The sequence below is a fragment of the Lolium rigidum genome, chromosome 1, assembly GCF_022539505.1.
Source record: "Lolium rigidum isolate FL_2022 chromosome 1, APGP_CSIRO_Lrig_0.1, whole genome shotgun sequence".
Lineage (NCBI taxonomy): Eukaryota > Viridiplantae > Streptophyta > Magnoliopsida > Poales > Poaceae > Lolium > Lolium rigidum.
Window position 1 is genome coordinate 13199272 of NC_061508.1, and position 69838 is coordinate 13269109.

Sequence of the window (69838 nt, forward strand, 5' to 3'; positions counted from 1 at the left end):
CCTCTTCATCCTTGCTATGAGAGCAGCTGCCCTCATCGATACCCTTACCAGGGCGGTACCCAATTTCTACCATGTTGATGCTGATGCCGTGGGAGCGGGTTCTGTGGAAAGAGCCAACGAGTTCGGCTTCGAGGGTTGCCTTGATCTCGTCATGTTTCTTCTTGAGCTCATCAGGCAGATCCTCGTACTTGACCGGAGTGTCTTCCGCCACCTCGGATGCAGATGGCGATGTGGTGGATGTCGAAGGTCGTCCCACCGGGCGTGCCAGAATGTGTTGACGTCGAAACCCCCCGGCGGGCAGAGACGGGCAACACAAGAGAGCCGGGAACAACTAGGGCCGCGGCCGGCCCCGGTCCCTCGCAGCGACGGCCCGCAAAGCCTCCCGGTCGCACGTCCGATGCTATCGCAAGGGCGTGCCACCCGACCTATACCCGGTCGGGAAGGTGTGGTTGATGCCTCGCTTAGTTTCTCGCATGGCATACACGTAAACATTAAATACGAGCCTCGATCGGCTCTCGAGTTATCTCGTGAATCGGCTCAAAGAGCCGATCCACCCATGATTCGAACGAGGTGTCCGAATATATGGTGGTCCCGCTTGATCAAGATAAAGCTAATGAGATCTACGACGATTTAGGGTTTTCACCGCATAATCGGATCATCCTACTCACGATTGGGCCTCGCACTCGCGCACGGTGACCGTAAGCCGATCCTAGACAGGGCCTAAAAACCAACACGAGGTTGATCCCCGGAACATCCTTTCTAGGGCTAGCAAACATCACCCTACACGCCGCTGGATCCTCCAACCCTTTGTAGGGCCTAACTATTGCGGATGTTAAACTAATCCTTGATGAACAAGGAGCAACCGTAACAGATCAGATCTACTAAACTATGATCAAGCGGGGTGCCGCCCCTACACCTAAGATAGGTGTAAGGGCGGCTAGATGCGCAAGGGTTGCATAACGAAAGCATGTAATACGAAGAACAATGCTAACCCTAACGCATCTAAGATAACTACGTTGCTCGCCATCAAAAAGGCTTCAGCACGAGCAACGCATGAACAACGTGGGCAGGCTTGTGATGCCTAGATCGCAAGATGCGATCTAGGCAGCATGGTGCTTACCGGAGAAACCCTCGAGACGAAGGAGTTGGCGATGCGCCGAGATTTGTTTGTGTTGAACGTTGGTTGTTGTTTATTCCATAAACACTAGATACATATTTATAGTCCAAGGGACTTTCTAATTTAGGCGTGCACCTAACCGTGCCCGGGTAAAACTCTAACTAACCGACAGGTATCCTAATATGTTACAGATACACGGGCCAACTAGCCCACACTTTGCATATAAAGGCCGATTCACATATTCTCCCATGCATATCCTTTAAATCCATCTTGATCGCGGCCCACCTCTGACTTGGTCAAATTCTGGTGATAACACAATGACAGTTTGCAAATAATCTCTGATTATGTGGTACTGCTTCTTGTGATCACCCATAACCATCTCTCTAGCTTTTGTGTTTGCCCTATAGGCCATCCTCGTTGGCACATGAACACCAAAATCTTTTTTTTTAACTTGGTCAAGTATAGTTGTGATCACTGTGTTTGGATCTGTCCCCAAGTTGTCCATATAAGAATTGCTAAGCCATTTGCAATTTACCCTATGGCTTGAAGCTAAGCCATTTGCAATTTACGGTTTTTTCATGCTTAATCCTTGAAGGTGACACGGAGAACTGACAGTTGTACTCCTCCTTATTCTCAGGCTTACGCAAGACAATATCCAAATCTTGCCTAAATTATAAATAATGCAAACATTCAATATTATGCATCCCTACCGTGAGCCAAATCGACATGAATTAGCACACATTTTCCCCAATTTCAGAATCTTACCTCGCCGCCGGAGACGTAGTGGCCGAGCGGGTCCTCGTTGTTGACGAACGTTGACATAGCAACTTGTGAAGAAACATCATGCTGCACCACCTCCTGCTCCGTCTCTGACGAGATCTCCATCGACTCGCGGTCGTCATCGGAGTCCAAATCGACACACCCCATGTCGAGTCGTGGGCTGAAAAGAACCCGTCGAATGAATCGACCGCCACCACCTCCGTTGTTGTCGCCGCCAGGCGGGCCACCACCACCTCCGTCGTCGCCGCTAGGCAGGGAACCACCACCTTGCCATTCCTTTTCGTGTGAGCCTAACTAACTGGGGTTGACTGAGAAGGACTGGGGCACAGACGTGCTCCGAACTGAGTCCTAACGGTCGTGAGCCGTACTCCGTCTGCTCTTTCCACGTGGACCTGACATGGTGGGCCACAACCGTAAAAAACGTTGTTAAAGTGCTAAACACGGTGGACTGGGGCAGAGACATGGATCATTGCTACTTGTTATGACCAAATTGCTGAAGTGGTATTTGTCTGTCAAAAAAGGTTAAAAATAGTTCCACGTCAAGATCAAAATGTGATTTTTGTTTTACTATCATTTTCTCTTATTTTAACGATATTTCTCCGAAAAGGTGGTCTTTGGAGTTTCGATGGCACCCATAGACATGCCTAGCCATGGCAACCATGCCCAAAAATCTCGAGCTTGGTCCTAAAAATGTTTGCCCGGCAACTAGGCCAGGCTTAACCTAGGTAGCCAGAAAAGTGCATTTAACACTACGGCCTGGCCCGTGGCTCGATGACCCGATGGGCTTCATGGGTATTTGGCTGGGCTGGGCCAGGCTTGGGCCTGGTTTTTGAGCATCGGGCTTTTCTCGGCCCGGCCCGACACATGGCCAGGTATACCCACAGGCCACAGCCACAGGGGCACAGGGCCAACTAGGCAAATTTCTTGCTCACTTGGCCCGCACCCTCCGACTAGCTTCAGCCAAACTCCCCACCCAAAACCCTAGCCGCCGCCGCCGCCGCCGTCGCCGTCGATGGCGAAGCGCCCTCGCAACTTCCGGGCGGTCCGGTCCAACTCCTTCGAGTCCTACCTCCGGCGGCTGATAACCGAGGGCGGGCTCGCGGCCCCGGGCTGCTCCGCCGACGACGTCGCCGGCGCGCTCCGCGCTCGCCACCCGGACCTGCGCCGCAAGCAGTTCGCGCCGCTCGTGGCCGCCGTCCGCCGCGCCCTCCTCTCCCTGCCCCCTCCCGGGCCCGCCGACGACGGCGCCTCCGACTCCGACTCCGACATGGACTCCTCCCCCTCCTCCCGCCGCTCCCGCCGCCACGACGCCACCGCCTCGTCATCCACCTCGTACTCCGAGCACGGCGACGACGGCGGCGCACGCCCGCCCTCGCCGCCCCCAGCCTTCGACGTCACCAAGGACATGCTCCGCACGCGCTACGCCACCCTCACGCCAAAGAAGGACCCCGCTGCCAGCCAGCAGCTCGAGATCGAGGTCAGCACGGAGAAGCCCCGCCGGCGCATCACGTCGGACGGCGGCGGCGGGGGCGACCCCAGGCAGGATGCGGCGGCCAGCGAAGGCGGCGGCGGAGGAGGGGGGAAGGGGCCAAGGTTTGCTGACCTCGGCGGGATGGAGGCGGTGATTGCCGAGCTCATGATGGAGGTGGTGGTCCCGCTCTGCCACCCCGAGCTGCCGCAGCGGCTCGGGGTTAGGCCCGTGGCTGGGATTCTGCTGCACGGACCGCCTGGCTGCGGGAAAACCACCCTCGCCCACGCCATTGCCAACGAGACTGGCGTGCCGTTCTACAAGATATCGGCGCCCGAAGTCGTGTCTGGGGTCTCTGGTATGCTGTCTGATTCTTGCGCGCTAGAATTTGCAAAATGTCCTAAGCTCTGTGTATGCATGTGACTGCCTAGTATCATGCTGGAAACAGGTAGAACAAGACAGTAGGACACTATTAATTAGATATTTCTTGTCACTGCAACACCATTTTAATAATTCCAGAGCGCTCCCACGTATATACTTGAATAACAAAATGTTTTGTGGTTACATTCGAACATTGTAAATTTTGTGATAATGAGTAGAAATACATATAGGTAATATAAGCATAGGTAGCTAGGGAAACATATAGATCGTTAGAAGCTTATTTAATATTCATATACTCGTTTAATAAATATAACATTATTCAAAATGTCAAGTTTCGAAGGCAAGTAGGAGAATGCAAAAATTGTGGGATCGGCTTGTGTGTTTTAAAAGGTAGCTGTAGAATATATTTTTATTGGATTAAAAACTGTGAGTCTTTGGATCAACAGAAAGGAAACACCAGTATAAAAGATAGATGAATGTTGGAATCGGCTGCTACCCTTGTGGTCAGCATTAAGTCAGTCCCTAGGTGACAACAACTCGCTTATTGATACATGAAGACGGAGAAATCAACAATCATCCAGAGGATTAGAAAAAATAAATTTCAGATGCTGATACAGAATCAAAACGACCAAAATTTCAGACCAGCGAGTTATAGGTAAACTGAACTTACCTGGCCGATTACTTCCAAAACACGGACACAAACCGCTTAATGCCAGTTAAAAGTTTTTTTTAAAGGCCTAAAAGGCATCAGTTATAAGTTGATCAAAGTACTTGTGTGATCTTGACATGCCAAAAGCTGCAGCCGTCAAACTCACTGAACAGAGGTTCATAAGGAGGCACCAGCAACATCATTTAGTTTTAAGAACAACAATGCAATCAATTTTTTCTTAACCGCACATCATTTCGCATTTCCGACTTTCCGTGCAACAGATCATCCAAAGAAACAGAGAGAAGAACCACTTCAGCAAAGAGAGAGAACACCATGGAGACTATGCCTTTATCAATATCGCAGGGTTATAACCTAGATGCCTAGAAATGACACTGCACGCCTTTGACCTCATTTCCATCTCATCAAACAGATCAGAAGCATGCGAATATATACCTCCATGCAGCTTCACGGGCCCTGAACGTAGTAGTTACCGGAAAAAAATGCAACGGCAACAACGAGGCAGGGCCTTGGTGGGCTTAGATCCATTCGCATGCTTCTGATCTGTTTGATGAGATGGCCCTGCCTTGTTGTTGCCGATTCGGTCATTTCCAAGGCAACAACGAGGCAGGGCCATGGTGGGCTTAAATCCATCACAAAAGAATAGCATGCAGGGAGGCCATAGAAGCTGTGGTAGAATTATTAGTTTCGCTGAGGTGGAGGAATTGCTTACGTGGATAGCTTGCATGTTGAGGGAAATAGGGTAGTGGGGAGCTCCTATTTAGATATAGAATATGACATGCCTGTTTTCTTGGGTTTCAGCTTACACCATAGCACGTGCTAAGTGATGAGTTCTGTAGGTGTTAGTATTGTGCAATATAGCCTCCTTGATATATTCCACATAGAAATTAAATGTGCTGAAGCGTGAATTGCAAGATATGTAGCCAGAAATTAATTATATGGATACATAATCCTTCAGATTAACTAAGAACTGCATATAATCACTACTCTAAGACTCTAAGTTCTCTCTTATTTGCCCTCGATACTCTTATATTCATTTCTGCTCCTAGATAAGTTTCAATGTGAAGTTCACCTCATTATCCTTGTACACCTGCAGGAGCTTCTGAGGAAAACATCAGAGTCTTGTTTAAGAAGGCATACAGAACTGCTCCCTCAATTGTGTTTATAGATGAGATAGATGCGATTGCGTCCAAGAGGGAGAATTTGCAACGAGAAATGGAACGACGGATAGTTACACAGTTAATGACTTGCATGGATGAATTCCACCAGAATGTTGGATCGGATAGTGGTGACTTGGACTCACAATCATCTGAAAAGAAGCCTGGCTATGTTATTGTGATTGGAGCTACCAATAGACCTGATGCTGTTGACCAAGCACTTCGGAGACCAGGGAGATTTGATCGAGAGATATCTCTTGGTGTTCCAGATGAGCATGCACGGAAACAGATTCTGACGATGCTTACTCAGAACCTTACACTGGAGGCAGATGGCCGATTTGACCTCTTCAAGATAGCAAGGGCCACACCAGGATTTGTTGGCGCGGACCTGAAGGCATTAGTAGATAAAGCGGGGAATCTGGCAATGAAGAGAATAATTGTTAAAAGAAAAAAAGAGAGTTGTGGGGGTGAGGAGAACAATCATGACTGGTGGAGGCATCCTTGGAATGAAAGTGAGATGGATAGCCTATGTATTACTATGGCTGACTTTGAGGTGAGTTGCCGTTTTTCTTTCTTCTACCTGTATGATCATATTATATCGTTTTTGTTTTCTGTTGCCTGCCATATTCCTGTCTGTTATTAGCTTTTTAGTTGCGTGATCCATGTTTGATACACTTTCTTACTTCAATGTTCAATCACCGAAGGAAGCAAGTACAATGGTTCAACCATCATTGAGAAGGGAAGGATTTTCTTCTGTGCCTGATGTTACATGGGAGGATGTTGGAGGTCTTGATTCATTAAGGAAAGAATTTAACCGGTGCATTATTCGTTGTATCAAGCACCCTGAACAATACAAGGTAATCACATGAACTGTGTTCTACACTACTTCTCTCTGTTATCTGATCATCATCTTGATTGCCAGCTAAAAAAGTTAAGCCACTACTGAGTTGCACTGAAGTTATTTCATAGACATCTGTGATCCTTATTTGTATTTTATAACCTGTAGAACTTCTTCTGAGTGCTTTAAATACTTCAATTTTGTTTTCATGTCCTCCTTTTGTTCTATGCCTTTCAAGGATTTCGGAGTGAACATGCAAGCTGGGTTTTTGCTGTTTGGACCTCCAGGCTGTGGGAAAACACTAATAGCGAAAGCAGTTGCCCATGAGGCAGGGGCTAATTTTATTCACATTAAGGTAATTGATTTTGATTTCCATGTTCTTACTGCATCTCTTTAGCGTACAGACTGCTAAGATATCTCTTTTTTCGAAACATTAGGGGCCTGAACTATTGAATAAGTATGTTGGGGAGAGTGAATCAGACGTAAGGAAAATATTCACTCGTGCACGGACCAACTCCCCATGCATCCTATTTTTTGACGAGGTAAATGTTTTTTGTTTAGCTATTGTACTTTTTTTAGGAGCACTTGGTAGTTACTTAGAAGAACTAAGGACGTTTGGTACATTTAGGGTGTGTTTGGTAGACTGGGGGAGCTCAGAAAATCTCATCTCAGCTGAGATAAATAGCCTATCAAGTGATTGGTAGCCCGGCTCGGTCCATCGTAGCACTGCCCGACTCGCCCAGAAAAGGGCTCTCAGCCAGGCCGAGGTGGGAAGCTCGAATCGAGCTTCGCAACTCGCCCGGGCTGGCCTCATCCCGCAGGATACTGTAGGTGGTGTAGCCCCACACGCGAGCTACCCCAGACCCCCACCCCGCTCCTCATTTTCCCCCAAACGGGAGGCCTCCTCAGCTGGAGAGCCACGGGAACCAGCCTCCACGCGACGCGCCGGCAGCCTCCTCCTCCTCCACGCGACGCGCCGGCGGCCTCCTCCTCCTCCACGCGACGCGCCGGCGGCCTCCTCAGCCTGGAGCGCCACGGGGACGAGCCGCCGCGCCTGGAGCTCCACGGGGAGGAACTCCTCCACCGAGCTCCTCTACTGAACGCCGGCCGCCGCCTCCTCCTGCTGAATGCCGGCCGCCGCCTCCTCCTGCTGAACGCCGGCCGCCGCCTCCTGCTGAACGCCGGCCGCCGCGCTCGTCGGCGCGATTCGTCGGCCGCCGCGCTCGTCGGCGCGATTCGACGACCGCGCCCGGACCCCAACCCGCAGACACGCCGCCAACGCCACCCGCCGCCGCTCAGCGCCGCCCGCCGCCTCCCAAGGTCGCCCAGCGCCGCCCGCCTCCTCCCAAGTCCGCCCAGCGCTGCCCAAGGCAGCCCAGCGCCGGCCACCGCGCCGCCCAGTGCGTCCATGGTGGGAGATGTGATGTGGAGGGCCCGATTGCTTTTCTCTCTCTTTGTTCCAGGGCTTTTTTGCTAAAAAACTGGACTGTTTTGTAAAACTGCTATGAGACATGCTCACTTCAGCACAAATTGTACCAAACACCATCCCACATGAGCATAGCTCAACACATCCGGCGCTGCCAAACAAGTGATGAATCTGACCTCAACTTAGCTAGGGTGAGCTTGTATGACAAGAGAGATATATTCTGAGTTGGACCGGGCTACCAAACACACCCTTATGTGCTGGGTCTGAAGGTGCTTCTTGAATTATATTATGCTCAATTGTTCATTCCATGTGATTTGGCAGATAGATGCCCTGACAACAAAAAGAGGGAAAGAAGGAGGGTGGGTTGTCGAACGCCTCCTAAACCAGGTTTGAACCTTGTCTTGATCACCTACATTCGTGGCACTGAGATTCTAACACATTTCTGCTCTGCAGTTACTTATTGAACTCGATGGTGCTGATCAACGTCATGGTGTTTATGTTATTGGAGCGACAAACAGGTATTATCAGCTAGTGGCTGCTCCATTGTACATACTTACTTATACCTGAGTGGAAGGTTGATAACACTGCTTCCTTTCTGGTGCAGAATTGATGTTATAGACGAGGCTGTTCTAAGGCCTGGTAGATTTGGGAAGAAACATTTTGTCCCTTTACCTGGTGCTAACGAGCGGGCTGCGATATTGAAAGCACATGCTAGTAAGAAACCTGTCTCTGAAGACGTTGATTTGGGCGCACTTGCACGCCGAGAGGAGTGCAATAACCTCACTGGTGCTGACCTTGCATCACTGGTAAGTTTTGTGATTTTTCCTCAAGGAGTGTTTCAGTTTGTTGGAAGATGCATTACTGCTTGCCTATCTTTTTGCCCCCTTCTTTTTTAATTCCGTGTGTTCATCTGTTTGTAATGGAACTAACCTGTTTGAGCATGTCTTTTCCAGGTGAACGAAGCGGCCATGGCAGCCTTGGAAGAGAGGATCGAATTCCTGGATAATGGGACGTCATCAATGAGTTCGTCGGCGCTGATTGAACTCTCGCACTTTGAACATGCTCTATCTAAAGTAAAACCATCAGTTTCAGAACAGGTACAGTAAGATGCAAACATCAGATTCATCTTATGTTATCACTTTGCTTTGGTTCTCTGATATAATACAATAACTGGCTTTACATATCTTCCTGTTCTCGGTTGCAGCAAAGGAAATACTTCGACATGCTGTCCAAGAAGTATTCGGCCGACTGATCCATCGTCGTGCTTCCGAAGACCACACTGCAGTTTTCTTTCCATATACTGCAAGTCTTATTTTTGTACACGAGGACGACACTGTTCCATGGAGGAGACACACTGCAGGGCATGCAACACCAGCCTCCTGCTTTTGTTGCAGTCGTGTTTTCTTCTGTTCTGTTTGTTACATCTGCCAACGTGTCAGCAATTTTGATCAACCTCTATGTAGATGAATGAGTGATACAGTTCTTCTTTTGAGTGGGCATAATAGTTACATCTTCAGGTTCAAGAAACTACATTCTTCATATATTGCTGCGACCGTACTGAGAGAGTTCCCTCCATTCTGCAGACCTGGATCACCTCCAAGCAATTCGAGTTGACCTTGAGTATTGCATCCAACCTTTCCTGCCAAAATCAACCCCTAGAGAATTGTTCTGGAAATCTAGATCAAAGCAATGTGTCGATGTTCAGTTTAACGTATTCTTCTCTTGGTTTCATCCATCAATGCCTCACAATCCCAGCCTTCTTCGACCTAGTTAAAAGACAAAGTTGATATTGCCTGCGCTGACCGTACATACCAGATCAGCTCACCTTGCGTAGCTTGCCGCTGCTCCCACCACACATACCAGATCGCCAGTGGCAAGCAGACCATTTCTGTCTATCTCAGGTAGAAGAGTGGCCTTTGCTGTTCTGTCTATCTCAGGTAGAAGAGAGGCCTTTGCTGTTCTGTCCCTTAAGAGAGAGTTTTTTTTTTTTTGTTTTTGTTGCGAAAACGTAGAAGCCTTGCGTTCGATGTATTGATAGAAAAAAGGTTTACATATACAAGTCCAAGGAAGGACCAACACCACGCCATAGAACTCAACCCAAAAGACCTAATCCAGAGGAAAAGTTGACGAAGACCCTGGGCCCCGCATCCGTCCATTGTCACGCCTCGGCCCTGATATCGCCAAGGAGGCCACCGAATGACGTGCATTGTCGAAAATCGTAGCGTTCCGGTGCTTACATATCCACCATGTCGTGAGCATGATGAGCGACGAAGTGCCTTTGCGCAACTTGCGAGGGGTGGTCCACACCACCAGCGACCACCACTCCGCGAAGTCACCCTCAACCGTAGATTCACATATATGTGTGGAAATTAGCTACTACGTTCGTTTCGTATTAATATTTGTGTAGATTCACATATATCTACAAACTAAAACGCGTCTAGCTCTGATTAGCTCCTTGACAACGGCAGATACTACTTGCACTTCACTAGTACTCTATTTACAAGGCGCATTCATTATACATGATGTAATTTTGAACATCAATTTCATGACTAATACATGGGAAATGTTTCATAAAAAATATATAATGGGAAACATTTGTTAACCATAATTTAACAGTATAATGTTTTATCACACAATCCACAATTCCCCCTCTCTGTCTATCTAGCAGATGGAAGGGAAAAGCCTTCTCATCTTTTCATAAAAAAATTGAATAGTGAAGATAGAGGGCAACATATGGTCAAACTCACACATGACACCAAGTCACTGACTATGCAAACACTTTCAGTTCTTCGATTTCACTAGTTAAATATCAAGCGATAAATTAACTGAGAACGGAATACAAGTACTTAAGAAAATTAGTATTACTTTCTTTGGAAAGATCCACCACCGAATGGATGAAAGTTTGATAGTATACTACATGTGTACCATCAAAATCTCCATGTAGTGAATTAAAGAAGAAAATACTGAATAGCACAATATGTCACCCCAACAGTAATAAAGGCAAGTGGCAACACAATGAAGAGGATGATGGGCCTCTTTCCTCTTTTTCCCAGCATGGCTAGTGCGAACGGATAAAGGAGTGCCATTACCCAAATATTGAATATAAGACCCAATATTGCGTGCCTCATCTGCACTGCTGTCCAAGATCCATTGAGCAGAATCACCTTACCCAAAGCCACGCCAATGGCCCCAACATTTACAGCGAAAACCAAGGTTGTCGGGATCAATAGTGGAACCCATCGGAAAACATAGAGGTCCGCAAACTTGTCATTAGTGTTTGCTGATGTCTGCTTTGAGGTGATCCTAAATTGTATCCCTTTCCCGGTGACAAGCTTCACTAGCATGTACAACACTGCAGTTGGGTATGCACTTGTTGCCCCAATCATGAAGAACTGCTCATTGCGCCACCAATCCATCCATGTGATCCCCGCCCACTTTATCTCAAACACACCAATAATGTGAATCATCAAGATTATCATGATGACATACAAGACATACCTAGTAAATGGCCTCTGGATGTAGAATTCTCCAGGTAAAAGCCACATCATTGGGCATAGCCCATATACCACAATGAAAATTGATGTTATTGGGTATATTGTCATGTTAAGATATGCCACACGCTGGATGGGGTGTAGCCAACCACGGGCAAAAAGTGGATTACTGTGGGAGAAGAATAGCTCCAAGGATCCGCCAGACCACCGCATAATTTGGAGGAGGCGCTCCGTAAGATTGATTGGTGCGGTCCCTCGAAAAGCATCGGGTTTTATGGTGCAGAACTTGGAGCACCAGCCCTGTCGATGTGCACGAAATCCCGTTGCAATATCTTCAGTTGCAATATTATATATCCACCCAACATCCTTACCCCACCCAGTACAAACTTCATATGCACATGCCATAACATCCACCAACTCAGAAATGGCCATCTCATTCAATTTGAGAGACATTTCTTGCTCCTGATCAGGGCTCAACATAGAGTCTAAGAAAGATGTTGAGTTGCCAAAAATATTAGTCCTTGTTGTAACACCATCTGCTCTCCGCCGAGGAGAGCCAATACCATAAAGTGCAATACGACGGAACATGCAACCAGTGCCAAGGTAAGAGGGGCCTTGGAGGCCATTCAGAGCAAGCATAGTGCCATCAAAAAAGACACGGTTGTGATTGCAGTACCTGTCTGTCGGGTCGACATTGTCAAACCGCTGAGGAAATTGCACGAAGGCAGTGTTTTCTCCTTCTCGTGGATCAAGCATGAAGCATACAGCAGCACGAAATGACTGTGAATTGTTGATGTAGTGATCACAATCGAAATTGATGATGAAGGGTGCATTTGATAGCAAAGCGGAGACACGCAACTGAACGTTCATTGCTCCAGCTTTCTTCTGGTGGTCATAACTGGGATGCTTCTCTCGAGAAACATATACGAGCATTGGAAGGCGTACATCCGTGGTACTGAAGTCAACATTTTCCTTGGCGCACACCGGTAGTCCACGCTGAGGTATATGGCTTGGTTGGTTCACGATAATCTGTTAATTGAAAACTTCCTGTGGTTAATTTTTGTGCTTTAAATTTACTATTATTCAGTAGAAACATGTATGGGTGCTAACAACACACAAATTAGCTAAAAAAATAGTAAATACTATTTATTGCAAGAATTTGTACCTGAACAATGGATGCATGATGCCCCTTTTTATGGCTTTCCGTTGGATCAATCCATGTACCAGGCCATTGTGTCCCATCTGCCATAAAAGTTGCATTTATATGAATATTGTTATACGTATCGGAACGCTCACGAATAGTGTCTGGTAGCATTTCTATCTGCATCTTGAACTCATCATACTTCCTATGAACATATTTGTGGTCAATAATGAAATCCTCTAGTGAACTGCATATGTATGATTGTGCTTTCAACTCAAAATAGCTCTCGGGTGCCCTTGGTTCAATACAATACTTTCTGCAGAATGGAACCCACAAAGTGGCAAACTTTGCCGTCTCAACCAATGCTTCGTAGGTGACAAGTGCGCCGGCATCATCAGACAGGTAACATGCATTCTTGTCAACTGGGTAGTCGACTGCAAGGATGGAGAGAATGCAATTCATGGTGTATAATATCGGCTCATCGATGGGGTTGGCTGTTGTGACAAATACATCTATTCCAGGGAGGCTTGACCTTCCCTCACCCAAGTCGCATGTTTTCTTGAGAGCCCCAAGATCAGGGATGCTTTTGATGGGGTTCACTTTGGGCAGTTGGTTGAGTAGCCAAGAGAAACCAAACCAAATATCTCCAGCAACGGACATTCCCCAGAGCCAAATGATATCAGAGATATTGTTCTTTAGGCGCCATATGAAGAAAAGAATGACTGCAATCAGTCGAGCGAAAATCAATATCCTGTTTATGCATTATTATCACACTGTCAGACTTACAGTTCGCAGGTCCAGTTATAGAAATACAGGTATCTCAGGGATTTTGTATGCACTCTACTGTCACTACAAGAGTATTTCTTTTTTTGTTCCTCCGACAGCATGGTAAATAACTTAATGTATACGCACCGGTAGGGGTACAGGATCCTGCGCTTGACCTTCTTATTCCGGAACAGCAGCAAGGGCCGGCCGCCGCCGCCGTTTTCAAGATCCGGCGCCGACTCCAGCACGTCGGGCTGGTCGATGTCCACCCAGTACGTCTCCTTCTTGGAACCTTTCTTCTTCCTCCGGCTGGTCGACACGGCACCGGCATCGCCGTGCCTAGTGCCGTTGACCAAGGCGGTGACGCCGTCCCCGTTCGCGAGCAGAGGCTTGCCGAGGCCGGCATTGTCGACGCCGTTCGGCGGAGACATGGCTTGCATATATGTGTACTAGCTTGCAAGTTGGTGGTCGGCCTGGCATGTACTTATAGACGCACACTCATGCCCAAGCTAGGGACATATATATTCCTGTCGATGCCTCGTATGGACGCAGCAGACGAAAACACTCGTCAAAATGATATTCTGTACAGTATAATACTCCACCGTTTCATATTTGTAGATTTAAGTAATAATGATATCTACTAAAGAAATCCACATAACAGACGAACAAAAACGATGAGAGTTAAAAGATAAATTATTCCATTATGTCGTTTTTAGAATTCAAGAACTGGAAGACCATATATACGAGTTACCTTGCCATGTTTTCATCAATGTTAGTAGCATCTCCAAGCAATTGGGGCACCCTAAAAAGATAAATTATTGCATATAGCGGAGGAGTCACAAGAGAGATATGAGGTCGGCAAGAGGATGGCTGGGTCGCTGGCACGGGGTTACCGGATAGAGTTGGTTTTTGGTCACGCTTAGTGCCATAACGTGTTGCAGTGCTCTCCGACTTTTGCTAGACTTGCTGAAGGTCATGCTCCACAAATCAACTATGACATCAACGGCCACACGAATAATAAAGGGTACTATCTAGCCAATGCCATCTACCTAAAATGGTCGACATTTTTGAAAACAATCCTTAACCCTTTCACAGAGAAGAAATCTTGATTTACCAAGTGCCAGGGGATTTGTAGGAACAAGAAAGGATGTCGAGCGGGCATTTGATGTGCTTCAATAGTGTTTTGCTATCGTCTCGTACCCTGATCTCCAATAGTCGTGTGAGAGGTCATGAATGCTGGTGTGATCATGCACAACACGATCATCAAGCATGATCACCCTAGTGATGTGCGTCATGCATCACGAGATCCACGCTAAACTGGTTCATCAACAATATCAAGCTGATTAGTGGAGCATCTGTGGGCGAGAAGAGAGAACGCTGTGTGAGTCTTAACCAGAGCTTCTCGGATTTTGATTCATTCAAATTATTGTATGCACTATTCTATCGCTATGTTTGAATTTGGTTGAATAATGTTTGGTGGAATTGTTTTGTTGATAGAACTGTTGTTTGTAAATATGAATTGTGTGGATATAACAAGTTGAAAGAAAATAGCAAATGGAAAATATGGTTGTATTTGGACCACGACCCGCTGTGAGCAGCCTGCCACGTCTTCAGACGCCCTCAGAACGACGTTGGAGATGTTCTACCGATACTAAAAATTTACTAGAGCGAGCGTGCACTGAATATAGGGTGGTGCACTCGGGTGCACCATACCCTGATATTTAAAATATTCGAATAACCATATTTAAATGTGTCAAAAAATTTAAAATAATTCACGCACGTGCATGTCACCATGCTACTTACTCGTGTCAATTTTGAAGGAAAAAATCAAATTTATGTGACCTACAGAAAAAAGAGAAAATGGATTTTCGCTATATTGTGCATAGTAAGTGTCTACTACTATATTGTAAGCAATATATCTTGTTATTTTTGTGTAGGCTACATAGCTTAATATTTTAGTTCCCGATTTGACATACATATATCTGTATGCATTTTCTATCCATTTAATTTACGATACATTTCTAGTAACGTGTTTTTAATATAGGGTGCGCACGGCAAAAGTGCGCGTTTAGAGCGTGCACATACAAACAACATCGCTATTCTTAATTTGTCTCCGACTGCGCGTGCAGCAAGCGGGCCTTCCCCTGGACCCGCATATAAATCTTTCTCCTTGTCCGGCATGCGCGTCGTGAAGAACGTGCACGCTAGCTGTGCGTCACCCGTTCCTAATCTGGGGAGAATTGTTACGTGCTAGCTTCTGCGGCTCATGTACGTGGTGGTTTTCTGCCTTGCCTTTCTCATCTCCGGCTCGAAACGCAGGCCACGATGAGAGCGCTATATTACAGTGGGTGGTGGCATAGCAAGTTAAGAGCATCTCCACCTGCGCTCCATAGCGGCTCCGATAGTGTTTTGGGGGTTGACGTGGTTTTTGGACTAGCACCGGTAATCTTAAAAGGTGTCGGCTAGTTTTCGAGCTCAACAGAAGCGCCGGCAACCCCATGTCGGCCCCTTCGTAGAGGGCGCGGATCGGACGCGCCGGCGCCTCGCGACACGTCAGAAAACACGTGTGGGCTTTGCCTAGCAGCCAGACGCACCGCTTTCCCCATCTCCTACCTACGCCCGAGCCGACTTCCACTCCTCTAGATCATCACCGTCGCCGTCGCGCCCCTGCTTGCAATAGACACCACCGCCTGTCCAGGAACCGCCGTCCATCGACACGGCCGCCACCCCCTCGACCGGCGGCCGCTGGTTTGCCCGGAACAGAGCTCGCCGCCACCGCCGCACAACCGTCCCACCTGCAAGGGGTTCGTCGGATTGCCGCGATGGACAACGGCGACGAGATGATGGTGGAGTTGTTCACGGAGGAGCAGAGCGCTAAGACTGTCCGGCGACAACAACAACATCTGATTCTGACGAGCTTGCCCCGCGTTCGCTAGCCTTTGTTCGCCGTGCCTCGGCGCGGTGGGTCAAAGCCATGCAAGAGGAGGAACATCAACCGGCCTCGTCAAGCCAACGCAATGCTGCTTGACGCCGACTACTTCAACGATGACGCGACTCATTCGCCGAAGGAATTTTGGCACCGATTTAGAATGAACAAGGATCTGTTCATGAAGATTGTCTACGGTGCGCCATGGAGTACGACAACTAATTCATGTCCAAACAAGATTGCACAGATTTGCGGGGCTTCACCTCAATCCAGAAGTGCACTATCGCAATGCGCTGTCTTGCATACGGAGCTCCTCCAGATACAACCAATGACTACCTACGGATGGCGGAGTCGACATGTTCACAGACTCTCTACAGGTTTTGCCGAGCCGTCATAGCGGTGTTTGCTAAAGACTATTTGAGAGCACCAAGGGCAGATGATACAACTCGGATTCTGGAAAAAAAACGTGGCAAGAGGGTTTCATGGGATGCTCGAAAGCATTGACTGTATGCATTGAGCTGGAAGAATTGCCTTTTTTCTTGGCAGGGGATCTACAAGGGGCGTACTAGTGAGTGCAGTGTCATTCTAAAAGCGGTGGCAGACCATGACCTCTAGATTTGACATGCTTTTTTTTGGCATGGCAGGAACAAACAATATGGTATCAACGTGCTGCAGCGCTCTGCGGCGTTTTCCAGGCTAGCTGAGGGACAAGCTCCTGCCGTGAACTTTGAGGTAAGCTTCGGAGATGGGCGCTTATTTTGCAACATGCTAGGAAGCAGCTCGCAAGGATGTTGAGCGTGCTTTTGAGGTGCTTCAGCAGCGTTTCGCTGTTGTCAGGTACCCAGCTCTGAGTCTCAGATGTGGGAGATGAACGCATGTGTGATCATGCACAACATGATCATTGAGAGCGAGCGCGATGAACCTGTGCATGATGATCAACCATTTGATTATCAAGGGGCTCTTGCTGAGGTAGACCATGTACCCAAAGAATTTGTCGCTTTTCTTCACATGCATCATGAAGTTCGAGATGCAGGTGTTCATGCTCAACTTCAAACGGATCTAGCTGCGCATTTGTGGGCGAGGAGAGAAGACGCCAACAATGCATAATTTAATTTCCATTCGTTTGATTGTATGAATAATTTAATTTCCATTCATTTGATTGTATGAATAATTTAATTTCCATTTATTTCATTGTATGAATAATTTAATTTATATTTATGTGATTGTATGAATAATTAAATATAGTATGCATAAAATGTGATTGATATATTGTTTCAAAATATTATAAAAAGAGAAGAAAAATTGGGAGCTACCGTATAGAGGGCGTCGGTGTGGGAACAACATCACTAAATAGAGGATGCAGTGCCGACGTCCCCCATACAGCAGTATCAGAACCTCTGCCAACAACTATTTGAGATGCGTCGGTGAAGATGCTCTAAACCCAGACAGGTTGATAGGCAAGTGGCTATAATCGAGATTGTCATTACTGCCTTGTGGAAGTACAAAATCTCTGCAAATCTGCCGTTGGGTTTCACTTTCTTGTAAATCTGTGTTGGTTTCCGCTTAGGGCAGACTGACAACGCTGAGTGCAGCGGACCTATAGCACATGTGGGTCAAAAAAACACTGGTTAAGTGGACCTGGGATTGAGGTCCGTATAGCAACGCGATTGAGGTGATGAAAAAAATCCCCCTAAGCTAGCTAGAGCAAAGGAATAGTCCATATCATGCTATTCTTTTCGATAAAATTCTTTTTATTACTTAAAAGATATAAATGTTACATTCGATCTCTACATAATCGATACACACATTGATCAAGTCTAGACGAAAAATAAGTAAAAAGTAGCACAATAGTGCAAGGGCTGTCGACGGAAACGCACCAGAAAGGCCATCCAACGGAAAACACGAGGAGAAGCTAGAAAACAAGAAGACGAAGGTTGAGAGGCATACCTCAGCTATGTCGATCGGTTCTTCGACCACCTGTCTTCACCGACAACGTACAGGTCATCTTCCTTCGTCGCTGCTCCGTGCCAAGATTCAGATCCATCTCTGCAAAGGACCCAACGGAATAGGAATCATGTTGGCTAGCTAGCTTTGCACGACGAGGCCGAGGGAGTGTCACCTTCGGCTCAGGTCCATTCCTTGAGACCGTGCCGAGGACGTACCATTCCTAGCTAGCTGCGAATGGCTATATCCGGTTTCGGCTCCACTATACCAGCCATGCATGTGTTGAAAACTTCTTGACTAACCCTCCACGACCTCCGCTGCCCCCGCGCCGGCGGCGCCGCGCCGGGGCCCTCCTCCCCCGCAGCCGTCTCCTCTCCCTAGGGGCCCCTCCTCCCCCGCCGCCGTCGCCGGGAGCGCTGCCGGGCAAAGCCCTGCGGCGTGGCGGCGGCGGCGGCCTATCCTCTGCCCCCCACGACCTGGAGGGCACGGCGGCGGCGTCTGCCTGGCCTCTCCTTGATGCGGCGGCGCAGGGCCGGGGCGACGGCTATGGCGTCGATCTGCAGGCGGCGGGCGGCGGCGGCGTGGATCGGGTCCAGTCTTGGTCCGTTTGGGCCGGGGCAGGTGACGATCTGCCTGTCGTGGCTCTGCCTCCTCGGCAGGGAGGCGTTCGTGGGCATCCCTCGCGTCATGAGGAAACCCAGGGCAGCAGCCCCGGGCATGGTGGTGGTGGTCATCTTCTTCGTCGGAGGTGGTCGGCCGAGGCCGGTAGTCCCGTGTGGGGGATCATGGGATCTCACACGGGTTTCCGGCAATGGTGATCTAGTCCGGGGTGTCATGACGGCCGGTGAAAACCGAGCCTCGACCTCGGTCTTGGCGGATGATGGCGGCGCTCGGTCGACGTCGTTACCTTGTCAAAGGCGTCATCTTTGCCCTTCTTGGCACTACACTCGGCGAGTTGGGGATGCACGGCTGCCGGTGAAAACCGTGTTCCGACCTCGGTTGGCGGACGATGGCGACGTGTCGCGCCGCTACCTTCTTGAAGGCATCGTCGTCGCAGCTCGCGGTTTCTCACTCGTGCTGCTCCGGGGGAAACCCTAGGTCCGGGTCTCCTGGATCGGACGATAGCGGCGCGCCCTGCGTCGTTCTACCTCTTGGGGCATCGTTTTTGGAGCAGCTGCTGGATGTTGGCGGATGTCGGTAGAGTGGTATTCATCTACCACATTGTTGGCGCTGAGGCTCGGTGGCATGGTGCTGCAGGGTATCGACGACAGATGCGGGTTGATGTATGCGTGCAGGATGGCGGAGCCGTCTGGCGTCATGGTGGCATCGACGGCAGGTCTTGCAAGATTAATACGATGATCTCTCTTGAAGATGGAGTCGAGGAAGACGGCGGTAGCAACTTCTGTGGCGTGTGCGTTGGCATGCGCGGAGAGTCTGCTTGGATCGGATATGCTTCTCACCTGCTATTGGGCGGTTTGGGAAGGCATTTGGTTTTTGGATGATGTCAGTTGGTGTATTGTCACCCCCTTCATCCCACTGTAGGTCTAGTGAGGCGGCTTCGAGGTTGATTTTTTGTATTGCTTCTTGTAAGGTTTGCGAATAATCTAATAAAAAGCCGTGTGCATCCTTTGGATGCAGAAGCTGGGGCGATTTCCCCCCTTTTCGAAAAAAAGCTGGATATCCGACCTATCCCGTGCATGGTCCCGCTGCACCGGGCTAGGGGTGATATATTGAGGCTCGGCTCGGGCTCAACAAGGTCTGCTTAGGCTCGGCTCGAAGGCTCGATGTTATAAAAAAAAATTATAGCCACACCCTTTATTAAAAATGTAACATTTAACAATTGCTTTAGTTTTTATGTTGTACAGGATATGCCAGCAACTAACCAAAAAGTTTAATTAATCCACATCTGCGAGCAAGTTATGTCAATAATTTATGCTACTCCGTGAAAGTTGTCTAAGATTTGTTAAAATCTAGATGTATCTAGACATTATTTAGTACATAGATATATCCAAATTTTGACAAATCTCATACGACTTTCATGAGACAGAGAGAGTATTTCTTTGCACATTCCTAATTTTCAGCTAGCTGAAAATACAATTCGTCTTAGGCCGTATCTCTAGCTGTCCATTCTACTTATTCGCGTGAATCTTCGAGCTAGTTGGTTGCTCGCTCAATCCCTCCCGCTCGACGCGTTACATCCCAGGAATTGGAAATAATAGTAGGAAAATAAGCACCTGTCAAGCTTTTGTAAATGTTTTGTGCAGTGCTTGTTTGTAATCTGCATTTTTGTCATTCTCATGACGAGTCATCATCTTATTTTTTTTCAGCTATCATTTGTGGTCGTAAATGAATAATGTGAGATTTTTTTTTTGCTTTTGGTAATGTCGAATTTCTTTCTAATGTTTGCAATTTATTTCATGTCATTTTTGCACACCATGACATTGCGTGCAACCTTTTTTTATCAAGTCAGGTAAAAACTCCTAGTACTGAACCCGCAAATCTCACGGACACATTGCAGCACGATACATATGTAGACATACACCGGGTTTATTTCATCTAGTGGTTCAACCTATTTGGTAGCCCACGGATATAAATGAGTTTGTGTCCTTCCCTTTTCTCCGTTAGGGCCGAGGGGAAACCTAGCGGCCGGATGTGTCCACAACTTTTTTCAATCCTTTTTGTTGTTCGTTTGGCTATTTTTATCTTGATGGCATGTGTGTTTGTTTGCAGTTTATTATATGTAGTATGGCATGCCCTTTTTTGTGTATTGTAATGTTCATTTTCCTTTCTTTATACCCCATCCGCATCTAACATTTCGCTTTAGACTTCACAAAAGGATATAATTACCTTATCCTACTAGCGATTCATTATCTCAGCATCCTTTTGATTTGATTCATTCTGATTTACCGACTCATTTGACTTCGAAGTAGGCCATCACTACTTTGTTATATTTATTGCTAACTTCCTCTCACTATACTTGTCTTTACTTTATGTCATCTCACAACGAGGTTCTCTCAATATATGAGCATTTTGCTAACATGGTTCACACTCAGTTTTTCACGTCTATTTGTCTGTTTCCAGCTAACTCTGCTGGTGAGTATATCTCCGAGATGTTATGTGGTTTTCTTGATGAGCAGGGTACTTGTGCCCAGTTTGCTTTTTCTGGATCCTATGCTCAGACTAGCAGGGCTGAGCGCAAGAATCGCAGCCAAAGCCCAACCAACGCTGTTAACAGTCGGGCCTAGCGCCGATTGAATCGACCCATAAACAAACAAAAAACTACTCTCACGAAAGCAAATATATCTTTTGCATTAGGATACCGATGTTTTATGTACATGGGCTTGATTTGAAGATAACAACAAGCTCTAGATATTCATAAAAATAAAAACAAAAACAAGATATAAATTGCCTAGAGTGCAAAGTGTGAAACCTCCCGAATTGAAGAACTGATAAAACATCAGAACTTAAAAACGCAATAGAAGATGTACGAATTATGTTTTAGGTGAACTTGGAATTAATGAAAAGATAAAAACAAGATCAAGAACATCACACATATAAACACCAAGAAGCAACAAAATATAGAGATGCCAAGTATGCAAATGTTTGAGCTTCCTATAATGATGTAATCAAGTTACTCAACCAAAAGCCCCTCTTGATAGTGCATATATCTGTCATATATCTAGTATCACAACCATCACCTTGAGACCGATAAAATGGAAAATGTAGGAAATCTATAACTTTGCCTTGCTCATCCCACTTGATTTTGATGACAACACTTTATGCTTCCTTCAAGTCGGAATGTTTCACTTGATCGTTGTTGATTGGCGAAGATACACAATTGCTCCCCCATAAAGTATTATGGGATAACTTCATTAAATCACATCTTCACATGTCCATCATGACCTAAATGGACGACACGCTTTAAGCATATGATATTCTCGACATGCTCATCTTGAACTTGCGCTTCTCAACCCTAATGATAATCACCACTTGATGTCATCCTCTCATGGGTTACATGAAATCCTCTATTGATGCATACCCATGGAAAGATAGGTAACCCCACATAGTAACGCAAGGCACATAGGTCATGGGTTAGTTCACAAGGCATAATTGACAACGCTTACCATAATTCAAGATCACTTGATCCCACATGGTATATTACTTATGCTTTGTTGTTGACCAACTTTAATCCAATCTCCACTCTTTGTCTTGGTCCACCCTGTATATTTTCATGTTCTATTACAATGTCTTGGTAAACCATACTCAAATCATGAGTATGTGTTGACATCGACTTAGAGGCATATCTTGGGTTTTTTGTGCTAGAATTAAAATTTCAAAATTTTAACCCTCCAAGGCTAAACACATAAGCTAGAGCATGGCTTACGTTGAGTTCCACACAAGTACTTCATCTTATTTAACCTTTTATTGATCATATTGAATTCAACTCTTGAAATATATGATCTTGATGCAGGTACTCAACATACATCTTTATCTTCATGGAATCCACTTTTGAATCCAACAAATGATCTTCAAACATTACCTATGGAAGACTCTTTCATGTAAAACTCGCTGAAAATATTAGTCCACTGAAATTGTTATTAATTATGAAAAACACACGTTGGGGCTCGATGTTGTGCATTAGGGTGGGCCGCTTGGACTTCACATTAAGCTTCCCGCAACATTTATATAGTAGTTTTTTTGAAACTGTCTTTAGGAGGAACTAGACACTTTTTGATATAGTAGAAGCGGAACTTGGCGTGACAATTCCGAAATTCATCCCTGACAGAATCGAATTTCGGTCGTTGGGGTGCGCCACTACGACCCCAACCACTGGGCTAAGCCCACGTTGTCATATAGTAGTTTTTTATTGAAAAATTACGCCTTAGTAAAGTAGTGCATCAATGTGCTTTGACCTCCACCTCCACCCCTCTGTGGAGAAGAGTATAGGAGGAGGAGGAGGAGGAGGATCGGAGTCGGCCGAAATGAAAAGAAAGGAAAGGGATGAGAAGAAATGGGAAAAAGGATAGGGAGTGCAGGGGACCGGACCAGTGTCACTATGCGCGGTTGTCGTCATCCTATATAGGAGTATGTATATAGGAAAATACATCCAATGTCATGTGCGCCAAGCACCTATAACATTCTAAAAAAAATAGTAATTTAAAAAAGGCAAAAAAACTAAATCTTTTTACAAATAAAAAATAATCAAGTATTATACTCGCACCAAAATATTTGGGCTTTAAATAATTCCCATGATATCTTGGGGCAAAAAAGACAATCGACCCTATGTCCATGTATTATTCTCGCAATATTTGTCCCGAATTTATCTTTATTGCCTAGGATAGCATGAGAACATTTCGAGCCCAAACATTTTATATAGTAAAATACTTGATCATCTTTTGGTTCCAGAAAAAAATCATTTTTTTCAATCTTTAAAATTACCATGGTTTTTTTAAGTTTATGAGGTGCATAACAGCCATGTGCCAAAGATCCTCGTCCTCAGTGTATGTTTGCTTTCATAGTTTCACGCAAGTTTAAATCTTTAATTCGGCATCTCAAAAAAAATCTTTAATTCGGACCATGATTTACTTTGAGTTCTCTGATTTCAAATCGAATTTGGACTGCATTGCAGAAAAATAAATGGAATCCCAGCTCAATTCTCCACGGGAACAGCCGCAGGCTCCACGCTCCGCTCCCCATCAACCACCGTGGGAGCGCCGGCGGCGGCCGCGTCCAACGCCGCCCAGAGCTTGGCATCCAGGTAGTCCCTGACGACGAGCGACGCGCCGGCGGCGACGACCCTGGCCTCCCGGCCCTCCGCCGCAATAGCCACGACCGGCATCCCCGCGGCGACGCCGGCCTGGATCCCGACCACGGAGTCCTCGAACACGACGGACCTCTCCGCACTCGCGCCAAGAAGCTCCAGCGCGCGGAGGTACGCGTCGGGCGCCGGCTTGGACCGGCCCTCGCCGCACTCCTCGCCGGTGACGACGACCGGGAAGAACTCCGCCAGCCCCAGGATCCCAACCATGACCTCGGCGTTAGCCCTGGGCGCGTTGGTGACGGCGGCGAGCCTCAGCCCGCGGCCGCGCGCCCACCGGCACAGCGCGCGCAGCCCGGCCACCTCCCGGAGGCCCTCGCGGGCGTACCGCGCGAAGAGGGCCTCCTTCTCGGCGAAGAAGGCGTCGAGCCGCGCCGGCGGCCAGTCCGGGAACAGGAAGCGGCCGATCTGCTCGTTGCTGCGCCCCGCCATGTGTTTGATGCCGAACTCCATCGTGATCGGGACGCCGCCGTTGTAGCCCAGCCCCTGCAGCAGCTCCGAGAAGGCCCGGTGGTGGAACGGGTCCGACACGCACATCGTGCCGTCGATGTCGAACAATAGAGCCTCCAGCGGCGGCGACCTGCAGATCGCGAAGCTGCCGAAGAACAAACACACAAGCAGAATTATTCAGACATTGCAAGAATTCAGGGATGAAAACATTTCAAGAATTCAGAGATTGGTGACAACAAAACTTGAAAGATTTGTGAATACCTATCCTGGGTGTTTTCCATCGGGGTAATGCGTTCTTCGTCAGAGTGCTCTCTGCTGATCTGCAAACAGGATAGATTTGTTTTCCGATGGCTACTTCCTGATGTTTATATTTGTGATGAAAAGCTGGTTGGTGAGGAGGTTTGGTCGGTCAGTGTGGAGTTGGTGGCAACCCATCATCTCATCAGGCACCAGCCATCTGTTGACCCTGAGTAGTTCCCATTGCAACATGTACAAAACATTGTCATATCTTCTCATATTAAGAAAGAGAGATTCGATCAAAGATCACAGTATTAAGAGAGTCAGAATTCAGAGGTTTGTCATATCTTCTCAGATTAAGAAAAAAACAGATTCGATCCAACAGAAAGATCTCAATATTAAGTGTCGGAATTCAGAGGTGTTTGGTAATGAGCCCAACAGATCTGCATCTTCATGGTTCCATCAACAGAACAATAATCTCAAGTCGCCGAGACAAAGTTTTTTTTTATTTCTTCATTCATCTAGCACCAACCCCGAAACCAAGAAAAACATATCGAACTACAAGCTCGAAATACCTAGATGAGAGCTCAGATATAATCAGTTGTTTTATCAATTCAGGGTGCACAATCCCTTCAATGCTAAAAAATGGGCAGTAGATCTAATCAACTGTTCATCACCATCAGGGGCGTCTCAAGCTCCGACGCTCTTCAGCTTAGCTTCCGCTGCGTCGATCTCTTCGAGGGCACTCCAGAGCTTGGGGTCCGCGTAGTCCTTGACTATGAGCGCGGCCCCGGCCTCCTGCAGGGAGTTCTCTGGGTTCCTCGTCAGCACAGCGACAACAGGCATTCCCGCGGCAACGCCTGCACGTGTGCCCGAAGCGGAATCCTGCGGCGAAAGCATAGGTTGGTAAGATGTATCTGGCAATCTACATATGCAGTTTCAGATGGCGAGTTCAACAAATGTAGAAGAAAGGGCAGGTGTACCTCGAAGATGAAGGTGTGTTCTGCAGACACACCGAGCTCCTTGAGGGCCTTGAGGTACGGGAAGGGGGCGGGTTTTGGCTTCTCGCATTCGCCTCCAACGATCACGGCCTGGAAGAAGTCTGACAGACCAAGAAGTTTGAGCATCAGCTCAGCATTGATCCTGGGGGCATTGGTCACTGCAGCACGCTTGTAGCCGTGATCTTTCACCCACTGAACCACCTTGCCCAGGCCGTTTACAGGCTCCAAGCGCTCCATCGCCAGACTGCAGCAATCAATTGCAGCTATAAATATTAAGCCTCGGAGTCCATACTAGCACCAACAGGTGGTTCTCAAACGAAATTTAAAAAGATAATCAATCGCTGGTAAGAAACTACATAGCTAACTATCTCCTTCTTGTCTATATACCTTCTATATTTGGTTTCCTTGTCCTCAAGGAACTTCAGGCCCTTCTCAAGTGGCCAGTCTGGGAACAGATTTTGCGCAGCTTCAACATCGCTCCTCCCAGCAATGTTTTTGATGAAGAACTCCTCGTCTATCGGGACGCCATTGTTGTACCCAATCTGTTCACAACCATTAGTTTAGCCAGCTTCTTAGTAAAAGTACCAGAGAGTGAAGTATATGCCAAACAGTTTAAAGATCCGTACCGCGAGAAGCATTTCTTGGAAGGCCACATGGTGAAGAGGGTCCGAATCGCAGAGGGTTCCATCGATGTCGAACAAAACCGCCTCAACCGGAACAGTCGCCGCGAGAGGACTGAAGATTTTGTACAGGTTAGGATTCCACACAGAAACTTCCAAATTGTGAAATGATAAAAAAGGAAACTTAAAATGCAATAATTCAGTGACACTAAAACCAACCAGACGCTAAACAGTCTAAGAACAGCAGAAAGAAAGACACCCCTGGCAGTCTGACTACTACCAACGGCATTTTATCTCGTTTTAGCTTTGGCAGGGGAACAAAAAGGGAATTGCAGCAAGGCATACGATATCAAAATAACAATTTTGGTCTTAGTATGGATAGAGGATCTTCCTATTACTATTCCACTCTCAACTATGACTACTCTGTGAACCGCTTTGATCGGCGAGTACTGATACATGAGGCCTCAAGACTCAAGAGTCTGTCAGGTGAATGCAGATATCTGGTAGAAGTCTAACAATTTTCCCAACAACACAGACATAGGTGGGCGGCCTCGACCCGCCAGAGAACTCCGGCGCTGGATAAACTCAGAGAAATCACACGACACCGAATTCGGCCACAGGAACACGAAGCGATCCAGGCTTGCACAGGAAAGCCGGCTGGACAACAATGCAGCAGGCATACTTTGTGAACCACCAAGTTAATTGGCAAAGTGCTGAACTGATGATACATGAGGTGTTGGTTGCCGCATTACAGTCCCAGCTGTAAAAATCACTTCTTTTTTTTAAGTACGTAAGGCGAATGCAGAGAGATCTACCAGCAACCCAGTAGAAATTCCCGATATGGTTTGCAATCACACAGGAACATGTGGGCTAGCAGGTAGGCATCGATCGGCCCCTTTCCACCGGCGCCCACCGGCTCCCCTCTCCCCTATGCCAAGATTGTAACAGCCGGGCGCCCACCGACGATCCACCCGCGATCCTGACCTACTACTATGCAACGGCGGATCACCATCGCCGGAGGAACAGTACAACGGCGGATCACCATCGCCGGAGGAACAGTACTGGTAAGAGGGGGCGGCGGCGATCGGGGACGTACCTGACGCCGTTGGGAGCCGCCATAGCAGTAGGATCAGGATCGTGGACTCCTCCGAATCAGGGACTGGCCGCGCGATCGTGGAATGAATCTTGTGGTGGCGGGGAGAGTCTGGCTGTGGCCCCTTCCTTCCTCTTATAGGGAGGCTTCCAACCGGATGCCTTCCCCTGGTTTTGTGGCCCGTACCGTACGTTCCGTTTCTTTGGCCTCGTCTTCTCATCTGGGTGGGGTTTATTATTCCAGACAGAAATTGTTGCAAGCAAATAAGTTATGTACCGGATCGAGTTTCATTATTGTTTCCTTTTTATGATTAGTTGATGAGCTCCAAAAAACAATATAAAGTCCATGCTGAATAGGAACTTCTTGCAAATTTCAGCAGACTCACCTGTCAGGTAAAATCTGCAGGTTGTCTTCAGATACACCGATGTTTCCCCTTCTTCTCCTCCGAGAAATTGGCTATTCCGCTCGAAATACTATTTATACATGCATGTAGTTAGTTTCATAGACTGGTAGTATAAAGATCAAAAGTCTAGGAGTATATATTATGCTTATGAGCGAAAAGTGCCTTTGGCACATGAGCATCTGTGCTCTTGGTTTTTTAAAATATATTTCTGGGATTCCAAAAAATCTGAGCTTAATTACGCACATTCATAGAAATCTTTGTAATGGATGGTAGAAATTTCGGAGGAAAAATATGTTGTATTATGAACTATATAAAAAAGACAAATTTCTGAGAAAAACTATCCCTATATACAGCCATAAATTCTTTTTCTGTAGCTCAATATACAACACAATTCCTAACGAAACTTCGCACGAGACATGTGTATGCATTCATGGAATAAATTTTTATGATTTTTACGATCAAATCAACCACGAGATATAGATGTATAGATAGATATGAAAGCAAGATACATCTGAGCCTGGATCGGACGGGAAAAGGAAAGGAGTAATGGCGGATGGATCGCGAGCACGTACCGTTCATCCAGTTCATCTCGGGCTGGAAATGGAAACCCGTGCGCTGCCACTGCAGCATGGCGTTGCTCCACGGGAACCCGTCGGCGTCGGCGCCGGAGCCGGCGCCGAGGAACCCCATCTCGTCCGCCGCGCCGGACGTCTTCTCCGACACGCCCGCGTCCCTCCCGCGGCTCCTCGCCGTCTCCGACAGCGCCGGCATAAATCTGCGTCGGCTTCGGAGGTGCTAGTTCGATCTGGAGCACCTATTCCTGTTCTTCTTTCTCCCACGATCACAAGAGAATATGCTTTTCAAGTCCCCTGATCTGGAGCACCTATTATTCTTGTACTTTATCCCCCTTGTCTCAGATCCAAATGCCAATTTCCCCACTCCACTCCCACAAACAACAAACACCTCTTGCAGCTTGCAGCGGCCTCTGTACCTTGCCGACACCAGGCCACTTGGCTCACACTTGTCACATCAACATCACCTGAACAGCTTTAGAGAGCACCGGAACATATGATGTAAGCAGCCGATCCTGTACAAAGAGCCCGGCTCCAGAGAGCTGAACAACTCCACTGACTTTGGTTCCTGGTACCATCCCTGGCTCCAGACTTCTTTCTGGCTTGCTCATCTGTCAATTCTTCTCGGCCTGATTTGTTGTACTGCAACGTTGGACGTGCCAATAGAGAAATACTACCAAATAGGAACCTGATGCTGCATGGCCAGCGACGACGAGGCGTTAAACCTTCATGCCTTAGGTTGCGACACATCTTCAAGTGCTCGCATAGCATCAGCCTGCATCACATCACCGTCCCGCAGAACTGAGACGCCTTCTTCAGTACCAAGTTGGGAATCTGGTTCGCTGGAGGCTCAGCCCGGCATCCATTACCAAGAACCGGGCACCTTCTCCTGTACCAAGAACAGGGCACCTTATCTGATTGTCCACTGCCAAGAGCTGGACACAGGACATCTGCCTCCACTGGCTTTGTCCTAACACCATCTAGCTTCAAATTTCTTTCTGGCTTCGATTGCTTGCTCAGGCTCCGCCAGTTATTCTCGGCTTTGTTGCTGCAATGTTGGACATGGCACCAAAAAATTAACAATGGGAACCTGATGCTCTGTGATCGGCATCGACTCGATGCTTAAATCTTCACGTGCTAGGTTGCGACATTTACTCTTTCCGTGGCCTCGCAGAACACTTCATGACCTTCCTTACCCTGCACCTGGTCTGCCCCTCGGATGCCAGCTTCATGTTTGAGCCCATCTCGCCCAGCATTGACAGCACCACCGTGCCATCATCCAGCAGTCAAACCGAGACGCCGTCTTCTTGAGCTGCAACACGGGGATCGGCTGATTCGCTGGATCCAACGAGGCTGAGCCCGACGTGCTTATCGACCCCGTTCTCCTTCATCAACTCCCTTACTTTATCAACATCCTCCCATCTCCCTTCAGCAGCGTAAACATTCGAGAGGAGCACATACGGGCCAACCTCTCCGGGCTTCATCTCGATCAGCTTCTTCCCTACAAACTCCCCGAGCCTGGAGTTGCTCTGCGACCGGGAGGCTGAGATCATGGTGCCCCACAATGCCGGGGGTGCCTTCCCTTGCAAATTCTGCACGAGGTTCTTGGAGTCATTGAGGAGTCCGGCACGGCCGAGGAGGTCCATCATGCAACCGAAATGCTCCGCCTTGGGCTCGATGCCGTAGACCCTGACCATCCTGTCGAAGCACAGCCAGCCCTCGAGCACCATCCCACCGTGAGCGCAGGAGCTCAAGACGCAGACGAAGCTTGTCTCGTTCGGCTTAGGCCCAGTCTTTTCCATCTCAAGGAACAGCTCAAGCGCCTTGTCGCTCTGCCCGTGAAGCCCGTACCCGATGATCATCGAGTTCCACGACGGGACGCTCCTCTCGCCCATCGAGTCGAAGACCTCCCTCGCGGCCTCCATCCCCCCGCACTTGGCGTACATCGTGAGCAGCGCCGTGAGCAGCAGGACGTCCGGCGCAAGCCTGTCCCACCTCCCGCAAACCAAGCCGTGCACCCACTTCCCCTTCTCGAGGTCGCCCAGGCCGCCGCAGGCCGTGAGCACGCTCACGAACGTCTTCTCGTTCGGCGCCGCGTCCCCCGCGGCCACCATCGCGTCGAACAGCTTCAAACACTCGCGCCAGTCCTTGATGCGTGCGTACAATGCAAGGAGGACGTTCCAGGACACGGCGCTCCTCCTCGGCATGCCGTCGAACACGGCCCGCGCGGCCGCGGCGTCCCTGGCCCGGGCGTGCCCGTCCAGCATCGTGTTCCAGGACACGACGTCGCGCTCCGGCATCGCGTCGAACGTCGTCTTGGCGTTAGCTGTGTCCCCGGAGCGGGCGTGCCCGGCCAGCATCGTGTTCCAGGTGACCACGTCCCGCTGGGGCATCTCGTCGAACAGCTGCCGGGCGCCGGCCATGTCCCCCGCGGCGGCGAGGCCGGAGAGCATGGAGTTGTAGGAGACGAGGTCCCGCTCCGGCATTTGGTCGAACAGGCGGCGGGCGGCGGGGAGGAGGCCGGAGCGGAGGCAGGAAAGTAGGAGGGTGTTCCAGGTGACGGTGTCCGGGCGCGGGATGTCGGCCACGAGGCGGCGCGCGGAGGCCGGGGCGCCGAGGGAGAGGTAGAGGGAGAGGAGGGAGTTGGCGAGGCGGAGGTCGGCGGGGAGGTGGCCGGAGCAGACGGCGAGGGCGTGGAGCGCGGCGGCGGCCGGGAGGGAGCGGCTGCGGCCGGAGGAGAGGAGGAGGAGCGTGAGGTGGTCGCGGTGGAGGAGGCGGAGGAGGGCGGCGAGGCGGGTGGTGGGGAGGTGCGGGAGGAGGGAGTTGAGGAGGCGGGCGGAGAGGGCGCGGTGGGAGGAGAGGCCGGAGGTGAGGACCAGAGCCAGGGACTCCAGGAGGAGGCGCCGCGGGGAGGCCTGGCCGGCCGCGTCGCGGAGCCGCGAGAGCAGTGCGGCGACGCCGGCGTTGGTCGCCGCCGGCGGTAGCGGGCGGCGGCGTGGCGCCGGTGACGAGGAAGGCATCGGACGCGGTGGCGCAAATGAGCTTCTCCCCAGGCAAGGCGGGCAGTTTGATTCCGAGGACGCGTATTCTTCCGAGAAAACAGACAAAATGCGTAAACTCTGCGGGTAAACGTTTTACAAAATGCGTAAACTGGCGACGAATGCGGGTTTCAGACAAAATACGTAAACTCTGCGGGCAAACGTTTGGCAAAATGAACTCAGGCGACGCTCTACGGAATGCAAAGGTTTCGTGTCAGATTTGAACAGTATGGATGTAGAATTCCTGCAAAATTTAGAGATTTCTGACCATTTTATGTAGGTCCAAATTCAAGTCCGAACAGGATGTAATAGTTTTTTTTTCGAGAGTACGCCAAAGGCGTACCATACTTTTATAGAAGGCAGAAGTTTGAGTACGAGACGCTACCACTCGCTGAGAGCAACGAGCATAGCAACACTCCACACCGGCTAATCCGAAGATAGCCACCACAGACAAAACAAACACACAAAAGAAAAGGCATATCCAAAGCTAGACAACAAAGCCGCGTCTCAACCGGTGTTGGACGCCTCCGAAGAACAACATCTTCCAAAGGACTCCCCTCGTCGACGCCCCATCAAAAGAGAAAGATGGGGGAACAAGGTTGGCCCCAAGAAGACATTGTCTTGGACTCGCCAACGATGGCGTGCATAGCGCCTCTGAAAACAGCCTTGAACAGCGACGATCACCGGAGGAGGGCAACCTTGAATCTCCATGCCATGTCTCCAAACGCGATGCTCCCAACAAAGTGACGACGCCAAGGACGCCGCCATCACGCAGATCCAACTCCGGACCTAGGCTTTCGCCTGAAGATATCTACCAAACCGGTGGAAGAGCGAAAAATGTGTCAGCACACACGTCGGCGACGCCTCCAAGGAGGGAAACGACACCCGCGGGCGCCGTCGTCGCCCGCACCGCCCGAAGGCGGGCAAGACTTTCGTTTGTAATGCCGCACACTTCCCTCTCTACCTGCCGGAGTGGGGCATCCATCCAAGTTATTCACACCGCCGCCGCCGCCGCAGCAATCCCCAATGTAGCCGAAGTGTCGTGGATCTCCCGCGACCCGCACGAACGAGAGCACACCGTCTTCCTACAGCCCCCGTCCTTCTTCCACCTCCCGCACGGTCGCGAGCTCGCTGCAATGCTGCTGTCAACTCCTGACAGCGCAACGGCAGAAACCCACAAGCCCAGATTGAGCCCGACAGGGCCCAGATCTGGCCCGCGCCGCCAGCAGACAGCCCGCCCGCGCTGCTCCTCCACGACCTCCGTCGCCTCCCGGAACCAGCGCCAGTGGCACCATTGCCGCGCCACCTGCAGCACCTCCATGGCCCGGGAAGGCCCACGCCGCCACTCCCTGGAACCGCGCCGCCGCCTGCGCCGCCACTCCTTGGATGCGCCGCCGCCCACGGTCCCGCTCCAAACGCAGGCCTCCCCGCCAAGCAATCCAACCAGCCCCTCCGCTCCACCTCGCCGCGCCGCCGCTGTTCTCCTCCACCGGCGCCACCCGCTTGTCGTCCCGCCCCGCGCGAGGAAGGCCCAACGGGGCTTGCCAAGACCTGCCCGCCGCCCTTTGACGGCCGGGCGCCGCCACCACCGCCAGCGGCCAGGGCTGCCGGGGCGTGGAGGCGGCCGCTCGATCTAGGGTTTTCCCTCCGGGGTCACCCACGCGTGCGACCCGGGAGGAGTGGAATGGCAGGCTATCTAATAGTTGTAGTACATATATACTACCTCTGTTTGGAAATATAAGATGTTGAGCATTTTATTTGGCTCATCCATTTTAGTTTGTATCTAGTCTACTTTTATGTGTAGATTCACTCACTTTGGTTTGTATCTAGTTTATTTTAGAAGTACATAAAACTTCTTACATTGATGCACAGAGGGAGTATATGGCAAACAATGATACAACTTGAGCAGAACTTGCTATATCTACAATATAAATGAAACTGATGGTGAGTAGCAACCATCAGGACCATACATTGCATAATGTGCAGCTGAAAAACTTCGGAACCATTACATTATCACTAGCCTGGATGGTAGCAACATAAAGATTCACAACAAAAATGCTTTTCTAGTACAAAATAAACAATGCTCTTCAGACTGCCCTTTCAAAAGCGAAAAATAGTAGGTACAATTTTCACATTTTACAACTGCTAGCTCCTGGAATCGCTCCATTGTGACGCTGACCTGACAGTCAAGTGGAGTTTCTCAGTCTACTTCTCGAGGAATTAAGATTGGACATACAACACTTGCGCCCTCAAAATTTGCTCCGGACATATAAATTAGCTTGTAATAATAAGATCTGTGGTAAGCAAAAAGGTGGGCGTGGAAGGCTACACGGTGACCACCGTTCACCGTTCCCGTCACTTCATTCGTGCTGCTCGTATATCTGCATGTAGGCTTCCGAGAGAGCTACCATCTGAGGGAGGGTCTCGGTGACATGGAGATCCTGCATCTCGTACCTGACATAAAATGATACTCAAATGATTTACAAGGTTCAAACCTGAGGGTCGGAACTATACATTGCAAGGAATGAGATAAAGAAAACATACCATGCCTCTTCTGATTTCCGCTGCACAAACACTCTGTAGCATCCTTCGCCCGGCTTGCCGTCGTGTACGATGTTGGCTATGAGATCGTACTTTGAACGCAGCTTCTCATTCCCTTTTGGCTTAGGTAGTGGGATGTAATCCTTCAGTTCCAAGTTCTTCACAGGGAAGTTAACTGTTACACAAAACACGGAAACCTGTTAGCGTTGGTGAGGTACCAGGCGGCTCTGGATAGTCATATTCAATCAAGAAAACACAAAGTTACCAAGAGTTGGGTTTTTCTCCACAAAGAAGTTGTTTTTGGTGAACCGTCGCATGTGAAGGATCATATACTTTGGAAGCCGGATGACTCGGTACCTCATCCGAGCAATAGATGGCCTCACCACCTCTGTAACTGCCTCGCCATCAAACTTCTTCAGTATATTAAACAGTGGTACCTGAACACCATGTGAGCTTCAGAATTTGAGTTAACCAATTATAAAGATATAGATAACTAAAAATAATGGTGCAAGAAGCAATGTCAAAATTTCTTGTGGTGTGTTAAATATACTCCTTCAGTGAGTGTGAACCCTGATTCACACTGTTTAGGCAAAGAGTCATTAACATATAGGTACATCAGGTGGATAATTGCTGCAGTTGTCTCAGTTGTTTGATTTATCCATCCGGTGAATAGTCGAGAACCATTAACATATAGGTACATGCAAAAGAGACTCCACGAAAGACCGGGCTTCCATGCAAATCACAAAATGGTGAGACAAAGGAAAACTTGATGACTGCTAGTACATCACAAGGTAGAAAGAAGCAGATCGAATTGAAGACTAAATTGCATTACTCTCACCGCAAATGTAATCATATGCTAAATAAGAACATAGGTAGAACATAGGCCTGCCACCCGGTAAAGTTTGAAGCTCTAGGCAGCAAGACTTGAATATAAAAGGAAGTAGTCTTGCATATAAGTTAAGTGGACATGAACTTCAAAAACAAGACATCAAGTTTAAGAGATGGACAGGGAATTAGTCAGTTGGTTCTTACATCACAACCAGAGAAACTTTCATCATACACATTATATAACTAGTTTAGTGCATCCTACATATAAAAACTACACACATGTCATGCAATTCCAGTAAATAGCATAAATGACCGGGGAAACAAACCTGTGGAATAATATTTTTCTCCATGGCATCTTTGAAAAGGGGTGGAGGTGGCAGGTCAAGACCGAGCATCAAAAATGGGACCCTAGACGTTTCAGTGACCATACCGTCACTTGTTTCAACCTGTGAGACTGCATCACCATTCTGCTCATCACCCACTATATGCTTCCTGTGCATTTCCTTGACAACTTCAAGTTCCCCCTGACAAAAACAAGAATCTAATGTAACCAGATAAGCTACCGAAAGTTCTATGAATCACACTGTTACACTAAAGAAACTAACCTGAAAGCAATCATAGATGATGCTCCTATTTTTCTTCTTCGAACTTCTCAGTTTCGCGTGCAGTGTGTTCAAGAGCCATGACATAAATTCAACTGGATCAGATTGTACACCAATCTGAAATCTCTTCTCACTGGCCTTCATAACTGCTTGAAGGAACTCATGTGGACTAACTTGGCCCTTGAAGTTCCTAGCATGCCAAACCTTGCGAGTTAATTCTCCAAACCGATGAACCAGTGGGGATTTGCTATGCTGATAATTTTCAGGTATGAGAAAGAAATTTCTCAAAGGAGTTATTCTCATTAATGACTGTATTGTGACATTCACAAAGTCAGTCTCCTTAATGTTGTTAAGACCAACCTGCAAAATTAGTTAGAAAGGCGATCAATAACAGATGATAAAAGCATGAATACCAGCTCTCAAATCACAAAGCAAATAATGCTTGCGGTTACATCTAAAATCAAGTGAACAAAGGCAATCTAAGCCAGTCCATAAGTCACATGGTGGTATTCATATAACACAACTGCAAGATAACGTGATGTACAATCAGATCGTAATAAAAAAAACACTCGTGACCAAGCTAATCAAGTTCACAGAAGTGCTTTTATTTCATATCTTCGAAAACATAAGTCAATAGAACAAAAGCATTCCCTAAACTGAGAGGAATCCGCAGCACCCCACAGGAAAGAAAACAAGCCTTTAGAGAGTTTCATAGATGCATACCATTCCAGGTAGATAATTGGAGCCATCCAGAGCTCTTGACCACTGCTTGTTCTTGTCAAGATTCAGAACCTGCTCTCTTGCGAACCTGCCAAACCATACTAATCAATAAAACGCAAAACTGATTACAGAAGTCAATGAAGGCAACAATATATAACGTCAGAAGCAAGGGGAAATCACCTTGGATTGAGAACATGTCGAATATCTTCTAGTGACGGATCATTTATCTCGTACCCATCAGGGAGACAGTAAACTTTCTCAGTTTGAAGGTTAATGAACACATGGTGACCTGCCTCAAGGCTGTGGGTATACGCATGCGATTTCAAGCCTCTTCCTTGGTAATACTTTCCACAAACTAGGCATGCATACACATTCAAATTTGATAAGGAGATTGAGCAGAACTTCTCAAAGTCAAAGTCAAGGACCTACAAAGCAGGACAGAATATAATTAGGCATCAACAGTCATGACAGTGTGTAATGACTTGCTCAACCATAAAGAGTATATAACATACAGTAATACAGTATATGCGGAAAGAGTAGAGCATGGACATGACTTAATATAACTAATGATGTGCACAAAGTATCATGTAATGCTAGGGATTCAATTATAAAAATGGGTCTGTGTAAGACAGGGTTATATGCTAGGAATGCGTAGGCCAAATATAACAATATTCAGCAAAAGACTCTACCACAAATTTACTCCAAGATTTTATAAGGCAAAGGTTAAACCTAGCCTCATAGGAAATCAAAGGAATTAGCCAATTTTAGAGGAAACAAAGTACTTTTGAAGTAAGCCTACAAATGACTCGTGGATTTTTTTTAGTTCATGGTAAAACCTGAACTCCTAGGGAATCAGAGAAAATAGCCACGGAGGTTTGCTGTACTGAATTAGGCAGTGCTCAGTGACCATAGTGGGGTAAAAACTGAACAAATACAGAAACTTAGTGTGCCAAAGTAGGACGCATTACTGCTTGAAATAAAAGAGCCACAGCTGCTATTGAGCTATACCATACAACAAATCAGCTAGAATTCAATTGTAAATGAACCAACAAATTAAATGCCTAAATCCTAACTTGCAGTTCTACATTTCTACATGTTCTTCAGCTGGACTAAGTCACACGATATCAAGGACAGATAAACTACTAATGTAAGCACATTTGGTAAATCTCAGACAACCCTCGATCTGTGAATAAATCCACCAGGTACAGAGTTCAGACCAATCCAATAATCCCCCCGAGACGGACATAAAAATGCAATACCTGTCGATTCACGGTGTCGAGGTAAGGGCAGTCCCGCCGCAGCTCGATCTGCCTCGGCCTCCTCTCCGGAGCCCTCCTCTCGTCCTCGTCCTCTTCCTCTACCCCATCCTCTTCCTCAATCCCACCATCCTCCACTTCCTCCTCGCGGGGGGCGCCGTTCGCGTGCCCCGTGTTCGCGGCCCCGCCTTCCTCCTCCTCGTCCGTGTAGTTGGCGAGCCCCAGCAGCGAGGCGCCCTCCGATTCGTCCGCGCGCGGGCGCTTCTCGGCCGCGTCCCCGTCGGCCGGCTCCTCCTCGCGCTCGCGCTTCCGCGCCGGGAACGGCTGGTCGTCCGCGCCCATCGCCGCCGGTGATCGCCGAAACCCTAGCTGCGCGAGAGGTTTTGTGGAGCCGGTGTGTGCTCGATGCGGCTCTTGGAAACTGTCTTTTGCCGGTTAGCCCCTCATGCAGTACATTACCTCTCACCGTCATGTGAAACTTGGGTAAGATTTGTCAAAATTTAGATGTATCACATGTTTCGTGAGAAGGAGGGACTGGGAGTACTTCAATTTTACAAAAAACTACCTCACACTTACAAAACCTTTCAAATTAGGGCTTTAAATTGAAATTTCAATTTCGCTTCTTCTCCGTCTCCCTCGCCTGGAGACCTCCCTGCCAGCCGTCCGCAGTCCTCTGTTGCTCAGCTCACCGTCAGAGGACTCCCGCGGGGGTCGTCTTGCTCCTCACGTGTTGAGCTCATAGGGCCACTCGGCCGCTCCGCTCGTCGACAGAGGGCTCAAGCAAGGTCGCGACGGTAGTGGATACCGAAGCGGGGAGCAAGGAGCCGTCAGAGCACCGAAGCTCATCTGCTATACTTGTCGATGCTGCCCCCAAGGCCTTGCTCGTGTTATAGAGCAGAGGAGCGACGGTTCGCCGCCAATCGACTGCGGTGAGCTCGCCCTCTTTTCCTGTGCTTTCTCCCTCCCTTTTCCATGACCACGTCCACATCCAGTGCATCATGTCCGTCCTTCGCCCATTCCCGCCTTGGACGCTTGCGTGCATCCTCCGCCCAACCTCTAAAGTTTAACAAAAAAAAACAGGTTCAATCAATAGCCTCCACCCAACCTGAATTCTTTATGTATCCTCTTGCACCATTTTGTCAATTAACTTCCGGAACTAGTGTGTGCGCATGTGTACATAGATCAAGAATCACACTCTGGTGAAAATAAAGCACAAACTGCAACTGAAGTACCCAAAACCATTACACTAATTATTATGAATATAAAGCCTCAGTAATCTGAATTACTCTAGGCTGGAGTATAGAGTATATTCACAAGGCTATATGGTACAATTATTTGATCAATTATCTCAAACATAAGAAAGTAGCTCAACTAGGCAGGAGAATTTGCTTCCCATCGCTAAAGATATGTATTGGCACTTGGCACTTGCAAAACCAATATGAAAAAATTGAACTAGAAACATATGGAGAAGTTCAGGTTAAGTGTCTTGCTCTCTCATGTATAATTATTGGTACTACCACAGCTTCCCCATGTACTTTTGACAACTTCAGCCCCTGCACTGACACGCGGTTCTCTTCGTAGATTCATCAATACTTGCACATCGTGTATATTAAGGATAGTTTACAAGGATATCGCAATAGATAGAAAAAATTATTGGCTATTGTTTAGTATTCCAAACAAGGAAGAGGAAATCCTTTGAAACCGGTGAAAATTATGTGCGAAGGTTGAGATCTGAAACGAACACGCAATCTGTTGGAGATATGCCCAAGAGGCAATAATAAATTGGTTATTATATATCTTTGTGTTTATGATAAATGTTTATATACCATGCTATAATTGTATTGACCGAAACATTGATACATGTGTGTTATGTAAACAACAAGAAGTCCCTAGTAAAGCCTCTTGTATAACTAGCTTGTTGATTAATAGATGATCATCATTTCATGATCATGAACATTGGATGTTATTAATGACAAGGTTATATCATTATGTGAATGATGTAATGGACACACCCAATTAAGCGTAGCATAAGATCACGTCATTAAGTTCATTTGCTATAAGCTTTCGATACATAGTTACCAAGTCCTTTCGACCATGAGATCATATAAATCAGTTATGCCGGAAGGGTACTTTGATTACATCAAACGCCACTGCGCAAATGGGTGGTTATAAAGGTGGGATTAGGTATCCGGAAAGTATAAGCTTGAGGCATATGGATCAACAGTGGGATTTGTCCATCCCGATGACGGATAGATATACTCTGGGCCCTCTCGGTGGAATGTCGTCTAATTAGCTTGCAAGCATATGAATGGTTCATAAGAGACCACATACCACGGTACGAGTAAAGAGTACTTGTCAGGAGACGAGGTTGAACAAGGTATCGTGATACCGATGATCAAACCTCGGACAAGTAATATATCGTGAGACAAAGGGAATCGGTATAGTATGTAAATGGTTCGTTCGATCACTAAGTCATCGTTGAATATGTGGGAGCCATTATGGATCTCCAGATCCCGCTATTGGTTATTGGTCGGAGAGAAGTCTCAACCATGTCTCGCATAGTTCGCGAACCGTAGGGTGACACACTTAAGGTTTGATGTCGTTTTAAGTAGATATGGAATATGGAATGGAGCTCGAATGTTGTTCGGAGTCTCGGATGGGATCCGAGACATCACGAGGAGGTTCGGAATGGTCCGAAGAATAAGATTCATATATGGGAAGTCATTTTCTGGGGTTCGGAAAAAGTCCGGTGTTTTGACCGGAGCTTCTAGAAGGTTCTGGAAGGACCGGAATAGTCCGGAATATTATGGAAGGTTCCGGAAGTGTCCGGGACGACCCGGGATGTCTAAGGAAGTCCGGAGGGTTCCATAATAGGTGCAACCACGTTGCCTTAAGGGAAAAGGAGTCTTTCCTTAATGAAATTTCGGAATTGGCAAAAGAGTCCGAGTAGGACTATGTTTTCGGAACCGGAAACCTATCGGAACTCAGTCAAACTTGGGGGCAGGTTTTTGGACGACCCAAGGGGCTTGGCCACCTATTTAAAGAGGCCAAGGGGCACCCCAAGGGCACCACAAGTCGCAGCCCTAGCTCCCCAAGTCGCAGCACCACCCTGCGCCCAAACCCTAGCTATTCCCTCCTCCTTCTTCTCCCGCAGCGCTTGCGGCGAAGCCCTGCCGGAGATCTCCACCACCACCGTCACCACGCCGTCGTGCTGCCGGGATTCCGAGGAGGATCTACTACTTCCGCTGCCCGCTGGAACGGGGAGAAGGACGTCGTCTTAATCAACACCGAACGTGTGACCGAGTACGGAGGTGCTGCCCGATTGTGGCACCGTCAAGATCAAGATCTTCTACGCGCTTTTGCAAGCGGCAAGTGATCGTCTACATCCACCCCGAGATCTAATCTCGTTAAGCTTTGCGAATCTTCGAGGGTTAGTCTCATCATCTCCTCGTTGCTACCGTCTACTAGATTAGATCTTGGCTTGGTTTTCGTTCTTGCGGTAGGAAAATTTTTGTTTTCTATGCTACGAATCCCATCAGTGGTATCAGAGCCGTGTCTATGCATAGATTGGTTGCACGAGTAGAACACAATTGTTTTGTGGGCGTTGATGCTTTTGTTGTCTTTAGTTCGTGTACTTTGCATCTTGCGGCATAGTGGGATGAAGCGGCTCGGGCTAACTTTACATGACCGCGTTCATGAGACTTGCCCCACGTTCGACATGCAACTTGTATTGCATAAGTGGCTTTGCGGGTGTCTGTCTCTCCCACTATAGTGAAGATCCAATTTACTCTTTCTATTGACAACATTAGTATCACCGTTGTGGTTCATGTTCGTAGGTAGATTGGATCTTATGCGAAAACCCTAAACCACGTAAAATATGCAAACCAATTAGAGGCGTCTAACTTGTTTTTGCAGGGTTTGGTGATGTGATATGGCCATAATGTGATGATGTATATGTATGAGATGATCATTATTGTATTGTGGCAACCGGCAGGAGCCTTATGGTTGTCTTTAAATTTCATGTTGAGTAGTATTTCAAAGTAGTTGTAATAGTCGCTACATGGAGGACAATCATGAAGACGGCGCCATTGACCTTGGTGCTACGCCGACGATGATGGAGATCATGCTCTTTGATGATGGAGGATCATGTCCGTGCTTTGGAGATGAAGATCAAAGGCGCAAAGACAAAAGGGCCATATCATATCACATATGAATTGCATGTGATGTTAATCCTTTTTATGCATCTTATATTGCTTAGATCGCGACGGTAGCATTATAAGATGATCCCTCTCACTAAATATCAAGATAATAAAGTGTTCATCCTTAGTATGCACCGTTGCTAAGACTTGTCGTTTCGAAGCATCTCGTGATGATCGGGTGTGATAGATTCTACATGTGCATACAACGGGTACAAGCCAGCTTTGTACACGCGGGTACTAAGGTTGCCTTGACGAGCCTAGCATGTACAGACATGGTCTCGGAACACGGGATACCGAAAGGTAGAGCATGAGTTATATGATTGATATGATGAACACTTGGGGTGTTCGCCATTGAAATTACATCTTGTTCGTGATGATCGGGCTTGGTGTGGTGGATTTGGTTCGTGTGATCACTAAGACAATGCGAGGGATATTGTTTAGAGTGGGAGTTCACCTAGTTTTAAATTTTGTTAAATTAAAATTTGAACTCAATTTGTCATAAACCTAGTCTAAACTATTGCAAATAATTGTTGTAGATCATGGCGTCCCCATCAATCAATTTTAACCAGTTCCTAGAGAAAGAAAAGCTTAAAAGCAATGGTAGCAACTTCACCGACTGGTTCCGTCATGTGAGGATCTTCCTCAATGGCGGAAATCGCAATATGTGCTTGATGCACCGCTAGGTCCTACACCACCTCCTGTAGTATCCGAGGAAGAAAAAATGTTTTCGAAGCTCGGGCTAAAGTGTACTCTCAAGTTCAGTGTGCCATCCTATGCAGCCTAGAGGCAGAGCTCCAAAAGCGTTTTGAGCACCACGACCCTTGTGATATGATGCGTGAGCTCAAAGTTATCTTTGAAACTCATGCGGCCGTGGAAAGCTATGAGGCCTCGAAGCAGTTCTTTGGCTGCATGATGGAAGAGGGCAGCTCCGTTAGTGAGCACATGTTCGCTATGTCCGGACATGCGAGGAAGCTCAGTGACTTGGGGATTGTGATCCCTAACCAGCTCGGGTATTCATCGTGTTCTCCAATCACCGCCACCAAGTTACAAGAACTTCGTGATGAACTACAATATGCAGAACATGAACAAGGAGTTACCCGAACTCTTCTCCATGCTGAAATCTCGCCGAGGTTGAGATACGTAAAGAGCACCAAGTGTTGATGGTCAATAAGACCACCAAGTTCAAGAAACAGGGCAAACCTAAGAAGGACCTCAAGAAGGGTGGCAAGAAAGCTGCCGCTCATCCCGAGAAGCCTAAGGGTGACCCTAAACCCGATACTCGACCGCTATTACCGCAATGGGAAGGGGCACCGGAAGCGGAATTGCTCCAAGTATCCGGCTGATCCGAAGAGCGGCCTTGTCAAGAAGAAGAAAGGTATATCTGATATACATGTTATAGATGTTTATCTCACTCGGTTCTCGTACTAGTGCCCGGGTATTTGATACCGGTTCGGTTGCTCACATTTGTAACTCGAAACAGGAACTACGGAATAAACGAAGCCTAGCGAGGGATGAAGTGACGATGCGCGTTGGAAATGGATCCAAGGTCGATGTGATCGTTGTCGGCACGCTCCCTCTACATCTACCATCGGGATTAGTTTTAGACCTTAATAATTGTTATTTGGTGCTCGCGTTGAGCATGAACATTATATCTGGATCGTGTTTAATGCAAGACGGTTATTCATTCAAGTCTGAGAATAATGGTTGTTCTATTTTTATGAATAATATCTTTTATGGTCATGCACCTGAGAAGAATGGTTTATTTCTATTAAATCTCGATAGTTGCGATACACATGTTCATAACATTGATGCTAAACGAATTAAATTGAATGATAATTCTACTTATATGTGGCACTGTCGTCTTGGTCATATTGGAGTGAAACGCATGAAGAAACTCCATGCAGATGGACTACTTGAGTCACTTGACTTTCGATCACTTGACGGATGCGAAGCATGTCTAATGGGAAAAATGACTAAGACTCCATTTTCTGGTATTATGGAGCGAGCTACAGACTTATTGGAAATCATACATACAGATGTGTGCGGACCAATGAGTGTAGCCTCGCGTGGTGGTTATCGTTATGTTCTAACCTTCACAGATGATCTGAGTAGATATGGGTATATCTATTTCATGAAACATAAATCCGAGACTTTCCAGAAGTTCAAGGAATTCCAAAGTGAAGTAGAAAATCAACGTAACAAGAAGATCAAGTTTCAGCGTTCCGATCGCGTGAGGCGAATATCCGAGTTATGAGTTTGGCATGCATTTAAAGAAATGCGGAATACTTTCACAGCTTGACACCGCCGGGAACACCACAGCGCAATGGTGTGTCCGAACGTCGTAATCGAACTCTCTTAGATATGGTTCGTTCTATGATGTCTCTTACCGATTTGTCGTTATCATTTTGGGGTTATGCATTAGAGACAAGCAGCATTCACTTTAAATAGGGCACCATCGAAATCCGTTGCAACGACACCGTATGAATTATGGTTTAATAAGAAACCTAAGTCGTCGTTCCTTAAAGTTTGGGGTTGCGAAGCCTATGTAAAAAAGTTACAACCGGACAAGCTAGAACCCAAAGCGGAGAAATGCGTCTTCATAGGATACCCTAAGGAAACTATAGGGTATACTTTCTATCACAGATCCGAAGGCAAAATATTTGTTGCTAATAACGGAACCTTTCTTGAGAAAGAATTTCTCACTAAAGAAGTGACTGGAAGAAAAGTAGAACTCGACGAGGTTACTGAACCTTCTCTTGTTGATCAGAGTAGCGCAATACCGGAAGATGTTCCTGTGCCGCCCGCACCGATAACAGAGGAAGCTAATGATAATGATCATGAAACTTCGAGCGAGGTAGCTACTGAACCTCGCAGGTCGACAAGAGAACGTACCACTCCCGATTGGTATGATCCTTGTCTAAATCTCATGATTGTGGACAACAATGATGAGGACCCCGCAACGTATGAAGAAGCGATGATGAGCCCAGATTCCAACAAATGGCAAGAAGCCATGAAATCCGAAATGGGATCCATGTATGATAACAAAGTATGGACTTTGGTAGATCTACCCGATAGCCGCAAGGCTGTTGAGAATAAATGGATCTTCAAGAGAAAACAGATGTTGACGGTAATGTTACTCGTCTATAAAGCTCAACTTGTCGCAAAGGGTTTCCGACAAATTCAAGGTGTTGACTACGATGAGACTTTCTCACCCGTAGCGAAGCTAAAGTCCGTGAGGATTTTGTTAGCAATAGCTGCATTTTTCGATTATGAGATTTGGCAGATGGATGTCAAAACGGCGTTCCTTAATGGTGACATTGAGGAAGAGTTGTATATGGTACAACCCAAAGGTTTTGTCGATCCTAAAAATGTTGACATGGTATGCAAACTTCAGCGTTCCATTTATGGACTCGAAGCAAGCATCCAGGAGTTGGAACCGACGCTTTGATAAGGTGATCAAAGACTTCGGGTTTATACGAGTGCCATGGAGAGGCCTCGTATTTACAAGAAAGTGAGTGGGAGCTCTGTAGCATTCCTGATATTATATGTAGATGACATATTATTGATTGAGAATGATATAGAACTATTAAGCAGTGTAAAAGGTTATTTGAATAAGTGTTTTTCAATGAAGGACCTTGGTGAAGCAGCGTACATTTTAGGCATCAAGATTTATCGAGATAGATCAAGACGCCTAATAGGGCTTTCACGAGTACATACCTGGACAAGATTCTAAAGAAGTTTAGAATGGATGAAAGTAAGAAAGGATTCTTACCGATGTTGCCGGGTAAGGTCTTGAGCAAGACTCAAGGTCCAGCTACGACGAGAAGAAAGGGAGAGGATGAATCGGATCCCCTATGCCTCGACGAGTAGGCTCTATCATGTATGCCATGCCGTGTACTAGACCGGATATAGCACATGCCGTTAGTTTGACTAGCAGTATATCAAAGTGATCCAGGAATGGAACATTGGACAGCGGTCAAGAATATCCTGAAGTACTTGAAAAGAACTAAGGATATGTTTCTTTGTTATGGCGGTGACCAAGAGCTCGTTGTAACAAGTTACACCGATGCAAGTTGGAACACTGATCCTGATGACTCTAAGTCTCGACCTGGGTACATGTTTATATTGAATGGTGCTCGCAGTAAGCCGGTGCAGCCTCCAAGAAGTGCACGGTGGCGAAGTCTTCAACGGAATCGGAATACATAGCGGCTTCGGAGGCTTCATCAGAAGCGGTATGGATGAAGAGGTTCATTGTTGAGCTCGGTGTGGTTCCTAGTGCATTGGACCCACTAGTCATTTATTGTGACAACATGGGTGCCATCGCCAATGCACAAGAACCAAGGTCACTAGAAGCTGAAGCATATCAAGCTGCGTTTTCATTCGATTCGCGAGTACATCGAAGATGGAGAAGTAAAGATTTGCAAAGTACACACTGATCTGAATGTAGCAGATCCGTTGACTAAAGCTCTCCCTAGGGCAAAGCATGACCAACACCCGTAATGCCATGGGTGTTAGGTACCTTACAATGTAATCTAGATTATTGACTCTAGTGCAAGTGGGAGACTGTTGGAGATATGCCCAAGAGGCAATAATAAATTGGTTATTATATATCTTTGTGTTTATGATAAATGTTTTGTTGGCGTCAGAAACCCACCGGCGGGCAGCGACTGGCCAACACAGTAGAGCCGGGAATGACTAGGGCTGCGGCTGGCCCCAGTCCCTCAGAGCGACGGCCCGCAAAGCCTCCTGGTCGCGCGCCGATGCGGGTCGCAAGGGCGTGCCACCTGACCTATACCCGGTCGTGAAGGTGTGGATGATGCCTCGCTTAGTTTCTCGCAGGCACACACGTACACGTTAAATACGAGCCTCGATCGGCTCTCGGGTTGTCCCGTGAATCGGCTCATGGAGCCGATCCACCCATGATTCGTCCAGTGGTGGCCGAATATATGGTGGTCCCGCTTGATCAAGATAAAGCATATGAGACCCACGACGATCTAGGGTTTTCACCGCATAATCGGATCATCCTACTCACGATTGGGCCTCGCGCTCACGCACGGTAAACGTAAGCCAGCCCTAGACAAGGCCTAAAAACCAACACTAGGTTGATCCTCGAACGTCCCTGTCTAGGGGCAGCAAACTACACCCCGCATGCCGCCGGATCCTCCAACCCTTTGTAAGGCCTAACTATTGCGAGATATTAAACTAATCCTTGATGAATCAAGGAGCGACCATAACGGATCAGATCTACTAAATAAAGATCAAGCGGGGTGCCGTCCCTGCACTCATGATGAGGCACAAGGACGGCTAGACGCGCAAGGGTTGCACTACGCGAGCATATGATGCTAAGAACGATGCTAACCCTAACGCGTCTACGATAACTACGTTGCTCGCCATCAAAAAGGCTTCGATACGAGCAACGCATGAACAACTAGGCAGAGCTTGTGCTGCCTAGATCGCGAGATGCGATCTAGGCAACGATGATGCTTACCGGAGGAACCCTCGAGACGAAGGAGTTGGCGATGCGCCGAGATTGGTTTGTGTTGAACGTTGGTTGTTGTTTATTCCATAAACCCTAGGTACATATTTATAGTCCAGGGGACTTTCTAATGCGGGCGTGCACTAAACCGTGCACGAGACAAACTCTACGTAACCTACTAAGTAAAGATACACGGGCTAACTAGCCCAAACTTGACACACAAGGCCGATTTACATATCTCTCCACGCATATATCTTCAAATTCGTCTTGATCGCGGCCCACCTCTGGCTTGGTCAAATACTGGTGATAACACATGCCCCCCTGGTTTTGGAAATGACATTTCCAAAATCATTATGCTCTCTTTCCGTCGGGTCATGTCGTGGCAGAGCAGAAACGTCGCAGAGTCCTTCATCATGATAACTTGCCTTCTCAACTTCTCTGCGCGATTAGACTGTTCTGGCACCACCTCCTCGGGAACTGCTGTGGCATTGAATTTTTACTATGCTCCCTTCTATTTAACCGCAGCAAACAGTCGTCTCCCTCATCCCCTTCGCACTAGCCTCCAAAAAACCCTCCTCTGCCCCCATGTCCTCGTCCTCCTCTTCTTCTTCCTCATCGGATCTCTCCCACGTGTCCTCTCCTATCCGAGAGGAGACGCCCTCGTGGGATACGCAGGCGGCGTACGATATCCTCGCCCCAACGAAGTGGGACAAAAAGGACCATGACTCCTTCGTATGGTCCGAGGATGACAAATCCTTGACCGACGGGGAGAGTGACCTCCGCTTCCTCGCCGTTGGGGAACCGGTGGAGGAGAGCGACGATGACAACTTCTCCTGCGACTTCACCTCTTCCGGGGAGGAAGGGGAGCAGGGAGAGGAGGAGGAAGCCGACGACGAGAGCTCTTCCAACGAGCCGCCGGCCAAACGGCACTGCCTCTGGCCTGGGAACCTCAGCGACGTCGACAGCGACGATGGCGACGCCGATGATGAAGATGAGGACGACGAGGGTCCTGTTGGCGGTCGCTGGAGCAGCGACGACGAGCAGGCCGGGAGCAGCGCTGACAGCAGCGACGCCGGCGACGACGAGGGCAGTGACGGCCCGTAGATAGGACCCCTAGAATAGGGTCAGTAGTAGCAGATGGGGCAATGTATCCCCCAGTACTTCCTTTTGAGAGCAATTAGCTCTTTATGTAAGAAATCTCGCCTATCAATGAAGAACCTTTTTCTTTTCCCCCAATTTGATTTTGCCGATTTCTTACGAGCTTAATTGGGCCGATTCCCTCTTCTACTGTCCTGGCCGATTCGCCCCCTTTGCCAATGCGTAATGAGCCGATAGCATCGCATCGGTCCTTTGAAATTCGCCCTTTCCTTCTTCAATACCCATCATTTGTGAAGAAGGTTGCAATGAAGGATCAGCCGATGATATCTCAATCGGCTCGTTAGACAGAGCAAAGCAGAATATCCACCAGGCATGCTGCCCCCCGAGTCTTGGCTAAGGCAAAAACAGAAACAAGGACGCGTAACTTAGCCGAATTAACCTGGGTTTGATCATACAGAGCCAGCCGATTTGCACATAAATCGGCTTCCCAAAGCAGAGAGCCTTCAAGGCGAGCTGCCCCCCGAGTTTCTCCAGTCTCCTCTTAGCGCCCTGCTGGTCGAATCGGCCCCTTTCTGCACGTCCAGGCTGCTCTTGAAGAGAGGAACCAAGCCCTTAAATTACTCCATTGAGGGGTTCTTCCATTAACATCCCCCCTCGTGCTTCATTGGTCCTCTGATCGTAACATTGATCTTCTTGAGTCGATGGCCGCGCACCGGCTATTTCTCAATTCTAAAGTCGATGCCCTTGCATCGGCCGTAAAATGTTTAAAAATTTTAGGCCAATTTGTGTATCGGCCCCCATACTCAGTATTATCTCATATCCTCATGTTTTATCCATCTAGGTGCCCCCCCGAGCCGATTCTGTCAAGAGAATTGATGGTATCGGCTCTTCAGGTAGTCCCTGTTGGGTCAAACGTTGATCCCGAGCAGAATGGATGGTGAGGATAATTTTGGCCGATTGTCTGGAATCGGCCTCCATGTTGCTTGCTCGGTGAAGGTTTCGTAATATCCCTTCATCAGTTTCGGAGGGCCGATCGCAAGGATCGGCCTCGCCATGTTGCTTATCGACGTAGTCTTGCTACTCGTCCATGTCAGCGGATAAAACCAGCCCAATCTCTGACCTTAGCACGTTGGTGCGCTTGCTGTTGTCCATGTCGGGTGCCTTGTGTAATCGTGGAGCACTACACTCCGCCGGACGAATGAACACCATGTTTGTGCCAGCCGATGTTTCATCATCGGCTCTCTTTTGCTTGGGGCGCCACTCTTTTCTTTGCGGCAGTCCCTCCTCATCCAGGGTCCTCCGGACTTTTGCGACCGGATCAGGTCGTGCCTTCCTCGGCCGTATGCAAGTACATCCTTTCGGCTTCCTCCGGACCGCGCAATCGCCGAACCCCGCGTTTTTGTGAATGGCTGAGACCGTCGTGGCACCACCTTGGACGGTGGCACCTGTCTTCTTCGCATTCCCCTTCGTCTTCTGAATCCTCGAGATCTTCCAACGGAGGGGTCTCAGCACGTCTGTTTTGCGGGGGGAGAGGCCCTAGGCGCTCGAACACAGATACGTTGGCTGTCTCCTTCTTCTTCCGGTTGCATTCTGGGCAGTTGCCGATTGTTGGTAATCGGCTCATTCCTGAATCCCAGCAGTGTCTGAAGAAGGGGCAGTGACAATGCCTGTCCGTATCGTCCTGCTCCCTGCCATGGCGCTCCTGTCGCTCCTCATCATGATTATGCCGGCGATGTCTTCCGTCGTTTATGGTCATCCGACCTCTTTCATCATGGTTATCGTATCGCCGGCGTTGGTCATATCGACTAACATACTTGTTGAGGAGGTGATCAGAGAGGGGTCGTTGGTATCTTATGTTCTTCACTTCCCCCTCTGTGACGTAGCGCTTGCCATCTTGACGGAGCCGATCGCATGGAGCGGCCCCCTCGGTGTCCTTGCTCCGAGAGCAGCTCGTCCTCATCCCCGTCCTTCTCGGAGCGGTGTCCAAGCTCTACCATACCGATGTTGGCTGAGAAATCGGTCGGCACCCTCCAAGGTGGGTAAACTCCACCATGTTGACGGCGGGGAAGGGGTGTGTGTCGACCTTCATGGCGTATCGGTTAAAAATTAATCGCCCATTTTCTATCGCCACTTGGATCCGCCGACGCCACACCCTGCAGTCGTTGGTGGTGTGGGTGAACGTGTTATGCCACTTGCGGTATGGCTTTCCGTTCAGCTCTTGCACCGTAGGAAACTTGTGGCCTTCGGGTACCTTTATGTGCTTCTCCGCGAGTAAGAGGTCGAAAATCTGCTCGGTTTTCGTCACGTCGAAGTCGAACCCTCTTGGAGGCCCCGGTGGCTTTACCCATTTGCAGAGTTACCGGGCCTGCAGCTCGAGTCCACTCAGCTCATCGCGACCTCTCGCTCTCCCGTAGGACCTTCATCTTCGCCTGCGTCAACCATGGTAACCACGCGCTTGAATTTATCTTGGTAGATATCCGGGTGGCGTTGCTCATATGCTGACAACTTCTGCACCATGTGTGCTAATGAAGGATAGTCCGCCTGGGAGGCCACTTCCTTGATCGATGATGATAGACCCACCACCGCCAATTCGACTGCTTCCTTTTCGCTTACATGAACCGAATAGCATCGGTTCCTAACGGTCCCGAAGCGCCGAATGTATTCTCGACACCGTTTCTCCGCGCTTCGTCGTACTTGGGCTAGATCGGCAATGCCAGCCTCGGAAGCCTCCGAGTGATATTGCTCGTGGAACCGTTCTTCCAGCCTGCTTCTGTGTCCGGATTGAGTTCGGTGGCAGCGACGTGTACCATCCGAAAGCCGATCCCGTGAGGGACTGCGAGAAGTACCTCACGCGCAGCTCGTCCGACGCTGAGATCATGCCCAGCCGTGCCAAATATCGGCTCACATGCTCGATGGAGCTGGAGCCATCCGATCCGCTGAACTTTGTGAAGTCCGGGAGCCGATATTTGGGTGGTAGCGGGATCAATTCGTACTCATTGGGGTACGGCTTGGTATAGCCGATCGCCTTTCTCTTCGGCATCATGCCGAACTGATCTTTCAGGATCGTACAAATTTGATCCGCGGTGATGGCTGCAGTGCCGAACCCCGAAGATTCGTCGGAGTGGCGTACTTAACCAGCCATGCCTCGTTTCTCCGGTTCCGAGCCAACCGCAGGAGCTGGGCTCGGGAGTTTCGTCGGGGTGGCGTATTTAGCTAGCCACGTTTGCTTCTCGTGGTCCGCCTCCGACGCTCCTCCCGTTGCCCCGTAAGTCCCTCGCTATAGCAACCTGGTTCGAGGGTGCCCGTGTGCTGCAGTCCGGCACGTATGCACATGCGTATCCGTGCGGGATCTCCTTGGGCGCGTCTCCGTAGGAACCGGTAGTCACCGGGGTCACCACCAATCTTGTAGACGACAAAAGCCGATGAGTTCGGCGCTTCGGGCGCCGCCAACGCGAATGGCGGCGGGGACGGGAATGGAGCAGCGCTTCCCCTTGGTGAGTCCCTATGGCTGGTCCCGACGGAGAGTACCGATGGCTCATGATCTCCTGGATCACGCGCAGCCGCGACGCGCTCCAACGTATTCACCGGGCTCTCGGAATGGCGGTGCAGCGAATGAGCCACCATGAAGTTGATCTCCCGACGCAGCCGACCTCGGTGCGTTCTTCGGACGGGGTGGACAGGTCCACTCCATCAAGCGCGCCTTCGGTGTGAACCCCTTCCATCCGATGCCATGGGAGCGGGTCTCGTGGAAAGAGCCGATTAGGTCGGCTTCGAGGGCGGACTTGATCTCGTCGTACTTCTTCTTGAGCTCGCCAGTGAGATCCCCGTACGTGACCGGAGTTTCTTCTGCCACTTCTGATGAAGACGGTATGGTGTCTTTCGCCATCTCTGATGTGGATGGCGAGATGGTTGTCGTTGAAGATGCGTCCCACCGGGCGTGCTGCGAATGTGTTGGCGTCAGAAACCCACCGGCGGGCAGCGACTGGCCAACACAGTAGAGCCGGGAATGACTAGGGCTGCGGCTGGCCCCAGTCCCTCGGAGCGACGGCCCGCAAAGCCTCCTCGGTCGCGCGCCGATGCGGGTCGCAAGGGCGTGCCACCCGACCTATACCTGGTCGGGAAGGTGTGGATGATGCCTCGCTTAGTTTCTCCGCAGGGCACACACGTACACGTTAAATACGAGCCTCGATCGGCTCTCGAGTTGTCTCCGTGAATCGGCTCATGGAGCCGATCCACCCATGATTCGTCCAGGGTGGCCGAATATATGGTGGTCCTGCTTGATCAAGATAAAGCATATGAGACCCACGACGATCTAGGGTTTTCACCGCATAATCGGATCATCCTACTCACGATTGGGCCTCGCGCTCACGCACGGTAAACGTAAGCCAGCCCTAGACAAGGCCTAAAAACCAACACTAGGTTGATCCTCGGAACGTCCTGTCTAGGGGCAGCAAACTACACCCGGCATGCCGCTGGATCCTCCAACCCTTTGTAAGGCCTAACTATTGCAGATATTAAACTAATCCTTGATGAATCAAGGAGCGACCATAACGGATCAGATCTACTAAATAAAGATCAAGCGGGGTGCCGTCCCTGCACTCATGATGAGGCACAAGGACGGCTAGACGCGCAAGGGTTGCACTACGCGAGCATATGATGCTAAGAACGATGCTAACCCTAACGCGTCTACGATAACTACGTTGCTCGCCATCAAAAAGGCTTCAGTACGAGCAACGCATGAACAACTAGGCAGGCTTGTGCTGCCTAGATCGCGAGATGCGATCTAGGCAGCATGATGCTTACCGGAGGAACCCTCGAGACGAAGGAGTTGGCGATGCGCCGAGATTGGTTTGTGTTGAACGTTGGTTGTTGTTTATTCCATAAACCCTAGGTACATATTTATAGTCCAGGGGACTTTCTAATGCGGGCGTGCACTAAACCGTGCACGAGACAAACTCTACGTAACCTACTAAGTAAAGATACACGGGCTAACTAGCCCAAACTTGACACACAAGGCCGATTTACATATCTCTCCACGCATATATCTTCAAATTCGTCTTGATCGCGGCCCACCTCTGGCTTGGTCAAATACTGGTGATAACATGTTTATATACCATGCTATAATTGTATTGACCGAAACATTGATACATGTGTGTTATGTAAACAACAAGAAGTCCTAGTAAAGCCTCTTGTATAACTAGCTTGTTGATTAATAGATGATCATCGTTTCGTGATCATGAACATTGGATGTTATTAATGACAAGGTTATATCATTATGTGAATGATGTAATGGACACACCCAATTAAGCGTAGCATAAGATCACGTCATTAAGTTCATTTGCTATAAGCTTTCGATACATAGTTACCAAGTCCTTTCGACCATGAGATCATATAAATCAGTTATGTCGGAAGGGTACTTTGATTACATCAAACGGCACTGCGTAAATGGGTGGTTATAAAGGTGGGATTAGGTATTCGGAAAGTATAAGCTTGAGGCATATGGATCAACAGTGGGATTTGTCCATCCCGATGACGGATAGATATACTCTGGGCCCTCTCGGTGGAATGTCGTCTAATTAGCTTGCAAGCATATGAATGGTTCATAAGAGACCACATACCACGGTACGAGTAAAGAGTACTTGTCAGGAGACGAGGTTGAATAAGGTATCGTGATACCGATGATCAAACCTCGGACAAGTAATATATCGTGAGACAAAGGGAATCGGTATCGTATGTAAATGGTTCGTTCGATCACTAAGTCATCGTTGAATATGTGGGAGCCATTATGGATCTCCAGATCCCGCTATTGGTTATTGGTCGGAGAGAAGTCTCAACCATGTCTGCATAGTTCGCGAACCGTAGGGTGACACACTTAAGGTTTGATGTCGTTTTAAGTAGATATGGAATATGGAATGGAGCTCGAATATTGTTCGGAGTCTCGGATGGGATCCGAGACATCACGAGGAGGTTCGGAATGGTCCGAAGAATAAGATTCATATATGGGAAGTCATTTTCCGGGGTTCGGAAAAAGTCCGGTGTTTTGACCGGAGCTTCTAGAAGGTTCTGGAAGGACCGGAATAGTCCGGAATATTATGGAAGGTTCCGGAAGTGTCCGGGACGACCCGGGATGTCTAAGGAAGTCCGGAGGGTTCCATAATAGGTGCAACCACGTTGCCTTAAGGGAAAAGGAGTCTTTCCTTAATGCAATTTCGGAATTGGCAAAAGAGTCCGAGTAGGACTAGGTTTTCGGAACCGAAAACCTATCGGAACTCAGTCAAACTTGGGGGCAGGTTTTTGGACGACCCAAGGGGCTTGGCCACCTATTTAAAGAGGCCAAGGGGCACCCCAAGGGCACCACAAGTCGCAGCCCTAGCTCCCCAAGTCGCAGCACCACCCTGCGCCCAAACCCTAGCTATTCCCTCCTCCTTCTTCTCCCGCAGCGCTTGCGGCGAAGCCCTGCCGGAGATCTCCACCACCACCGTCACCACGCCGTCGTGCTGCCGGGATTCCGAGGAGGATCTACTACTTCCGCTGCCCGCCGGAACGGGGAGAAGGACGTCGTCTTCATCAACACCGAACGTGTGACCGAGTACGGAGGTGCCTGCCCGATTGTGGCACCGTCAAGATCAAGATCTTCTACGCGCTTTTGCAAGCGGCAAGTGATCGTCTACATCCACCCCGAGATCTAATCTCGTTAAGCTTTGCGAATCTTCGAGGGTTAGTCTCATCATCTCCTCGTTGCTACCGTCTACTAGATTAGATCTTGGCTTGGTTTTCGTTCTTGCGGTAGGAAATTTTTTGTTTTCTATGCTACGAATCCCATCACAATCGTGTACACCATCATTTTCAAATGCAGCATATGTGTACATTATAAACCATATCATCATATTGTATTATTTTCTTCGCAGTCAGTAGAATGTCTGAAGCGGCATAACAAGCACCAACATAAAAATTAAAAGCATTGATTTCAGTTGCATTATCAATGTATATATATCATGCTTTCCATATAACAGTGACATATACTCCACACAATATGGTAACCTATGATTTATAAGGCAAGCTAATGTGAATATTTAAAAACCTACATTCAGTTCACGAGAGGGACAGTGTGTGATGTCAAACTAATTGCTTTTCCGCGGCTTGCCCAATCCCCAAGATGAGAGGATGGTCATGGACTTGGATATCAACTTAACTCCTCCATAAGAGGAGGATGATGGAGGGATGGTCCTCGGTCTCAACTTCACTCTACAAGAGGAGGAGGAGGATGGAGAAGAAGTGCATATACCTGGAGGAGAAGAAGAAGATGTACATATACATGGAGGAGAAAAATTAGATGCACATATACATGGAGGAGGAGGAGAAGAGATGCACATATACATGTTAACCAACACAACTTATGCTTCATTTCCACCACATTATTGTTAACCAACATATTTAACATGATGGTTTGTTGACTTGACCAAAAGTGTCACATTTGATATTTAACACCTTCCTGCATAACACAAATTTGCAGGTGTTAAGGATCCACACTGTACAAAACTGCCGGATACTCACAAATCTGCGGTATACATTGCATTGAAATTACTCCGCGGAGACATAGCAGTTGTCGAGAAATAGAAATATCATTCAGCTGAGATTCTCAAAACAAGTCTTAGAATTGTTGAAAAGATATGGAAACACGCAAAAGAACAAGAGAGGGAAGGGAAGAGGTTTATCTTTCCAATGAACTGTCGAAGAAAGAGGAAATAACTTGGTCTCAAAATAATACCTTCAATTCCTCAGAGCAAAAGTTCTACATTGAGGGCACTGATAAGGGAGCTACATGTACCTATTCTACACTAGAAAAAAGGTTTATATGGGGCAAGATGAGGCGCCACACAAGCAACCTCAAGCCATTTTTGAAACTAGAAAACAAGATATCAAGGCTCAAGTTCTGCATTGACATGATTGATAAAACAACTACACCAGAGCATTCCTTCATCAATAAGCAGAACATAGTCCACATAGATGAAAAGTGGTTTGACATGACCAAGAAAAGACGAACCTATTACCTCCTTCCAAAAGAACAAGATCATGTGCGCACAGTTCAAAACAAGTACAATATAGACAAGGTATTGTTCTTAACCGTGGTTGCCAAACCCATATATTTTTCGATAAAAGGAATATATTAATATCAAAAGATACCAATTACACCCAGTCTCTGCAACAACGCACCACCCTAATGGCACTACGGATGCACACAGCCAAAAAAAGGAAAAGAAAACTAAGAAACAAAAATCCCGCTACAGCATCTCGGGCCTAACAACAACAATACATCCACCGCCAAGACAACACCTGAAATACAGACTCTCCAAAAATGACGCCTCCAAGAAGGAAACATTGCTCTAACACCGTCGTCGCTCGATCAAAGATCTTAGGTTTTCACCCTGAAGATAGTCCCCGCTCTCAAAACAATGCCTCCAACAAGGTCATTGACAGACACAACCAGTTAAGGCCAGACCTTGGGTTTTCACCCTGAAAGGTAGGACTCTGAACTTCACCAGTGTTGTCGCCCCCACTTTCATACCGCTGCTGTGAAGCCCGGAACACCAAGCACGTCCCTCAACAGCGCGGAGACTTGAACCACCCTTAGCTAGTCCTCCCCTCCGGCCTTCATGAAATTCTCTTCTTCCGACTTTAATCATGGATCCATAGTCACTTGATGTCAACACGAAAAAGAGCTTCGCGCCGCTCCTCCGTAACCAATCGGTTGGAATAAAAGCATGGATGCGCACGACCGAATACCACCGATCCAGCAAACTCCAGGCAAAAGCACTGTTACATTCGCCGGCGGAGCCTTCCGGAACTCAACACTCAGACCAGATCACGAGTCCAGGCCTCCGGTAGGTCCTCCTCTTCATGCAAGAGAGGCCCTAGGATCGCCGCCTTTATTCAGGTCGGACCCCCTCATCGGCGACCACCCTGGGCTGGCCACTCCAACCCTCCACCGGCGACACCCTCGCCGGCTTCCAAGCTCCTCCATCTCTCCGCCGGAAGGCGGTGATAGATCAATAGATCCACCACCACCAACCGCAGGCCGATCCTCTTCGGCGAAGAAGAGGGTCACCTCCACCGTCGAACCCAAGGCTGCTGCCCCGGGCGTCCTCGTACCGCGGGAGAAGCCCAAGATCATCGCCCCTCACCGGTGAGAGGCGGAGGGAAAGGCGCAGACCGCCACCACCAACCACCACCGCCGGCATGCCGCCGATGGGAGGCGGGGAGGCCACAGCCCGCAGTTGTCGTCCCCGAGAGGGCCGCCGCCGCCCCTCCATCCTCGTCCGACCGCCGCCGCCCCGGGAGGCGAAAGGGCCGCCGCCGCGCGTAAGACTCCATGGCCGCCATTCCCGACACGTCACGAGGGAAGGCCCCCGCCGCCGCCACGCCCCGAGATCTTTGCCCCGACGGCGCTGCCGCCGGCGGCGGCGGGAGGATTGGGAGGCGGGGTGTGGCGGCTAGGGTTGGGGGTTGGGTGCAGGAGGGAGGAAAAAGATCTCGGTATCCGTCCGCCAAACCCATATATGGTGGTCAAGGAAATGTTACATTCGATAGGATGATTATCGTCTGGGCATTCGTCCAGAGACAAATTAGCAAAAAAACAACTCGAAGAATAGGCTGAAAGGAACTATTGAACTAAAGTTGCTCATTGTTACTAGCAATATCATGAGGGAATACCTTTGCGAAAAAAGGTCATTCCAGTTATCGAAGACCAGTGGCCGCCTGACGATGTTGGATCCATCTTCATCCAACAAGACAATGCTCGAGCACATGTCCATATGTCTTGTCTTCTTTCCTACAAGCCATGGCAAAATCGGGCCTTGATATCGAGTCGTTGCAGTAGACTCCAAATTCACTGGATGTTAGCATCCTTGATCTCTGCTTCTTCGTCTCGATTCAGTCAGTTACGCTTTGCTACGAACCTAAGGGCATCTCCAACCGGGCGACCCATCCCGCGCCCGCGCGTTCGGATGGGTCGATTCGGACAAAATCTCGGCCCAACGCGGGGACGCATCGCAAAAGCGGACGGCCGCGGCGTCCGGAACGACGCAAATCCGGCCCAAATCTGGGCTAGGTTTGCGTGGCCGCGGATGGCACGCGGCGTCCGCTCGCGTCCGGGCGTCCGTCGCCTCGTCTCCTTTGGGCCCACCTGGCGGTGACCCGGGAGGGTATTAAATGGGGACTGGAGGGGCGGCGCCGCGCCTGGCAGGAGAGGCAGCAGCGCCTCAGGGAGGAGGCGCTGCTCCGTGCGCCGCCGCAACCTCGGGTCGCTCCGGACCCCCACTCGGCCTGAGAGGAGGCCCTGTGGTCTCCGTGGCCGGAGTCCCCGGCGCGGTCGAGCCACAACAGTGCCTCGCCGTCCGGGGACGTCGTCGACGATGACGACGACGCTGACTTTGCCCACAGGGGCTAGGCGGCGCACCGGCGGCCACCGCGCCGCCGACCAAACCCTAGAGGGTTTTTAGTTTAAATTTAAAAGCCCATATAGGGGCTTCTTTTGTCAGTTATTTGCCCAAAATAGGGCTATGTACAGATTTTGCCCAAAATAGGGCATATGTTTATCAAATATCGTTTAAATTTGCCATTTTTCTTTTGTTTTCGTGTTTGTCCGATTATGCGGTGCGTTCGCGCGTTGGACGCAGCGCGTGACCCAAACGGACACGCGGACGCGGGCCGCTGTCCGCGCGTTCGCTTGGCCACGTAAACGGCCCAAAACGGATGCTCTGGGCCGTCCGTTTGGGTCGCCTGGCTGGAGATGCCCTAACACTCTCAAGCAACTGATATAGCCCGTCGAACATGCCTACGATGGGTATGGAGTGGGTGAGTTGGCGAGAGTGTTCATATAACTAGAGTCTTGCAATATTGAGGTCATGAATGTTGAAGGAGATTTCAGATAGTACGATATACCGCACATGGGCAAAAAATAGTTGGAAAACGAAAAAAGGTTCAGTTCTCTCTCCAATTTCTCTTGTCTACCTGTGGGGCCCACCAGTCATAGGGAGACCATCCTGTCTACTCGAGCCGCATCGTCTCCCCCGGCGCCAGCAGATCAAATCCCACCACCGCCACCGACCGCTGGACCGCGCCCGCGGCGAGATCTGAGCCGCCGTCCCAGCCAGATCCGCGCCGCCATGGAGTGGGCCACGGTGCAGCACCTGGATCTCCGCCACGCCGGCGGCCGCCGCGGCGCCTCCGCGCGCCCGCTGCAGCCGCACGCCGCCGCCTTCCGCGCCTCCCAGGCCATCGTCGCCGTCGCCATAGGCACCCACGTCGTCGGTACGCCCCTCCCCGCTCCACCTCCACCTCCTCCGCCGTCTGCCGCCGCTGCTGCTGATGATCTGCTGATCGGGTGGCGGAAATGGGGTCGGAGTTCGAATTGTAGGCCTCTTCGTCCGCCGTGTGTGTAATTGCGGTGGTCTGGGTAGTTTAGCCTAGCTTGCCGCCAAGTGAGCTTGAGCATGGTGAACTTAGTCCAGCTCTCGCCGGGAGCCCAAGCGTACAATGAGCCTGTAGTAACAGACTAGGCTGCTCGACTGTTCCAAGTGACGTTTCTCCGGTACCACGAGCACATCGTGTGGAACTGAGATGCGTGGAACACTGGGTATTTGAACTCAGTGGCGGTGCCATGTAACCACGATTCATGATTATGTGCTTAGTAAGAGCTGCCGCGTGTTTTCGGATGTTCTGAATGGTTACTGTCACTCCGACGCAGTTAGTTAATGCTGGTTTCAGACTGCCAGCTTGCATTTTTCCGGGTACATCGCCGTATGATTCATGTCACCTTGTGTACGCATCTTGTCGGGGACATCCTTGAGTCGCTACTTTGTTTGACAAATATGACTTCGTTACATACTATTAACTCAATGAACTCGCTGATCTTTATGTATGACCTTAAGAGAGTGGTCTGATTGTTACACGGCCTGTAGGTGATACGACGAGCTCTTACTATCTGTCTCGATTTTTCCGTTTTGTTTGCAGAATTTGATGCTTTGACGGGAAGCAAGATAGCGCTGGTTGACCTTGGAGCTCGTGTTGTTCGTATGGCATATAGCCCTACCGCTAGCCATGTTATCATTGCTATCCTCGAGGTTTGTTTTGATGCTCCAGTATTTCGCAGAAGTTGTTTCATCCACTTAGAACAGAGAATAATTTTGTACCGTCTAGACAGAAAGATTGGCTGTGTTTTCAATACCATGGGCAGAAAAGTTGCTGTTCTAATGTTCAATCTTATCACTTGACGTGTTTTATGCCTTTTTTATCTTTCATTATTCATCTTCCATCTATTATAATGATAAAAAATGTACTTTCTGGCAAGTTATGAACTCACATGGTATTGATATCTCATACAAAATCTGTCTGTGCATGTATCTTTTGTTCTGTAGGATGCTACAATCAGATCTTGCGATTTCGCCACAGAGCAGACGCTTGTTCTCCACTCACCTGAGAAAAAGTCAGATCATGTTTCAGTAGACACAGAAGTTCATCTTGCATTGACACCTCTCGAACCTATTGTCTTCTTTGGTTTTCACAAAAGAATGAGCGTGACAGGTTATTCTCTTCACTTAAAGCTAAAGGGCTCTCCATTCATTTTTTAAAAGTCCACCTATATGTGTTAACTAACTCTAGTGATTTTTGCTCTCGTGTAGTTGTTGGGACGGTTGAAGGTGGGAGGCCACCAACAAAAATAAAGACCGATCTTAAAAAACCTATTGTCAATCTGGCTTGCCATCCTCGCCTTCCTGTGTTCGTAAGCATAATCATCCTGTTACCTCTTCTCATTGGTGGTTGCACACATCAATGATACCTCTTGTTGTGCATTCTTTGAATTTTCTGTCTTGACGTACATACTTATAATTTCAGTATGTAGCTTATGCGGAAGGCTTGGTACGCGCCTACAACGTCCAGACATATGCTGTTCACTACACCTTACAGCGTAATATGGATTGCATTGTTTACATCTTTTTAGTAGCACTTAGTCACCAGTAGGCTTCTTAATATTTTCATTTTCTTCAGTTCCGGTTGACAGTACAATTAAGCTCATGGGAGCTGGTGCCTTTGGATTTCATCCGACCTTAGAGTGGGTATTTATCGGTGATAGAGGGGGCACTCTCCTAGCATGGGATGTATCAACCGAGAGGCCAAATATGATTGGGATGTAAGTATGTTCAGTTTTACCTTATATACTGTTGTAACTTGAGATTGGAGAATTTTAAAGATTCTTCTTTCCTCTCCAATATGCAGTTCTATTTTCATTTTCATTTTCATTTTCATTACATGGACACTGCTAGTTTTATGTTAATTGTGGGAAGCACTTTTGGGGATCAAACATTACAACAACATCAACATCAAAGCCTTTTTCCCAAGCAAGTTGAGGATCAAGCATTGAGTTGCACAAAACCCAGTGGAATCAGAGAAATTATACAGGGCTCCTCAGACATATTATTAGAGTGATGCTCTTCTTTCGAAACAACAGGGTTGCTTTTGATAATATGCTGCTAGCGTCTTTTGGCAGTAGTTTAATGGATCCTGTCACCCCACTGGAAAAATCTTATTTCACATGTAACTAGTGTATCTTTGCATGCAAGGTCAATTGAAAGCTCAAATTTTAGGCTTACACTTCGTTGACATAAATTTCTTGAGAAAAAGCATAATGACATGTCTGTAGCCCAGCCAACTCTCCCCGCGCACTTTTCTGTTATTTGTATTGCATGCTATTTTGTCTGGTGAAGATGCTTCCGGACTTGGTGTTTATTATCTGTTATATGCTTTTACATCTTCCTCTATCTACCATGTGATGATCTGATCGTTGCCTTTTTTAATCAGTACGCAGGCTGGTTCCCAGCCTATCGCATCTGTTTCCTGGCTTCCTACGCTACGGATGCTTGTTACAATTTCAAAGGATGGGGGTCTTCAAGTATGGAAGACACGAGTTATAATTAACACCAATAGACAACCTATGGAAACTAATTTCTTTGAGCGTGCAGGTTAATTTTTGTTATCCTTACTGTTTATATTTTGCCTCGAGATTTTTTTTATATTGTTTGTGCAGTTGGCGAATCAAGTGTTATGTTGCACGGTTAGTGGTGTATCTGCGTGACCATACAACTCTGTTTTAGCACTTAACCCATTTTATTGTTCTGCTCTCAGATACACCAACAACATCAAAGCCTTTTTTCCAAACAAGTTGGGTTAGGCTAGATATGAAACCCAGCGGAAATATAAGGAAACCAAAATAAGGAGAGAGTAAAAAACAAGTAAACTATGATTCCGGCACATGGATTGCTGATTTTCATGCAGTCCTATCAAGACCCAAATCTCCAGGGACATTCCAATCCCTCAAGTCTCTTTTTACCGCCTCCGCCCAGGTCAACTTTGGTCGTCCTCTACCTCTCATGGTATTTTTCATACTCTTTAGAATTTCACCATTAACGGGTGCTTCTGGAGGCTTCCGTTGGATCTGACCAAACCACCTTAGTCGGTGTTGGACTAACTTCTCGTCGATCGGTGCCACCCCTAGCCTAATCTGGTCCTTTCTTGTATGGCTACACATCCATTGAAGCATGCACATCTCCGCAACGCTCATTTGTTGGATGTGTTTTTATTGGGCCAACATTCTGCTCCATATAGCATCGCCGGTCTGAATGCCGTCCTATAGGACTTATCTTTTAGCTTTTGTGGGACCTTTTTGTCACATAGGATGCCAGATGCGTGTCACCACTTCATCCATCCTGCCTTGATCCCATGGTAAACATGCTCACAAATATCATCATTGCGTTGCAGCACCGCTCCCAAGTATTGGAAGGTGCCCCTTTTGGGCACTATTTGTCTTTCTAAATTGACCTCTCCGTCCTCGCACCCAACACCACTAAAGTTGCATCACATGTACTCGGTCTTGGTCCTACTAAGTCTAAACCCAAGTCTGCCTCCATAGCTCTAACCTCGTATTTACGCCAACCATGCTTTCATCCACTAGCACCACATCATCAGCAAAGAGCATACACGAAGGACTATCTCCTTGTATATCCTTAGTCACCTCATCCATCACTAAGGAAAACATGTATGGGCTCAAGGCTGACTCTTGATGTAGTCCTATTGAAGGTATCGGCCTCATTATAACTTTGAATATATCCTTTATTCTTGAAGATAGGTACTAATATGTTTTTCCTCCACTCTTCGGGCATCTTGTTTGAACAAAAATGTGGTTGAATAGCTTAGTTAGCCATACCATTACCATGTCCCCAAGGCTTCTACACACCTCTATTGGGACATCATCAGGGCCAAGGGCCTTTCCTCCTTTCCTCCTTTTCAGGGCCTCCTTAACCTCAAGCCCATATAGTATTTTTTTCATTAGCTGTGCTACTTGCTACTTGCTGATTGCTAGTCTTTTTCTACATCAGTCAATGCGCCATTTAACCATCTGACTTTAACTATGCAGCTATTGAAACAATGGATATCACAAAGATACTCACTCTTCAAGGTGGAGAAGCAGTGTACCCGTTGCCCCGGATAAAGAATTTGGCAGTGCATCCAAAGTTCAATTTAGCTGCAGTGATTTTTGCAGTTAGGCCACACCAACTCTGAACTCCATAAATTCAGTACTCGATGCCATGAGTGTCAGAAACATTTTTTTGTCCTTGATTCTCAGGATATGTCCGCGACAGAAGCTGCAAAGAACAAGGCTGCATACACAAGGGAAGGAAGGAGGCAGCTTTTTGCTGTACTTCAAGGGGCTAGGGGGTCAACTGGTAAGCATATTGATGTGTCTTTTCTCAATCATTTTTATGTACTTAGTTCTTATTCAAAATTCTGAGATCAGCCCATTGGTTGAAATTTCTGAAAGCTCTTTATTTTGGTTTACTTGGTTCCTACAGTTTAGAATACTGTACAAAATTAGGTTGTATATGCCATACTATTAGATTTTTGAAGACTTCATGCACTAAAATCTGTTCTGGTATTACAGCTTCTGTTTTAAAGGAGAAACTGTTAGCCCTAGGTTCGTCCGGAATTTTAGCAGAGCACCAACTCCAGGCACAGCTTCAGGAGCAGCACTTGAAGGGGTTGGATCTCGTATTTCCATTTTTTACTATGTCACCATGCTTTCTTGATTGCCCGCAGTATTTATTGATGGTTTGATTTCATTTTTTCTTGTTTTCAGCCAGAGCAAGCTAACTATTTCAGATGTTGCAAGGAAGGCGTTCCTTCACAGTGTACGTGCTCTTTTTTGTTAGCTTTCAAGTTTCAACATGTACTATGCCCTCACATTTGTCAAAGCTATATGGGTTGCATAGGACTTGAAAAAATGCACAGCTTTTCCACAATAAAAAACCATCAACATCCTTGAGAGTTTTGACCCCAAGAGTGTTGTTTTTAACCTCTGTCCGTACCGCTATGCTGCAACCTGCATTGAATGTGCTCCGAGCATTGAAATTTGCATGCTTGTATCAGCATAGCTTTACATTTAAGCCTTTCGTTACTATATTCTTTGTCTTATCAACTTTAGCGCTTATCGTTGGTGAGTTCTGCCAACTCAATCAATACTTGTGCTTGTATGTTGATACAAACTCATTAATTTTCTTGCAAACAATTTGTGCAGCATTTCATGGAGGGGCATGCTAAAAGTGGTCCAATCTCTCGTTTACCCCTTGTTACAATTTCAGATTCTAGCAATCTTTTGCGAGATGTTCCTGTTTGTCAGGTAACTGCTACAGCATTCAATATTTTTTGCTTATTACTTAGACTCCTTTTTTACTCTCTAACAAGTTCGATACTTTTGTAACTCCAGCCATTCCATCTGGAGTTGAACTTCTTCAACCAGGAGAACCGTGTGGTTCACTATCCAGTGAGAGCTTTCTACTTGGATGGATTTAACCTGATGGCCCATAACCTATCATCTGGATCCGATAATCTCTACAAGAAGCTTTACTCTACGGTATATATTACAGAATGGTGCAACTTTTTTCTTGATTGTTTGTTCATTTTCGGTTTTATAATTTGCATGCACCCCATTCCCAGATTCCCTCAAATATGGAATGCCACCCCAAGTACATTTTACACAGTCAAAAGCAGCATATGTTTCTAGTTGTGTTTGAATTAAGTGGTCCGAGTGGAGTGGCGCATGAAGTTGTTCTTTACTGGGAGCAGACTGATCTACAGGCAGTAAACAGCAAAGGAAGTTCAGTAAAAGGTCCCCTCTCTATGACATGTATCCTATTACATCTAATTGCCCGCTTAAGACATTCTACATGATTGGCTAACCCCTGTTATATTCTCTTTCCTAGGTCGTGATGCTACATTTTTGGGCCCGGATGATAATCAATATGCTATTCTAGAAGAAGACAGAACTAGCCTGAATCTTTATAATCTCAAGGCAGTAGCCACAAAGGAAGCTCTTGAAAATAATGCTGCTGTGCTGGAAGAAAACACATTTGCCGAGAATCCTACTGCTAATCCAACACAACAGCAAGGTCCCGTGCAGTTTACTTTTGAATCCGAGGTTGATCGCATATTTTCATCTCCACTAGGTATGTCTCTGGACTGTTGTCCTCTCATCTATTCTCTCCCCTTTTAGAATGCTAATACATAGTGACCTACTCTGAAATTTAAAGTTAGTGGAATTAGGGTGAGCTGTTGCTGACTGATGTGTTGCTCCTTGTAGAATCATCATTGTTGTATGTGATCTCGGGAAAGCATATTGGACTTGCGAAGCTCTTGAACGGTTACAGGCTATCTACAGATAATGGTCTATCCATTACCACAAAAACTGATGGGAAGAAGTTTATCAAGTTGAAGCCAAACGAGACTGTTCTTCAGGTGCTTTATCTGTACTGACTCACTCCTCAGGTTTCATCACCAATCTTCCAAACAATGTTAATGGCCATGTTTGATGACGTGGTTCGAAAGATTATGAATAGATCTGAATGTATCCTTTGCTGGGTTATGTTCCTCAGATTAATTTGGTGCAACTGATTTTTGTATGATGCATTCGTGCATATATAAAATGTTGTAGTTTAGCTGCACCTGCATTGGCATGCTGTTGATTGTTGCTTTGGCACCAATTACACAGCCGATTTATAAATACAAGTAAGGACGTACCATGTTCTTGTGTTTGCACATTGCTTTTCACAGGAGACACTACTAGCTAGCATTACTGCAGCAGATATGGTTCAGATACATGCATATAGCATATATTATGTAATGTTTTGGTTTATGATGGACCAGCATCATAGGCACGTGCAGTTAGGAAGTCTTAACCAATTTAATCTTCTATATGCAGGTCCACTGGCAAACAACTTTGAGAGGTCCTGTTGTCGGAATATTGACAAACCAGAGGGTACTAATCGCGTCTGCTGATCTTGATATACTGTCAAGCAGCTCAACGAAATTTGATCGTGGTCTCCCATCAATATCCTTTGATCATTCTACTTTTATGATACTCTTCCTTCCTATGTTGTTATCCAAATTTGGATAGCTTATTCGTTATCTGTTATGCACTGTTATCATATTTTGTTGAGCACTTAACTACTTCATACTATCGGTCAATGTTGTGGGTTGGACCAGCACTTATCTTCTCAAGTGCAACTGCCATAAGTATGCTTGGATGGGACAACAAAGTTCGATCAATCCTTTCCACTAGCTTTCCTCGTTCTGGTAACAGTTGCTCCCAAACATTTTTGGTTCTATTGTTTCTTGCCATTTTGATGAGTTTGTGCTGGAGTGAACCGTATGCAAGTTTATGCCTGCAGTGTTGCTTGGTGCGTTGAATGACCGTCTGCTACTTGTGAATCCAACCGATATAAATCCAAGACAGAAAAAGGGTGTGGAAATAAAGAGCTGCCTAGTTGGTCTTCTTGAACCTCTTCTTATTGGATTTGCTACCATGCAGCAACACTTTGCACAAAAAATTGATCTTTCAGAAGTGCTATACCAAATAACATCGAGGTATTGTTTTGCTTGATTGATGTATTTGCTTTTCATTATGCAAGTGAGTTACTTCCGTTGTGGCATTTAGTCCTCATGCACTGATCTCATAGATCTCACCTAAAATTTGATTTCATACTAATCTACTCCCATTTACACAAAAGATGAAATTTTTGCCAAGATCCTTATCTGAGAAACATTTCTTCAAGGCGTTAGCTACACAAAAATTGTCACTTAAAATATATCGGATTCTGAGTTGAGTTTTCAAAGTTATGGTTACACTAATACACTCATTAGATATGGTGTCAAATATTTGTAGATCTCTCCGATTTCCAAATATAAATTCATAAGTTGATCTCATAGATCTCACCTAAAATTAGATTCCATACTAATCGACTCCCATGTACATGAAATATTAAGTTTTCGCATGTGCTATTTGGTTATGTTTCATTTTTGCCGTTTTGAGCTTCTGTCGGCGTAATTTTCTCGTAGTTTTATTTGGCTGTATGTCCTTTAACCATTCATGTTCTAATTCAATACAGGTTTGATAGTCTGCGTGTTACTCCAAAGTCCCTGGATATATTATCCAAAGGACCCCCTGTTTGTGGAGATCTTGCTGTGTCATTATCACAAGCAGGCCCCCAATTTACACAAGTGAGCTTACTCCCCGCCTTCTGTTGTATCCTTTTGTTCTCTTTCCTTGAGCTAACACTTCCTTGCAATTTATGTTAGGTCATGCGCTGCAATTATGCAATCAAAGCTCTTCGGTTCTCTGCTGCTTTATCGATTTTGAAAGATGAGTTCCTGCGTTCCAGGGATTATCCTCAGTGCCCTCCCACTTCTCATCTATTCCAACGTTTCCGAGAGTTGGGCTACGCATGCATTAAGTATGGTCAGCTATCATCGCTACTTGTTCTACCAAAAAGATATTCCTCTACTCTGTGGCTGAATTGCAAATACTGTTTCAAACTACGAAGCACCGATACGTCGAGACAGATACGGCGATACGGATACGGGGATACGGGATACGGCAATTTCTAGAAACAACAATACGGCGATACGGCGAATATACATATAAAATTAATGAAATGCTATGCAATGACTTGTCAAGTCAAAGAATAATTGAGGCGGCGGAGGAGAGAACGATTCCACGTTGCGGGGAGGCGATTCTAGACGGCACTGAGCGACTCCAGACGGCGACGGTGGCGGTATGCTCACTCCTGAGGCCTCAATCCAAACCACTTCCATGGTTAATCAAGCAAATAGATAGATAGGGCACTGGCTATTAGGGTCACTAGTGGGCTTTGATTGGGCTTCCCAACGTTCCTGTGTCTAGGCTCCTAGCCGTGTCTATGATCTCCCTGGCGGTGTATCGGCGATGTATCGGTGGTGTATCGGTATTTCTTTTTCTTTCTTTTTAAAATCGGAAAAGCCGATACTCCTGGGATACGTGTATCGCCCGTGTATCGGGGTATCGGAGTATCGGCGGAGTATTATACGCGAACATGGCAGATTTTGAAGTATCGGTGCTTCGGAGGTTTCAAATATTTCTTTCATTGAAGATTTTTTTTTTTTGCTTCACAAGATGTCAATACATTTACACCAACCAAATACCAACGTATTTTGAACTCCAGACATGCTCGAAAGAACCTTTGTTTAATCTATTATTTGTTGTTTTATTACCTAGAGTAACATTTTATCACAACCAAATACTTAAGCTTAGGGACATTGGTGAGTATCTTGAATCTGAAACTTCAAAGTGTTCCTTGAGTTGCTTTCTCATGTTCCATGTTGCTACTCTAGACAGAATCAGTATTAGTTAGTTTTTCTTTAAAAGTTTGGACTGATGGGCATGCTAGTCCAAATATCAATGGCGAAATCGGCAAGCCATTTATAACTTTTATACTCAAAGCACAGTGATCCGTGTTGTATGAATGATGTTTTACATAGCACAGTGATCCATCTGATCTGCTAGATAACATATTCATTCCTGTGCGTCACAACTAAGCGATTGCCTTCATGGGCCCTTACTTCGCCTGGGAAATTACTGTTTCTACAAATTGCTCTCCATGTTTTCCTTATTTCTGGTTTGTTGGGTGTGAAAATGTCTCTACTAGTCATGTAATGTAGATTCAGAGCATATGTTTGATACATTCTTTTTCAGGTATGCTCAGTTTGACAGTGCAAAAGAAACATTTGAGGTCATCTCTGATCACGAGAGCATGCTGGATCTGTTTATATGCCACCTGAACCCTAGTGCCCTGCGACGCCTTGCGCAGAAGTTGGAGGAATCTGGTACAGATCCTGAGCTGAGACGTTATCTTGAGAGAATACTACGGGTTCGTTCAACTGGATGGACACAAGGTGTCTTTGCCAATTTTGCTGCTGAAAGTATGGTGCCCAAAGGCCAGGAATGGGCAGGAGGGAACTGGGAGATCAAAACACCTACCAGCATGAAGAGTATACCTCAGTGGGAGCTTGCAGGAGAGGTCATGCCCTACATGAGAACTACTGATGCTGCTATTCCATCCGTTATTGCAGATCATATTGGTGTATACTTGGGGGTGATGAAGGGCCGGGGTAATGTAGTGGAAGTAAGCGAGAAGAGCTTGGTTAAAGCTATGGCAGCTGCCAGTAGTGAGAATGCGCAACCGGCATCTTCTGTACTGGCAATAAAAAACAAAACAAATGCTGCTGGTGATTCAGTTGGTGATAGTTTGGCCAGGCAGCTAGGAGTTCAAATTGCTTCTGCAGATGAACAGGCAAAAGCAGCAGAGGAGTTTAAAAAGACTCTGTATGGTGCTGTTGATGGTGGAAGCAGTGATGATGATGAG

The 69838-nt window shown here is 47.6% G+C and overlaps 6 protein-coding genes and 1 pseudogene across 6 annotated transcripts in view; 2 read left to right on the top strand and 5 right to left on the bottom strand.

The window, feature by feature from the left end:
• The first annotated feature begins 2887 nt into the window (after positions 1-2887).
• On the top strand, positions 2888-9323 carry LOC124684937 (cell division control protein 48 homolog C-like). The gene is made up of 10 exons (XM_047219195.1): positions 2888-3723; positions 5510-6123; positions 6275-6427; positions 6647-6763; positions 6846-6950; positions 8156-8221; positions 8288-8352; positions 8439-8640; positions 8788-8931; positions 9039-9323. The coding sequence occupies exons 1-10, from the start codon at positions 2910-2912 to the stop codon at positions 9084-9086; spliced, it is 2328 nt and encodes a 775-aa protein (XP_047075151.1). The 5' UTR covers positions 2888-2909; the 3' UTR covers positions 9087-9323.
• Positions 9324-10782: 1459 nt separating this feature from the next.
• LOC124704258 (probable mixed-linked glucan synthase 3) lies at positions 10783-13636 on the bottom strand. Its single transcript, XM_047236505.1, has 3 exons — positions 13379-13636; positions 12491-13217; positions 10783-12354 (listed from the first exon to the last, which is right to left on the bottom strand). The coding sequence occupies exons 2-3, from the start codon at positions 13124-13126 to the stop codon at positions 10783-10785; spliced, it is 2208 nt and encodes a 735-aa protein (XP_047092461.1). The 5' UTR covers positions 13127-13217; positions 13379-13636.
• Positions 13637-23751: 10115 nt separating this feature from the next.
• Positions 23752-24681, bottom strand: LOC124667646 (haloacid dehalogenase-like hydrolase domain-containing protein Sgpp). Its single transcript, XM_047204912.1, has 2 exons — positions 24631-24681; positions 23752-24514 (listed from the first exon to the last, which is right to left on the bottom strand). Exons 1-2 carry the CDS (start codon positions 24648-24650, stop codon positions 23752-23754), a joined length of 783 nt encoding a protein of 260 aa, XP_047060868.1. The 5' UTR covers positions 24651-24681.
• A 615-nt stretch (positions 24682-25296) lies between these two features.
• LOC124667656 (haloacid dehalogenase-like hydrolase domain-containing protein Sgpp) lies at positions 25297-27907 on the bottom strand. The gene is made up of 6 exons (XM_047204918.1): positions 27706-27907; positions 27324-27540; positions 26234-26342; positions 25995-26149; positions 25590-25851; positions 25297-25491 (listed from the first exon to the last, which is right to left on the bottom strand). The coding sequence occupies exons 2-6, from the start codon at positions 27344-27346 to the stop codon at positions 25297-25299; spliced, it is 744 nt and encodes a 247-aa protein (XP_047060874.1). The 5' UTR covers positions 27347-27540; positions 27706-27907.
• A 1168-nt stretch (positions 27908-29075) lies between these two features.
• Positions 29076-32654, bottom strand: LOC124704266 (annotated as a pseudogene).
• A 791-nt stretch (positions 32655-33445) lies between these two features.
• On the bottom strand, positions 33446-37650 carry LOC124684942 (U4/U6.U5 tri-snRNP-associated protein 2-like). The gene is made up of 8 exons (XM_047219199.1): positions 37284-37650; positions 36205-36449; positions 36028-36112; positions 35308-35664; positions 35029-35226; positions 34140-34311; positions 33878-34049; positions 33446-33787 (listed from the first exon to the last, which is right to left on the bottom strand). Exons 1-8 carry the CDS (start codon positions 37620-37622, stop codon positions 33694-33696), a joined length of 1662 nt encoding a protein of 553 aa, XP_047075155.1. The 5' UTR covers positions 37623-37650; the 3' UTR covers positions 33446-33693.
• Positions 37651-59218: 21568 nt separating this feature from the next.
• The window catches only part of LOC124684943, a 12449-nt gene continuing 1829 nt past the window's right edge, over positions 59219-69838 (top strand). The window contains exons 1-22 of the mRNA XM_047219200.1: positions 59219-59363; positions 60066-60175; positions 60470-60635; positions 60734-60834; positions 60948-61020; positions 61101-61242; positions 61911-62071; positions 63523-63647; positions 63733-63832; positions 64048-64144; positions 64243-64294; positions 64681-64782; positions 64870-65016; positions 65100-65271; positions 65366-65608; positions 65743-65897; positions 66361-66489; positions 66617-66734; positions 66830-67025; positions 67547-67658; positions 67737-67891; positions 69169-69838. The exon at positions 69169-69838 is cut by the window's right edge and continues 705 nt beyond it. Coding sequence (XP_047075156.1) covers positions 59219-59363; positions 60066-60175; positions 60470-60635; positions 60734-60834; positions 60948-61020; positions 61101-61242; positions 61911-62071; positions 63523-63647; positions 63733-63832; positions 64048-64144; positions 64243-64294; positions 64681-64782; positions 64870-65016; positions 65100-65271; positions 65366-65608; positions 65743-65897; positions 66361-66489; positions 66617-66734; positions 66830-67025; positions 67547-67658; positions 67737-67891; positions 69169-69838 — 3471 coding nt within the window. The remainder of the gene's footprint in view (positions 59364-60065; positions 60176-60469; positions 60636-60733; positions 60835-60947; positions 61021-61100; positions 61243-61910; positions 62072-63522; positions 63648-63732; positions 63833-64047; positions 64145-64242; positions 64295-64680; positions 64783-64869; positions 65017-65099; positions 65272-65365; positions 65609-65742; positions 65898-66360; positions 66490-66616; positions 66735-66829; positions 67026-67546; positions 67659-67736; positions 67892-69168) is intronic.

Coding starts and splice junctions, on each gene's coding strand:
- LOC124684937 (XM_047219195.1), top strand. CDS start 2,910: ATGGCGAAGCGCCCTCGCAACTTCCGGGCGGTCCGGTCCAACTCCTTC. Junction 3,724..5,509: donor AGTCGTGTCTGGGGTCTCTG/GTATGCTGTCTG, acceptor GTACACCTGCAG/GAGCTTCTGAGGAAAACATC. Junction 8,353..8,438: donor GTTATTGGAGCGACAAACAG/GTATTATCAGCT, acceptor TTTCTGGTGCAG/AATTGATGTTATAGACGAGG.
- LOC124704258 (XM_047236505.1), bottom strand. CDS start 13,126: ATGTCCGTTGCTGGAGATATTTGGTTTGGTTTCTCTTGGCTACTCAAC. Junction 12,355..12,490: donor ATCATGCATCCATTGTTCAG/GTACAAATTCTT, acceptor TTCAATTAACAG/ATTATCGTGAACCAACCAAG.
- LOC124667646 (XM_047204912.1), bottom strand. CDS start 24,650: ATGGAAAACACCCAGGATAG. Junction 24,515..24,630: donor ATGGAAAACACCCAGGATAG/GTATTCACAAAT, acceptor GTTCTTCGGCAG/CTTCGCGATCTGCAGGTCGC.
- LOC124667656 (XM_047204918.1), bottom strand. CDS start 27,346: ATGGCGGCTCCCAACGGCGTCAG. Junction 26,150..26,233: donor TCCAAGAAATGCTTCTCGCG/GTACGGATCTTT, acceptor GGTTGTGAACAG/ATTGGGTACAACAATGGCGT. Junction 25,852..25,994: donor AAGGAAACCAAATATAGAAG/GTATATAGACAA, acceptor TGATTGCTGCAG/TCTGGCGATGGAGCGCTTGG.
- LOC124684942 (XM_047219199.1), bottom strand. CDS start 37,622: ATGGGCGCGGACGACCAGCCGTTCCCGGCGCGGAAGCGCGAGCGCGAG. Junction 36,450..37,283: donor TCGACACCGTGAATCGACAG/GTATTGCATTTT, acceptor CCTGCTTTGTAG/GTCCTTGACTTTGACTTTGA. Junction 35,227..35,307: donor TCATCTATGATTGCTTTCAG/GTTAGTTTCTTT, acceptor TGTTTTTGTCAG/GGGGAACTTGAAGTTGTCAA.